Here is a 72089-nt window from a genome sequence, read left to right as displayed (position 1 = left end):
ATAAGATAAAAGAAGAAGGCCTTTGTGGGGAATATTATAAAAAATCGGTTTGGAGATCTATGTATGAACCTAAAATCTATGGTGTGCTGAGCCCAGAAACTTGGGATGTACCAGCGGAGGTGGCATAACGGGTGGTGCTTCCTCCAAAAACTACACCGGAAGTTGGTCGTCGGAGCATCAAGAGGAAAAGGTCCGCCATTGAAAAACCTAGAAAGAAAAGAGCTTGTTCAAGGTGTCACCAGACAGGGCATTATGCTAACAGCAAACGTTGTCCCAAGGCTTAGAACTGGAGTGATTTTGGTTGCTGACATTGCTTACCTTGTTATGTTTGTTTGAAATAGTTTAGGCGGCTTAGAGTGGATTTAGTCATATTTTCATCCTCATGGTAAATTAGTTTTTCTCAGACTTGATTTTAAACCTTAAATTTCGGAAAGTAGGTCTTTTGTAATTGAATTTGGGAATTATCTTATGTTTATTAATTGTAAGTTCTACTGGCATGTTTCATGTGAACTGATTACAAAAATAAAAAATCATTTACTACCATGTTGTTTTAGTGATTGGTAGATAGGTGATGCACTCTTTTAAACGTGCTAATGTTCATTTACTTTTCTTATTGAAATAACGAAAATTATATATCCATAACTAGGACAACCTAGAAGTAAAAACAGTTCCATCGTACCTAATAAAAAGGACTTCAAATATAAAATAAACTAATCAGACATTATCTTAAACCATTCTTCATCACTTTTCTTTTCAAGTTCTGCGTTCTTGTGCCTTCGGATATCGCTCTTCATTGCACCATTCATCAGCTCAACAAGGGCAAGATCTTGAAACAAACTCTGTCCAAAATTCTCTTCCTTGATCCATACGCCGCTTCCATGATACAGAATGATACATGACTCCGGGACTGAGATCCTTAACCTGTTGCATTCTTCACGTAACTGGCGATCCTCCTTTACTAACTTAAACCACTCCTTACAGAATTGGCTACCGTTTTTTGTTGTGTAGAAATTAGTTACTACACGCTTAGCAATAGGTTTTTTAGAGTCAACAAACTCATCACCATCCGATGCAACACCATTCCTCCCATATATGGTAGTATATTGATTTCTTGTTCGGGCAGTTGAATTAAGTGAGGTTACGTCAGACTGTTGAGAGGATCCTGCCATTGTTTTCAGATGATTTGAGATAAAAGCTTGTAAACAAATGTACCTAATAACAGTGATTTTCTTTACCCTAGAGATTATTAAGCACAAACGAATCTGAATGATGTCCATTTATACTTATGTTGGCAAACATGTGGAATTTAATGCCAACTAAATATAGCTGGAGCCTCTCATGTTCACCTCTCATGTGTAACTGAAAAGTAAAAAGAAAGCTGTTTTTGACTAATTACAATTAGTCAAAAAGTTTTTTTTTTTTTTCACGTTTCCCAATTAGTCTTCTGCTGGCAGCTTACGGGTTGTGTTACCTTTCAAAAACAAAAGAGATAAGGAAGAAAAAAAAAAGCAAATTTAAAGCTTGTCCCATTCTTGGGTAATGTTTACACACATTGACAACATTCCCTTCAAATCCTCTCATCTGTACCTGAAAAGTGAAAACCAATTTCTTTTCATCACATTAGCCACAACACCTCCATGCCATAAGGGGACAAACCATTACCTCTATCACTATTAAAAATTGTGCATAAAAATGGTCCAATAAGGGACAAATTATTGTGGCGGCCTGTAGTTTATTTTAAGTCAAAGCAGGTGGGGGTGTGGGAGTTGGGAAGTAAATGCTTATTCAAATTTCAAAGCAAATGGGTGAGTCATTTAACATAACAAAGAAAAAAAAATTAGAAACAAAAGGAAAATCAAACAACTTAGATACGAGTGAGGTAGGAAGATGCTTTCTCAGTCTACAATTCTATAATACATATATATATATATATGACATCCAACCCTTAGGAGTGATTCCTTACAATTTAAACTACTCACTTCGATCACATGGGTTCAAGATCAGAGAGCAAATCATGTTTGGAAAAATGTTTTTCTAAAATTCATTCAAAAAGAAGACGTCAAAGCAACCAACAACCTACCAAAACCAGCGGATGAGGGTTCTTTAAGTATGTCTTTAACAAATCTGGATACTTCTGCCAATGGAGTTATGTCCTGTGAGGAATGGTATGACGCGATTGAAGAAGGTCGTAGATTAAGAAAGGAAACAGCTGAGTTGGGTCTTCCAGTTACGCCGTTGCTACCTCTTGGAGATCTATTACACCATACATACAATGATCTGGTCAAATGTTTCAATTCTATAAGAGCTGAGAATAACGCACTTAATAGGAGATTGATTAATCGGAAGAAGTATTCTGCCCTACATGGGACTAATATGTAACTGGAGTGGTAGTAAAATCAATCATTTTCTCTTGCAGTATTACGGTAAAAAAAAATTTATGTAGAGCAATGTGTATGAGTGGTAATTTAGTATACCTTTTATCTTCTGTTCAATTTACTTGGTAGTAACTGAAGTTGTTGTGCAAGTGCAATGCAGCAGGATAGTACTTCAGAGTATAAATTTACGAACAATATCGCAGTTCGCTACTTTGTTGCTCTCCCTTTGTATTCAGGGAGCTTCATACTGCACAACTGACGACAAACAAAACCATCAGCTTAGGTTTGATCCAGAACAAAACTATCAAAATATATCCCGAATCAGACGAACATACATTTTCATAAAATATAGAAAGGTATTTATCTACCATAATTCAACTTCTTCAACATAGTTTTCTAAGAAAACTAATGCATACATAATTTTCAAAATGTTACCATCTCAAAGGGGGTCAAACACCCATCAAAATTATATTTAGATATCCCTTTGTTAGCAGAAAAACCATAGTATCTTTTCTATAATTCATATATTGGTCAACGCGTAACTATATGCTGGGCACTCAACAATCATCACACAATAAGTATATATAGCAATAAGGTATATATACTTCCAATAAGGAAGTATATACATATGCAGGTCTAACAGGAAACTGGCCACTAGTTAGTAGTTACAAAGTTCCTTCCAATAAGGTAACAACTTCCATATCAATTTCTCAAAAACAACAAACAAACAAAAAATATATATCATCAACACCAATCCACAACTTCCATATCAATTTCTCAGCTTCAGTTGAAGTCCTTACATTCACTAGCTTCAAATTGGAGTCCTTCAATTTCTTCTCAGCTTCAGTTGGGCGTGTTTCCATGTTCCTAACTTAGTTCTCTATTCATCTTCACATTCATTTTCTTTTTCATTTTCTTTCTTTAGGTTCTCAACCTGCAAAATCAACAACAAAAAAAAATCACACCAATACATAACTTTCATATCAAATTAAAGTTCAAGTCATTCAATTTAAGTAACTAACCTAAAAACAAACCGATAAATCCCATATTAAAACCTAACTCCATGCATCTGCATAAAAATACCAAAAACAAAAAAAATTGGTTAAAATCAACAAGCCAAACCTAACATCAGTATTATACAAAAGGTAAAAATCACCTAAATCGAATAAAATCAAGTATACCCGATATGAACTGCGACTAAAGATGTTGAGATCTACCTGTAGAAGATCTGAACTGCAACTTAAGCTGTTCGATCTACCGGAAACCAACCAGAAAAAATAATTGTTAAACCCCCATTAAGAAAATCGACCAGTAAAAAATCAAGAAGAGAAATTGATAAAAACCCTAACTGTACCTGCTGATTTTGTAAAATCAAACATAACTGCTGCACAATTGAGAGATGTTGAAGGTTAATAATCATAATGAATTTTAATGAGGTTTTGTCATATAGGGCTTAAATGGTTGGTAATGGTGGAGTTCAAAGAGAGGAGGAGATATTTTGGCTGGTCTGGTTCTCGTTTGCAAATGAACTGATGAAGAGAGGGGGATACATCAGGTAAAAGTGATAATTAGGGTTATGGTTTGCTTATATTGGTGGCAACGGTTGTAATTACTGTGAATCTTTAGGGCAAATTCGCGACATTTAGGGTTTCTCCCTAAATCGATGGCCAATAACCATCTATTGTGTCTCATACGGATTAAGAATCCAATGGTTCACATAAACCTATTTTGTTCATACAGATCATGAAGTTTGTGTTTCTTTGCTAAATTGTGTTTCTTTGCTAAACTCAATTCGTGTTTTCGGGGTATTAACAACCTTCATTATGACCAAGTATATTAATAAATGTCGTGTATATTTTAGTCCACGTCTAGATATGGATCATATTTCATATTGTCAGATTTCGAATTAATAGAGATGAATATATCATATTTCAACATCTCGGGTTCAAAGTTTACTAGAGTTAAAACAGAGGTTCTCATTTCGATGAACTGAATATGAAATCTATCGGATTTCGACATCTCGGGTTCAAAGATTACTAGAGTTAGACACGAGGTTCTCGTTCGGATGAATGAGGATGGATTATATGAGTTTTATCATCCCGGTTTCGTATATTACACGAGTGAGACTGGAGTCTATCACTCGGATGAACTGAGGATGGATCATATGAGTTCTTATCATCCCGGTTTCGTATATTACATGAGTTAGACCCGAGTCTCTCACTCGGATGAACTGAGGATGGATTATACGTATCTAGACCTTATCATTTGTGCTTGAGTGTTAGCAATCTGCCCTAACGTCGCAGCACTCTCCGAACATCTCCAGTCGAGCGGTTGCCACCATCTCCATCATTGTTAGAAGCCATGAAACAAGGATCAAACCTTTCTCTGAATCCAATTGACGCAGCCGAGTGAGAGATAGGTGAGAAAGGTTAGTAACGATAGAAATAGCCTTGAATCCACAAGGTGTGTTTTGAATCCACAAAAACACTGTTCTGAATCTGCACACAAGGTTAATCTCAAGAGATTTGTGTTTGAATCCACAAGAACAACAAATAGAACACTTGAAAATACACAAACAGAAAACGTTCCTTTTAAAATAACAATCATCAATAACGTTTTACAAATCAGGATCCTAAGATTAAATATAGTAGGTAGTATAGGAAGTTAACACACACATTAGACCACAAAAGATAAGAAACTGAAAATAACTATAGATATTCTGATGAAAGTTGTAACTCAAGTGTGACTATCCTTGTTCTGCATCAGTCTCACTCTGATGAACTGAGGATGGATTATACGAGTTCTTATCGTCCCGGGTTCGTATTATTACACGAGTGAGACTGGAGTCTATCACTCGGATGAACTGAGGAGGATTCATATGAGTTATCATCCGGTTTTTTATATTACATGAGTTAGGACCCAGTTCTCTCACTCGGATGAACTGAGGATGGATATTATACGTATCTACGGACCTTATCATTTGTGCTTGAGTGTAGCAATCTGCCCTAACGTCGCAGCACTCTCCCGAACATCTCCAATCGAGCGGTTTCACCATCTCCATCATTGTTAGAAGCCATGAAACAAGGATCAAACCTTTCTATGATCCAATTGACGCAGGGGGGGGGTAAGTAACGAATAGCTCTTGAATCCACAAGGTGTGTTTTGAATCCACAAAACACTGTTCTGAATCCTGCACACAAGGTATAATCTCAAGAGATTTGTGTTTTAAATCCACAAGAACAACAAATAGAACACTTGAAAATACACAAACAGAAAACTAGTTCCTTTTAAAATAACAATCATCAATAACGTTTTACAAATCAGGATCCTAAGATTAAATACTAGTAGGTAGTTATAGGAAGTTAACACACACATTAGACACACAAGATAAGAAACTGAAACTAGAAACTGAAAATAACTATTAGATATTTTCTGAAAGTTGTAACTGTCAGGTGTGACTATCCTTGTTCTGCATCAGTCTCTCACTCGGATGAACTGAGGATGGATTATACGAGTTCTTATCGTCCCGGGTTCTTATATTCTTGAAAATACACAAACAGAAATCCATTTATCCTCCCATATATTGACTTTCATTCCATCACCCATTTCCTAAATACTGTTTTGTTCAACTAAAATTATTCCTTTGTAGATACATTTCCACATCCAAGAGCTAGAGGAAGGGATTTTATCTCTAAAAGCATAGTTTCTCTGTGTTCCATTTTTTCTACTATGCTTTCAAACAGTTTTATTTTGGTTTTATCTATAAATAGAGGTGTTCCTAGATAAGAATCTTTCAGGGCTCACTAGAACAGAAGGTGAAATTAGGGATTCAAGAGAATCCCCCCAAAAAGGCGAAGAGAAAGATAGTCTTCTTGCAATAGAGATATATTATCAGATAAAGATGGGGAATCAGTATTTGGTACCGGGTCTGGAGAGTCCGACCCGAATCCGACTTCAAGAGTAGTCATGGGACCCGCATAAGCTTGGTTTTGTTTTTTTTTTTTTTTTGAAAAGACCACCAGGGAAGGGATAGAAAGCCACAATTAATTTTGACAAATCAAGACAGAACTAGTTGCATGCAAAACATATCATTCTGCCGCACGTCCTAGGTTAATTAAGACTGAGAGACTAGGAAGAGGTAGAGGAAACTCAGACAGCAAAAGAAGGAGACAAATCAGCAAAAAAAGATTATAGGATCCTGAGATGATCTCTCTCAGGATAGAGATAGAGACGAACTAAGCATGTTGAAAAGAAAAAGAGATTATAGGATATGCATGATGAAAATATGATTTACTATTCGGGAATGATTCGCAGAATTACTAACTAAGTTCTGTTGTATATTTTTACTACCTATGTATTCTATATTGTTTTTAAACTTTAGTGGATTTTTTATACACATTTTTTCTACATGTGTATTCTTAGTTTTTAAATTCCAAGTCACCCAAACCAGTGATCTTTAGCTGACACTAAGCTGCTAACTCCCTTCAAAGAACATGGAGTAGATAAAATATCTAAGCATCAATTTTTAGAAGCAGAGACAAGCCGCTATACATACATAACTGAAGGATCATAACATGATCAACAAAATATAAACAGATTATCCAGGGTATAAGAGTCCATCGCCACTAACTTAGATTTAGAACTACAGCTGACATCTTTTTCAACTATACACATCCAAAAAACAGGGACCAACATGCTGGCCAGGAATTATACTACAAGATCATATGATTACAGGTTACTATTCACCACTTGTGCCATTCACCTCTATAAATTTTTCTTGAATAGCTGCACCGCAAGTTCGCATCGATAACGAGTAGCGAAAGCAGGTTCGACTTCACAAACAGGAATCTTCCTGACCATATGCTCGATAAACTTGAAAGCAAACACCCCACAAGAGTTACTGCATAAATAGTATATGGATCAATTCTCCAAATATAAGGTTAAAAATTCAAGGTTAAAAATATTTCAAGTAAGACTCACGTATCATTTTTCTTAGGGGTTTTTAAGTCATATCTACACCACCATGGACCGCGGTTGTATGCTTTCTCCAAATAATCACGAATTTGACCGACTTCCGGGTGAATTTTGCTTGAGCGATTATTACGATTCGGTCTAAGAGAATCATAAATTATAATTGTCTTCTCCTTTACTTGAATGGAGACTGCGACCCAGTGAATATTTTCAATACAAACTACACCATATACGACATCAACCTTATCCCAAGAGGGTAAATGCTCACTAGGTGGTGAACCACGGCGTCCTGCTAACCCTAGTCTGAATCTGTCAACTTGGGCAAAATTACCATTCGCAAAATGTTGTTGTTTCACGCAAGGCAGCTCAGTCACAATGTATTCATGCAATAATATAAATAAGTAGAAAATATCCAATCTATTCTGCACAATAACTTACCGGTAGGTGACTTTCAAAGTATGACCAGGTACCAGTGGATTTGTTAGAAGGATAAGACTTGTGCAAAAGCACCAATGCACTGTCAATAATCTGCAGGAAGACCATAAACATAAAACTTCTCACAACCCAAATGATGTTCTCATTATTAGATTTAATCGTCAATATCAAATGATGCAATATGACTCACATTACCGCATAACCAACCAGTTGAACGTAGTAGTAGTTTATACTCAGAGCAAGACAATAATGATGTACCATCACCATTATAGTTATCGCCATGTTCCTTGATACTGTGGTAAATTAAGATCCATTATAAGGCAACACCATGATTGTTAGTTTTCACATATACAACAACACAGAGAAACAAAAAGGTACTAGGGAGGAGAAACAACAAGACACAGAAACAAAAGGGTATACTAGGGATGAGGCTAACCCGAGGTTTATGAATCTGTTCACATCATCTATATCCTGCTTCGTTATTTGCTGATCCAATGTGTCTTCTTCAAAATAATTCATGATAACAGGCTCTTCGCTTGTCGGAACCTTTTTTGCGTTCTTTTTCGCCACTTTCCCTGTAGGAGTATACGGGGGCAACAGGGAAGGTGCAGGGTTTATTTTCCTCCTAGCCCTTCCCTGACCTTTTGTAACATCATCAGAAAGAACGATAATGGGTGCAGAAGGGCCAGTGCAGGGTTTATTTTTCTGACGCTTTCTTTTTTTCCCCGTTGAGCTGTTACAAATGTTTTTTACCTACATATCCGACACAGTCAAAAAGTCATACCACGATAGTTTTGTGAAAAAAGTACAAAATATATACGTGCTAATGTAGCAACAAAACTATAGATGCAACAAATACTTACAACAGCTCGACTCACATCAACTTCCTTATTTGGAGGATTGTACGGATATGGTGGATTTAATTCAATACTGTTGGATCCATTGCCAGGAGTCACATCTGGCTTCTGCATTGCCGCACCATCATAATCTCCTTCTTCGTTATGTCCTCCAGGTGGAGTCCCCTGTTCAAACAACATAAATATCAGTTCAATAAAACTTCAATACCAGAATAGATGTGACATTTATCTATCTTAATACAATGAATTTCCAATTAACTCACCGTTTTTGTCTTTGACAATGCACAGTACGTCTTGGTTCCACCAATCTTATCCTTTATTGATTTGATCTCGGAGTTAAACACTCCACATGATTCAACATTGTTTTATGGCTATTACTTACCTGGACACTTAACTCCTCCAACTGACCCTTCACTGCACTTTTAAATACCTCCATTTCACCAATCACCGTCATTTTCAAATCCTCCGTATGACCAATCATTGCATTTTTCACAAAAGACTCGAAAGAAGCAATGACTGAAGTTGATGTCCTAGAACAAAGAACATCAAGTTGGGAGCGAGGATGTGCCACACGTGCTTCTTCCTCATCCTTCTCAAACAGATCTTTTTCCTCCACCACATTTTCATTCCCTAACAGATCTTCTTCGTCCTCTTCATCATCCATGCTGCTCTCCTCTAGAACCTGTTCATCCACAAAAACATTTTCAGTCTCTAACATATTTTCTTCCTCACCCTTCTCAAACAGATCTTCGTTCTCCACCACATTTTCATTCTTTAACGAAACTTCTTCTTCGTCATCTACCAAGGGACCTTCACATAACCCCAACATTACCAAACGCTTTGCATCTTCTTTATGCCACATAATGTCATCACACACTTCACCCTGTAATTTTATAAAGTCACTCGACCAAATTAACAATGTAGCAAACAAAAAATAAAGTAACTAAGGTAGTTATTACTTCATACCTTTGACTCCTCCAAAATCGTAAGTAGAGGCTCATGGTGTATTACTAAATCGCATGTAACACTATGCATATGGGGGCGCCAATTTGCAAAAATAGTCTTGCTTCCAAACTTATCAAGCACTTTCGGCAACACTTCCAGACCCCAAACCTTGGTGAAAAAGGAAAACCTTTAAAACAACAATCACAAAAAATTAGACAACTAGAAAATCAACCCAACTGATTCTTACCACCAGGACATGGGCCATTCCTTGACTCTTGTAAGTCACCTCACTTCCAACAGGCTTGTTAGCGTTAATCTGATAATCTAAGGCAAAATTGCTATTATCAATAGTTCTGCTGAACGCTATTTTAGCCCAAGGATAAGAGTTGAAGTCGACGAGGTTATCCACCAGGTACCAGTGATCATGCTCAACTACTTTGTCATCTCCCTTTCCCAGGACATACCTGTGGACAACATATAGTAACGACAATTTCACCTTGTCATCAGATTCCAGTGGGACTTTGACAATTTCACATTCAGCATTAGAGTTGCTTGATTGGTGACATTCACGCGATATTTTTTCCTCCTCCTCCTTTTTGCTACATTTCTTCGATTTTTTTTCGTCGTCGTCCTCCTCTTCCTCCACTTTGCCAAAAAGTAATAATTTCAAACGTTTTCCAGTTACTGGTTTTCCTTCATCGGGGAAATGCTTCATCTTAAGGCAGGGCTTCGTGGCGGGACGAGAAAAATTATGGTCCGACTTCCTAAAACTAAGCCCCGAAATCAATGCGAACTCTTTCTTTCCGAAGGAGAGTTCCTTTCCACAAACCATTACGCGCATTTCTTCACGGTGACCCTTATCACCTTCATCACCCGTGGAGATCTGACTAGCCAATAAAAAATGAAACAAGGAACTAGACCACGTTTGCATTGGCAGGTGCAGTAAGGGGCCAATTGTAGTTGACATAAATTTCTCTTGCTCGGCAGGAGACAGCAGGTTACGCACCCACTTCAAAACCTTCGGGCTCGAGTATGTTGTTACCTTGCACGTATAAGCCCGGTACCTGGAAGGGTGAACAAACATCCTACAACATAGAAATAAATAGTTACACCAATTACAACATACAAGTTCTTAGAATTAAGTATTTGAGAGCGGAAAGCAGCAACATTGAAAAAAGATAAATAGTCTTACATTCCAACTAATCCAATAACCACATGTATTCAAGTTGTGAAAGTGACTCAACGAATGACCGGTCTAGTTTCCGTTTACAAGTGGCTTATACCAAATACACCTAGAAAGAACAATGCAACGACATGGAAAAAATAGGATTCGCATAGAGGCATCTAACTTTCTTTTATATATAAATAACTAAACTATTGTTATTGTCATTGTTCAAATTTAACTTATAGGCTATTAATGCATACATTTCAGCATTTGACAGAGAATGCTCAACGGTACCATCGGAGTTAAGAATAAGAAAAAAACAATAATGAATTCATGTATGAAATGAAAGACTCTAACAGTCTAACGGACATTAGAAGAGGGAAAAATACTAAGCCATGATATAGATTCCTAAATGATGAAGCAGATTAAAAATGAATTCAGTACTTAAGATACCCTCTCTTTATTTTGTTATCACATGTCGTTTCTCCTAAAGTTTTCAATGAATCTCCAGCAATTAAAAAAAAATTGGCATGACACAGTACATTAGACTAAATGTCACCTATTACCTTTCAACACCATCGTCAGATACCACTCTTTTGTCCTCCACAGTGGCATTCAGTGATATAATTTTCTCCACATGATCAGCAAATTTCACTTTTTTAGAACACTTCTTCTTCTTCTGTCCTGCACCCATAATTTAGAACCTACAAACATATTATAATCGAGATTATTTAGTTACTCAAAGTAAACTCCCGACACAAAGTTATAGTGATTAAGTAAAACTAAGTTCCTATCTACCTAAAACTATGTCCAACACACACATACGAGCACCAACATAAATAATCTGAAAGCTCTAATTACCAAAACAAACTAACAAAGAAAAGACGACTAAATTAAAAGCGTTATCTGTGGATACCACATCCCTACGGTTGTCTAGCCGCTACCAATTGAACAATAAACTAGTTTTTACTGTGAGCATACTAAATGCTCATAAAATAGTGCTATACTTTGGAATTTAAATCTCTTAAAATTCACGCAAGGACACTTCAGGTTTCTATTTTCACCGACTTAGGCATCATGCTCTACGCATAATCTCTCGCATACACTCAACTTCAAAATAAAATAAAATAAAAAACAGTAGAGTAGGAGGCGAACCTAATTGATATATTTGTTTCTTCCTGAATTTATTGATCACATAACAATGAACAGAAAAATACGAAGGTCAGAATGGTAACCATGAAGCTTAAGCAAACCACACATCAAAACAATTGAGCATTCATCCATGGTTGTACATAGAGCTTAATCGACCTCAATTTTGTATCAAGCATTATTATCAACGAAGAAAACATTTCAGGCATTGTTTTTAAGCTTAAAATTGCTGCAAGACTAAAATTGTCAACGATATTTTATTGTTGCAAGACTAAAATTATCATCATTTATGCAACACCTTAACGTAACTTGCAAGTTTCAAGTTTTGTGTTCTGGATACTGTCACAGTTAAAATTCCCTACCACCCACTCATAAGAACACCAAAAATAAGGAGTTTCAGTAGACCTTCCCTACACCCACCAAACGTTTCAATCTTGCAAATACGTTATTTTACTGACACACACTGTTCTATTTACTTCACAGCTAATTTCCAACCACCCTGGGCTGCATGGGGGTAAACAAGTGGAAGGATAAAGCATTCACACTCAACAAACCAAATAAATGCAATCTTAAATGAAAACAGTAGGAACCACTTATGCATCAAATTTCAAAATAGGTTCATGCCAGTGTTTTAAGTTGCAAAAGAATCATTGTTGATGGCCATATATCAGAAGAAAATAAAACTTCTGACAACGTTTAATCCTACCACCAAGAGCCAATGTTGTAAGCATCATACACTACATCAATCACTATAGTTCCCTGATTCTTCAATCTAAAACATGATATGAACCCTCAATTCCTAGAGTCTATTGTAAACTCTAAAAATTAACCCCCATATACCCATCGATTTGTAAAGATTAAATAACGCGTTTGTCATTACAATAAGATTATACAACTGAAACATCAACTACACATCTTATCACAAAACATAAACGAGCAAGTTTTAAGCATGTTATAACATCAGAATAACAAAAACAGAAAATGATAATCTGTGGTAATACCAGAAACTAACTTAATAACAAACTTTTGTTATTAAGAATGTTGTAGCACCAGAATAACAAAATTATAATCTATGGTAATACAATAAACTAACATAACAACATGATAAACAAACTAAGATTCAGTTTCAGAAACCCCCAAAAAAATCTGATTAAAAAAAAAACAAAAATCTAAAGACAAAATCTTATCTTCAATTAACCAAATAAAGTTTCAGAACACCACTTATCATTCAAAATCTTAAACACCTAACCAAAAATTGCCTACTTTCATTTCATATCCAACAAAATTGAATCTTAATTTCTGATTGATAACAAATAAGTTTAAACCCTAAATCATACCTTTTTTTTCTTCCGCTCGTTCTGAGGTTCGGTTGATATATGTGTATCCAAATCTTCTCCCCTAATATCTTCTTCCAAATACCTGATTTCTATCCATTATTATTTGTTCTTCATAGATGGTGAATTGGGTATGTAAAAATCTAGGGTTTTTCTGGATTTTCCGTTATGGGTATTGGTGTTTTGCTGTGATCGTTGGTTAATCTCTGCTGATAACTGAGAGAAAGAACAGAGAGGAAATGAGAGAAAGGTTCTAGAGAGAAGGAGATAAATCTCCAGACGGAAATCACTAGGAGGTTAATCTCTCCTGACGTGTAGGTGACTCAGATTTTAATTTTTGCTGAAGTGGTAGCTGACTCAGACAATAGGGTGTGGAACTTTTCTAAATAAGGGTATAAAAGTCAATAAAACCCTAAAAGGGTACTTTAATGTATATTTCATTAAGGATGGCATTTTCAGAAGCTTGTTTTCATAAGAGGCTATTTTCACACATTAAAGTGTCTTACTTGATTTCTGAATCTAGAGATTTCCTTAGAAATTTTGTGGTGATTAGTGGCAGTCGTATCATGTTTACATCTATGTACATATATTGTTTGTGAATATCTGTTGATATCGAATCATCTCATTGTTGAGTTTGTATGCATGTTTTTAACTGGTTTGTATACTAGATGTTTGCATATATGTTTAGGTTAGGAAGTATTAGTATAGCCAAATCCAGAGAGATGTAACTGTAGTACTAAAATGGATTTGAAGATGCCTTTATGAGCATGGTGGGACAGTTTCAAACACTGTTTATACCACAATGTTGATACGCTGTTTTCCTAGTACGCCTAGTGGGCGATGCTCGGACTGATAATTTGGTAGCTATTTTAACAACAAATTATTTTGATTGGTCTTGTATTAACATGGATCAGTGAGATTCATGCGGCGATGCCCTTTCGGAGATCTGGTTGAGTCTCTCAACAAATGCAGGGCATAAAAACTAGGAGACTTCCGTAAGAGTTTGACATGGCCGGTTTTGTAAAGATTTGCAAGAACCATTGGAGTTTGAGCACTACCTAAAATTGTGTCGATGGATAATTACTTGTGTGATGAATACATAGAGTAAGAAATCATACCAGAACTCGAATTATCATGCAAAACTAGATGTTTGCCGCTTCAGTGTTCTAATGCCTTTTAGTACATGATTACACTCTTTTTCTCAGCCGTGAATACAAAAGCATATTACTCAATATGGTTGATTGTTTCATCACATTTTCTTGTGAGGGTTCACATATTTTGTAGTGTAACCTAAGTATACCGACCCTTATGGGAAGGTCTGATAGTGCTTATGATGCCATGATCAATGCATTTGATTACTGAATTTTTAAATTAGGGGAGGCTATTAGTGGAGGCATATTACCAATAATGGCTAATAGAGAGCCAAATCCAAAAGTAGTAATTGTGCACTACTGTAAGGATTTGAAGATTCCTTCTTTTAGGAATTAAATAGGGACATGGATGGCTGGGATTCATATGATGGTTCCCTTTTGACGACTCGTCATGTCCTTTGGAATTATGACCGAAAACGAAATAAGTTCATAATGTTCATTGACTTCTGTAATACTGTTGTAATTTATATCCATGGGATGTGGACTTATAATTGATTAGATATACTCTTAGAGTCTAATCTAGTTGCGTAAATTAATCTTACTAAGATCACACAGTGGTCGTTCCCTATGGATATTGAATATGAGAATTTCTTTTGGAATTGCATGAGTAGGCTTACTCTGTGAATTTTTTCCGAGATAGAAATATTCTTGTGTGCACTATATTCGTGTTTAGAACCAAAATGGACAGACACCTTTTGGAAGGGTAGTATACAGAAGAGAACCGAGTCCAAAGAATGGTATTTGTACCAATGTATTGGATTCGAAGATTTCGCCATGTTTTGCTAGAAATTTTCTTATACAAAACTTTCAGGAATACGAAGGGCAATAACGTGATTAATTCACATGCTGTGTTTACTAGGAAATTTGTATCTGGATCTGGATGGGTCCTTTAAGGAAATTCAGATGTGATATCCTTGCCAGTTGCCACTGATAAGAAGTCATAACATGATTCTCCAATCAGTTTTCGTCCGTGGCATTGAGCCGGGTGTCACGAAATGGGGGAGAATTTATATGACAATATCGTAAGATTTTCTAGTTGTTGGGTTGTTTTATAACAAAGATTTTCTAGTTGTTTGGTTATTTTATAACCAAAATCATCAATAAATGTTGAGATAACATTTCATTGATATGAGCATAATTCTTGCGATAAGAATTATAGGTTCCAAAATCTGGAAATTGGTATGTCTTAAATGACATTGAAAGGAAAGTGGAATACCGGCTAATATGTAACGTGTTGGAAGGTTGGGCGGCCGACCAAATATCCCATGATGAGGTGTTATGATATTACCGATGTATAAATTATGAACATTTACATTACGTAATGCGAAATGTTAAATAGACATTGTCTATGTACTTGGGTATAAATTTGTAGAGGATTGGGGATGAGTAGAGGAGTTACTCATCGTGATAATGTGCTTGTTGAATTAGCAAGAAAATTGCCTACAAATTTTCTATGCCTCTAGTGAATGCAAGTCTATAATGACTTAATGACTTCTTGTGAATTAACTATCAATGTTAATTATGATTCCTAGAGAACATTTTGTTAATAATGTTGTCAAAATTGACTGCATAAGTAGATGCAATTAATAAATAAAGAGGCAGAATGGCTTAGAAATTTACTAGTAGAAATCCCATTATGGATGAAGCCAACTCCCTCTGTTATGATTAACTGTGACAATCAGGCTACGATCTATAAGGTCTCAAACAAGACTTATAATGGAAAGTCAAGACATGCTAGTCTTAGACATCAGATTGTCAGACAATTACTCAAAAGGGGAGTAGTTATAGTAAACTATATTGAATCAAAAAAGAACTTGGCATACCCTTCCACAAAGTGTCTACCAAAGGATGTGCATTCAATAAAGTGTAAGGAGATGGGACTCAGGTCTATTTGATCAACAATAATGGAAACCCAACTTATGTTATATCTTGAAAAAGATAAACTAAGTTCAATGTGGTACTAACAAGTTATTGCAGTGGTTGTGGTACAGTAAACTAAAATTTCCCATTGTCCTTCTAGTGTACTGATTCTGCATGATCTTAGGGATGGATGAAAATCCTTAATAAGTCTATCTTTTATCACAAGGTGTCTCGCAACAACACCTTCGAGACTTACCTATATGAGTATTTGGAAATCAGGCCGTTTCCTATGAGAATAAGACCGTTCTCAGAAAAGGACTCATGAATCCAGGAGAAAGCACAGGGCCATTAATGTGCGAGCTACGGAACACACTACTTCCTGAAATCAATATGTGTGGAGGTTCCGGCTTTATCACAAAAGGTACTTGGTTCAAGATTAAATTCACCATAGGACCTCGATGAAGCTTTGAATATCTTACACTAAGTGGAGGTTCAAACCCAAAAGGTACCTATCATTTATGTATTGGTTTCCACGATGATGCTTTGTCTCAACTTACCTTGAACTACGCTGGCTTGATCCCAGTCGGGTACGTAGGCAGTCACTTGAGTGATGCAGCCACTCCTGCTTTATAAGTTTTACTTAATTTCATATTTTTGGTTATTGAAATAGGGGAAGAGTGTTGGATATTTTCAATAACATAGAAAATAAAATGTTTTCGGTTTTAGTTTGCCGTTATGACCTAGGGAGAGTCTGTGTGGAATAGACACAATGTATGTTAGTTGGATATCAAGAGGCACCTCTAATGGGTGTGATGGTTCACAAAAGACACAACCATTCCCATTAGACACCATATGTGTCTTTTGGAAGTGAAGAGGCATCTACAATAGGCATGAGTTCCCTATAAGTAGTGATGATTTGTGTTCATTCAAAGAGATGAAGAACATAAAATACTTTTTGTTTTCTCTCTTACAAGCATCATCAGAATCAAAACATGTGTTCTTGGTTGGGTCAAGGTTGTACAAACTTTGAATCCAACATTGTTGTAGGGCTTCAAGTATCCTGACGGCAATATTCATTGACTCGTTTGTACTCGTCAATTCAATTGGGAAGGATCGAGTAATTGTCAAAAAAAATCTATTATTAGATTCTTGAACCCAGAGACAACATTTTTTTCTTCACCCTGTTTTAGTATCAATTTTCCAACAGGTAGAACATAAGCATTTTGAAAAGCAGGTTGTTGTTCCTGTTCTTTTTTGCTAGGCCAGCTTCTTTCAACTTTTAAGACCTACAAAGGTATGGCACATGGAGCATCCTCCAAAGCTTAAATTTCTAATCTGGAAGCTGCCTTTAAAAGACTAGCAATGCTTAATTATACTATATAGCTTCTAACTTTTGATATTTTATGATTGAATATTTATCGCCTCTAACTTCCAGGCCTCCTCATGAATGTTTATTCTTGCAGAGAAGAGACCCACCACAAGCCGCTTTTGCGTCCAAGGAGAAAAGATGTATGCCGGAGTATAAGATCATGGTCACAAGTAACAAGACTACTAGTACTGGTTATAGCAGCCTGTAACCGTTTTCTTCTCACCACTCCACACATTCTAGTTCAATGGATTAACTAAACAATTAGAAAAAGCTGATCAGACAGAAACGACTCCGGCTTATGGCTACTCACAAGGAAACTTTCTCAAGATTATGGATATTGGGCCAGAGATTCCAAGTAATTGAGAGACATGAAGAGTTTAATATGATCTCATACAATAGTAACAATACCACATCACAAGGAAAGACAAATTTGCAGACATACAGTAAGCGTGAAGCCATGAGAGTTTTCTTCCCTACACATTATATCCAAGATCACCTTTAGGAAATAATTTTTGGGCCGATTAACGTAATTTATTTATTTTTATATTGTTTGATAAGGTTATCTGTATAGGTTGATATCGAAAAGTAAAGTAGTGCACTTGTTATTTTGTCATTTCAAATTAGTATGCAGTGGAATTTGTAATCCCGGTATTTTTCTAAGGCACACCGGATAGTCTAATCACTGTGTGTGCGTGGTGAGATTTTTCAGTCAATTAGTGTCAACAAAGTTCTAAGCCTACATCATCTTTTTAAATTTCCACCCACAATATTGAAAACAAAACTCATGGTTACATGAGGCTTAAAGAACCAAAAGAATAAAAAAAACGGTAATGCTATTCCCCTCTCTGTTTACAGCTCTAATCACAGCTCAAATGACGTGTCCCAATACATGCAAGGAGGGAGAAAAGCATCCGTCGGATATTTCTGTAAAAGTTTAAAAATGCTTCCACTATTTTTTCTTTTTCTCTCTTATCGTTCTTCTTTATTTATTTGGTCAATTTTTCTGCAAAATAGAAGAACAGAAAATGTTCAAAATTTTCTTCCTTGAAATGATATGATCATTGTATTTTGATGTTGACTTTAGGTTGATCAAAACAAGGTAACAATCAATACAAGTATGATACAAATTAGATGATGGTCTTCGAGCAAAAAAATCAGATGATGATGAAGATTTAGAATCAAAATCTGGAATATGTTTAAAATCCTATTTTGATTCATCAGTTGATAATGATATTGCTTCTTAAATGATCTTGTATTAGTTGTATTGGTTGTTAGTCTGAATAAGTTGAGCTTTCGTTTTATTTTTCTCTGTAAATACATGGTTGTGGTGGAAGTAAAGGCAGTGGTGGTGGGGGGTAAGATCTTCAATTTCTGAGATTTCGGAAAATATTACTACTAATCGATCAAGATATTCACTTTATGTTTTTGATCAACAATTGATTCTTACTGGTTAAAAATTCTCACCCTTAAACAACTAAAGCCAGCATCCACATCTGTTTGATTCTGGAAGCTTCGTCAAGTATGGAGATGGGAAGTACTAAAACGGAATTGTTTGTGCAGATTTGATTGAGATTTTAATGAATAAAGGGATATCAGAAATGCTTGAACTCATTCGTGGTAGCTAAAGAATTTTTTTTTACAAATCTATGATGATATCATGGCTATTGATGGTCGGACCTGGATCTGCTATGAAGATTATATTCTTGAAATTGAAAGTTTGCAATGACTGAAACGAAGATTGTTTTGGTTTGAAAGAAAAACAAAAGAAAAAGAATGAAGTCGGGGGAAAACATAAATATAATAAAATAATACTAAAACGGGAAGGAGCACCCAAGTCAGAGTAACACCTCAGCACGAGATGTGAATAGAGCTGTAAACAGAGAGGGGAATAGCATCACCCAAAAAAAAATTAAGAAAGAAAAATATTATAATGCTTTGAGATCAAATTAATAAGTAAATTCATTATTGGCTAGCTAGCCGAATTGTCCTTTCATGAACCTAATCCACAATACTCTGTAGCGAATGAGAGTGACCGTTCCATAATATTATACAAAATTCGTTTATTAGCTTGCTGCATTGCTCCTAAAATAAAAGATGGCATGTTTTTGTTATCTCGGTAATAGCCTAAGCAGATAGTCTTAGTGTCCATCATCACAAAATTAGCTTGATAATCTGAAATAACGTAATCGGCCCGTTGAAAATGAAGTGTTATGGAAGGATAGTTAGCAATATCAAATCTTCCACGTAGACGGAAACAAACATCATAATATCCCCGGATACCAATATATTTAACCCCAAACTTTTTGAAATGTTCCTTCACCAAATCGGCAACTATATCAAAATGATCTTTATACATCGTGGATATTGAAGAACCACTATCTATGATAGCACCGCCTTCTTTTTGGGATTTAAGCTCAAAAGTACCACTGGGGAAGTTTATTCTTTTGTTACCTACACTAATATCTTCGAGATTTAAGTAATAAGCATAAGCCCGAAAAGGAGGCACAACAATGGGAGTTGTACGTACTTTTTGAGATGCGCTTCCAATTGTTGCATCTGCACCAAACCTTAAATATGTATCTGATCCCTCAATATGATACTTAAACGCCTCGAAACAGTAGGAAAATTTTCCTTCTCCGGCGGCACCTAATTGATTTAGAAAAGACATTTCTCCTGGTCCTAAACCGAGTATTCCTGCAATAACATCACGTTTGCCATATAAATGATTCTTACCGATATAGTTTTCAAAATTCTCTTGCTTAAATCCACAACCCATCTGTAAATCAATATTTTCAAGGCCACCAGTATTGGATCCTAGAGTAAAATTTTCTACTGCTAAAATACCAGATGAAACACTTCCACTCGCATAGCGTACTTCATAAATGCATTGACCATCAGAATTGCACCTATCTCCATTGCAATAAGGATGAGTATCACAACGAACAGGACGATACGTAGATGACGAGTTCCAAGGATAAAGTGGCTTATCCTGAAAGAAAGTTTTAGTGGCACCTTCGCATTGAAGCCAAGTATCATCACTACCTGTATCAACCATCAAATAGTAATTCTTGAATGGTTCTTGGCTACCATCAAATGTACCTACACCAACCATTGCAACGTAAATTTTAAGTGATTCGTAAACTACAGGAAAACGCATAGCATCGGGATTCATGGAGAGTGTTTCATTGTCATGGAGTAATATTTGTGACTCGATGTAACGTGCTTGATCTTTGGATTGTTTTACGAGTCTCTGAAGCCTTTCTTCTCTTGTTAATTGGTCACCTTGATATAAAGGCGATTCCTTGGAGTCTCTATGAATCAACTTCATGCTAAAACCTTTCGTTGGATACACAGCGATGACCGAGTTTAATAGTAGTGAAACATGAATAATTGATAGAAGAAAAATGAAAAAAATCACACCCATTTTTAAGCTACCAAGAATTTTGGTGGACATAACTACCTGCAATTCTGAGCTTCAATTTATAGTATTTTACATTTAATTCTTGTTATTTCTTCGTATATTGGAAGTTAAAACAGGATCTTTTCCTATTAATACTCATTAAAGGCTGCCAGCTGTCACAATACATACAAAATTTATATCATAATATTTCTTTGGATATTAAGATTTATTAAGAATTTAAGACTGTTATCACCCAGATCTTTGGATATTAAGTTAATGCAAGAAAAAGAAAAAAGATCCTAAAAGATGCGGTTTATGCAAAAGGGTTCTCGAATAACTTTGACCGTCTTAATATTTCCCCAAACTACCCTTATGAAATAAAAAATGACATCATATGTCCGAACTGTTTCTCACCGACTCACCCCGTCAAAACAAGAAACGAACTTTCCATGGGTTCGGGATTTTTGCCCTATTCCTTTTCTTTCATCTTTTCCCATTTCTCCACCAACATCACTGCTATCTGAAAACTAACATATTCATCTTTTTCTGATAAACGTAGATTTTAGTGTAGTTTTGTTAATTTATTAAAGAAAAGTGATGATAGAGTCCAATTATAATTAATCGGATCCATAAAGGATTTCAGAGCCTGTGAGGATTAGGTTATGAGAGATGGATGGCTAAGCTCACTTTCTTCTCACATTTTTGGTATTTCTTTTTATGTTTTATTGAAGATTGTTAGTTCTGACGATTATTGTCTACAATTTCTTTTCAGTAGTTTTATTGATCTGCGGAGTCGTTGGTTTCCCTGCGTTAATTGTAACAATCATTTTCCATTCGATTTACCCTTGTTAGTTATGATAAATTAATTAAATTGATTAATTTGGTCGAGAGAATAATGGAAGGCTTGAAATTGCTAATGATATTTCATTCAATCACTTATCAGTCGATTTGAGAAGATGGAGGCCGAAATAGTTGTAGATTTTGACAACATTTTAGCGGTCAACATCATTCAACTAACGGAGAGGGTGTGTAACATTCAAAATTAGTCTTCGAATCTTTGCATCAACTGCATGTTCAATGACCCGGATCCTAATTAGGCAACAAAGTTACGACCTTTTTGCAAAATATATCAATCAAAATCATATCTTTTGAAATGTTATATGTCGCCCCCTTCTCCTCCCTGTCTTATGTGGAAAACACGGCCGTACTACATGACATCAAAACATAAGACACATATTTAGAACATCATGTGATATTTTTTGGAACAGATTATTCTCTCAAAATTTCCACTCTCTTCCTTTCACTTATCTATTATCTTCTTCTTCATCCACGATCTTAATCTTTTCGCGGTGATAAGGTGAATCCCAAGAAATCCAATTTCAATAAAAAAAATTAAAATTAAGATCGTCGGTTGTGTTAGTAGATTCATTCATTTAAACTTTGGGCTCATGGTCTTCCTTTTGGGTCAATTACTTCAAATTCAATTAGGAACCCGTTACTGAATCTGTCGTGTACTCTCTGAATCTCTGAATACTCCTCTAACCAATTCAACCATGGCTGGAATGCACAAAACAAGATTGGTAACAGCTGGATGTATTGTCAAGAAAATACTCATTCGGGCCTTTGTACGGGTAATTTGTGCCCGGCTCTCAAACTGGTGATTTCAGATCTCCATCCATGCAAATTTTAAATTCACACACATCCCATCATTTGCGTTATAACTCTAAAACACACATTCAATCGTACTCATTCATCGAATTAAACAACAACAACAACAAGCTTTCCTCTTTCCTAACTTCTTAATATCAAACAAACTGAAATCTAGCAGGAACCCAACTCTTAATCCGTCACGAACTCATAAAATATCTCTTCAATTTTATGTAATATCAATGTAGTCTTCAATAGCGGCAGTTCATTCTCATCGGTTGTTTCTCGGGTTCAAACTTTGCCCGGAAATTAAATCCAACTCGTATTACTCAATTAAGATTTTATTTTTTCGTGGAACCAATTTACCATCTGCTGGGAGTAAGTTGATTTTTTAGGATTCTAGAATCATATCGTGTTTAAGATAAAGAGACCATTTCGGAAGACATTAAGAGCTTCACCAATGGTGAATGTGAATATTTCATATGTGGCATCACTTCTAAGACATCCTTTGAGTATAAAATCCTAAATATTAGGGGAAAAAAAAGTTTTATCTCAAACCCATAAAGTTTTCTATTATTTGTTTACTTATTTGTAGACATGTAATTGGTTAAAATCCTTGCTATTTTTACTTTCCATTGACTTTTATTAACAAAAGTGTGATTAGGATGGGAAGACATCCTCTAAGTGAATGTCTAAAATTAGAGGTTCACTTAGAGGATGTCTAACTTTTTTTTTTGCCACATCATCTTCACATCAATGGGTTGGAGATGATTTTTTATAAATATTGTTGTGGATCATATGTGGATTATGACTTTTTCCTTCATACACATTCCATTGGAGACGCTCTAAAATTATAAAAAACTAACGGTGTTGAATTAGGAATCTTTTACACCTTAACAAGGATAAAACGAATAGAAAAAAGATGTACACGTGATTTTGACCAAATCATCACAACACGTCAGACATGGAAGAGAATGGGGAGGTGATTCCGGCATCAACACCATTAGCATACCTTTGTTTAGATTGGAACATTTAAGTGATGACACCTTATTTTCTGAAGACTCGAAATATATTTTCTACATTCCAAAGCACCTTGCTATGCCAATTACTTTTTTCGCAAAATCGATTTGATTGGTGCTGGTTGACATAGGAGTTTCATTCTAATCAAACGGTTTTATCAACAATTAATTTTCCTACATTTTCTAATGATATATCATATCTTGATTTATTTGATTATCTATTAGGGCAAGATTGAGGAATTCATCATCGTGATATTCAATATTATTTTTTTCATTAAAACCCATAACATAGATATGATTTGCAATGATGATACGGAGAAGAATGAGAATACCTTGAAACAGAGTGTGGTGTGGCATGTAATCATCAACTTACTTGATTATAGTAGTAACTAGTAATTCTGTAGTTAATATATCCGCGGATACAAAATATCGTTCAACCAGTGGGAAAACGCGAAGATAACATAGTAGCGTGATGAAGTTATTTCAAGGGCGAAGATTAAAAGCACAACCCGTCATCACTGATGGTCAGTTGTCAGCCAAGCAAAAATAATTTAAGTTTTTTCACTTCACAATTATAAATAATACTATAATTATAAGAACAGATTCGTTCCACGGGGAGATATGGGTTGCTATTCGTATTTGAAAACTTAAGTAAATCAGGGAGATTTTTAATTGAGGTCTAAAGTAATTAAACTAAGAAAAAAATATTTAATTAATAAATTAGTTTTGTTATACTTAAAAATATTAAAAACAAATCACACAGAGTTTGTGGTCGGTAACCTAGCACCAAGCTGAGCTCCAACAAGCTGAGCTCCATCTAAGAATAATAACAAGTAACGAATAAATAGAATCAATAGGTTGAGAATACTGGTTAAGGGTTCATCATCTATCACAAGACATGCACTTTGGTAAATTCCTTATATCATCACATACCATAACGATGAATATGTGAATACTACTCAGTGAACAAACTAATTAATGCAACATGCTATTAGGTTTAATCCTCCAAGATCTTTAAATTCTATGAATTAGACTAATCCATGCAATAGAAATACTATGAGTAAACTATTTAACATTGGTCAAGCTTCTACTTGCAATACACAAAAGTTTTGAATACAATTGGTAATCACAATATGCTACTTATGACAAGGTTCATCAACAATTACGTATCTCAAAACCCTACTCTAGCTATAGATATGCATTCATGGTCATTTAGTAGCGCTAAACCTAAACAAACAATCATACAATCATGCACGATAATAAATAGTAGACAAGATAATAATGATTTGATTGAGATAACAAAACCAATATATTAATTTAGTAGCGTGTTTACGATATCTGACTACATCCTTAACAAATATGGAGTGTTTATCTACTCATGGATTTCGTAAAATCCTTAAAAAATAATATGAAGAAAAAGAAAGCAAATCCTAAGTTCAAACGCCAAAATCGCCAAGCCAGGGCTCTTGTTCTTCTCTTCCCAAAAAGTGTGATGAAAGATCTTTTCTATCGATGTGAAATCCTCTCTTAAACAGGTCTCCAAAAATGTAGAAGTGCCCGTACCTCAGGTCTTGGATACTTGTCAAAACGGTCTACTAAACTAGCCAGAATCTTCACAGATGCGTGCAACTCAGCAGCATAACTAACTCCCGTCCTTAGCTCAATGGGTTCATGCCAGGGATGAACAAGTCCAGCCCAGCGTCTGAATTCCAACAACCAATATATTATCTCTCGGAAACTTCTCAGTCCGTGAAGAATTCTTTTTTCTGGATTTTATTCTCCGGGCAGTTTACTCTCGCTTACACCCGGCCCTCCGCTAAAACTCTTAAGTCTTAACTCCCAGCTCCGTGAAAAATATGTTTCCCTGACTTTTCTTAACTCAACTTATAATTCCTCGGAGAAATATTTTTCTCCCTGAATTTTCCTAAACCCGATGATAATCCCTCTGATACCAAGACTCTACGTGAGAAATCTATTTCCCTGACTTTCTATCAACTCCCACTGATATATCATCACCGCCATCAACCACGTTAACCTCAGACTCCATCGTTCAGAGCATTACACCATCATGGTAGCATCACTGTGAACCACTAGCTCCATTTGGACCATTGCCTATGTTATCTCTTCCGTAAATCATTAGCAAAAGCCTTACTTCCCCGTTTCTGCTCGTTCTCAACATCAACACAGAAACTCGAACTCCAGTTCTTCGTAACTGGTTTTCATGGCTGCATCATCCATCGAGACCCAACACCACAGCTCCACTTCATCACCAGTGATCAACTCTCATCACCGAGCACTGCCAATCCATTAGCTGCGACCAAACTCTGCCACGAGACTCGAGTATGATCACTGCAACGGCTATCAAAATTCTTCATCACCGTCAATCACTGACCATCATCCCTGCTGTGCTCGAACTCTTATCCATCTTACAAAGATCATCTTTGAGATATGTTTAGGTCTTTGAAATCAGTACTGAAACCTAGAGTGCTTTAGTTCACTTTTTTGGTTAAGTTCCGGTTTTCGGAGCTGTATTTGTCTATCATTTTCGAATTTCTTAAGTTTTTGATATTAGTGTATTTTATTCGGTAAATTTTCTTCTTCTTCTTTTTTATCCCATAATCTTTTTCTTTTTTGTAAATTTTATTCCATAATCTTTTCTTCTTTTTTGCAATTTTTTTTCCATAATCTATCCCTTGAAAGGTTGTATACTTATTATATCCAAGAACACCTTATCAAAGAAATTTTATGGCCAATATTGTTTCGATAAGGTTATAGAAGGCGTGTATGCAGCGACATTTTACAGCCCGGTATTTTACTCTGACGCAATAAGTTAGTCTAGGAATTGTACGTGCGAAGCTAGATTTTCCAGTCTGTCTGTGTCACAAAAAGTTGTAAACCTATGATACTTTATTAAACTTCCGCTACATATGCTTACGTTCCACCGGAAGGATTGAAAGGATAATAATTTAACAAAAAACACAAAAGGCTTTAAGATCAGATTAATAATTTATTAAATTGCAGTTGAAGTAAACTTATTATTGACTAATTCCCAGCTAGATGATATTGTCCATTCATGAACCTAATTGGCATAACTCTGTAGGGAATGAGAGTGACTGATCCATAACATTATACAAAATTCATTTATTAGCTTGTTGCATTGTTCCTAAAATAAAAGCCGGCCTATTTTCATCCATCTGGAAAAGGCCTAAGCAAACAATTTCAGTGGATATCATTACAAAATTAGCTTTATAATCTGTAATGACATAATCGGCCTGTTGAAAATGAAATGTCATAGAAGGATATTTAGTAATATCAAATCTACCACGTAGACGGAAACAAACATCAAAACCTCCTTGGGTCCCAATATATTCAACTCCAAGCACTCTAAAACGAGCCTTCACTAAATCTGCAACTCTATTAAAATGATCTCTATACATCACGGATATTGGAGCATCAGAATCTATGACAGTACCGCCTTCTCCTCGGGAATTAATCTTAAAAGTACCTCTACGGAAGCCTACTTTTTCTTCTAGATATAAGTAATACTGATACGTGTGAAACTCAGGCACAACAATAGGAGTTGTACTTACATTTTGTGATGCGCCTCCAATTGTTGCATCTGCACCAAACCTTAAATATGTATCTGACCCCTGAATGTTATCGTTAAACGTCTCGAAACATTAGGAAAATTTTCCTTCTCCAGCAACACCTAATTGATTTAGAAAAGACCATTCCCCTAATCCTAAGCCGAGTATTCCTGCAACAAGATCTGGTTTTCCATGCAAATGATTTTTACCAAATAAGAGTTCAAAATTCTGTTGGCGAAAACCACAACCCATGCGTAAATCAATAGTTTCAAATGCACCAGTACTGGAGCTTAAAGTAAATATTTCTTTAGCCATAATACCAGATGCAACTGATCGGCTCGCGTAGCGTGCTTTATAAGTGCATTGGCCATCATCATTGCAGTTATTTCCTCTGCAAAGAGGATGAGTGTTACAAGGAACGGGACAATCCGTAGTTGACAAATTCCAAGGGTAAAGAGGCATATCCTCATAGAAAGCTTTAGTGGCACCTTCACATTGAAGCTACCTGAATCAATTATCAAATATTAATTCTTGAATATTTTTCGGTTACCCGGAAATGTCCCTAAACCAACCATTGCAACGTAAAACTTACTTGGTTCGTAAACTACAGGCAAACGTACAACATCGGGATTGATGGAGCGTGTTGCATTGTCATGGACTAGTATTTATGACTCGATGTAACGTGCTTGTAATATTTGTGACTCGATGTAACGTGCTCGAGCTTTGGATTGTTTTACGAGACTCTGAAGCCTTTCATTTCTTGTGAAATGGTCACCTGGATATAAAGGCGACTCTTTGGAATCTCTATGAATCATCTTCAAACTAAATCCTTTTTTTGGATAGGCCGCAATAACGGAGTTTAATAGTAATGTAACGTAAGTAATTGATAGAAGAAAAATGAAAAAAATCTCCCCCATTTTTGAGGTAAGACGAATTTTGATGGACACAACTACGTACCATACTGCACTTTAATTTATAGTGCTGTAATATTTGAAGTTAAAACAAGATCTTTTCTAATTAATGTACATTAATATCTCCAAATTTTATTTGCTTATCTATTAGAGCAAGAATTAAGAATTTTACCATTTGTAATATTTTATAAACATAAATGAAAACTTTCTAATTAATACGCATTAATGTCTCTTGATTTATTAGATTATGTATTGGGGCAAGAATTAAGGATTTTACCATTGTAATATTTTATAACCATAAACTTTAAAAAAATTATTTTGAAAATAATGTTAATCTAAAAATACCTAAGTAATAATATTTGATTTTATTTCTCTCTATTACAATAGATATTCTTTCTCTAAGATAGAAATTTTGTATCACTTTTTCAGTTTTCGTGCTACAATTCTTCGCATCTCAGTTATCATTTTTCCGTCTGATTATTTGTTACTGGGTTGTGGGCTGCATGAGAACTGATCAACACACTGTTGGACTCATCAGAAATAACTAGCTGTAGAAGAAGATAGTAGCGCACATCAACACACTGTCGGTGCGTCCATTATCGTCGAGCTCTTTTCCCCGTCGGTCCAATGAAGCAGCTATAATAGCTATACTGCACGTGCAATAGTTAGGCGGCTCTTGTTGCCGTGGGTTTTATTCCTGACGGAAAAGCCAAATGGGCTCAAGCACCAATTGTGTTCTTTGCATGTTAAGGACTTTGAAAGCAGTACAGAAGTCTAGAGTGCTTTAGTTCACTTTATTTGGTTGATTTCCGATTTTCGGCACTGATTTTGTCTATCATTTTCGAATCAAGAACTGGAATTTCTCAAGTTTTTACGTTGGATTTTTTTATTTTCTCGTGATAACTCTATAAATAGAAGTTCATGAATTGAGATGACTCCATGGAACAAATATTATTGTATTCTATTCGGTTGTATTTCTCTTTGGTACTTATAAGAGCGAGATTTCAATGACCAATTAACAAAACAAAAAGCAGCAGGAATGTAAGAAGTGGACTTAATACTAGCTTGTCTTTCATCAACTTGTTGGTACTACCTTTCTTGGTCTACCTGGTGGTCTTTTAGGCACCGCAACTACATCTGGAGGATCGAGATCAATCACCACTGTCTTTCAGTGGATGATATGGAGTTTTAGATGAATGGGTTTTGGTCGTTTGATTGAGGAAATTGAAAGAAACTTTTGGAAATTTCATGAAATATGATGGATTAGAAAATAAAATTAAAATTGAATTTCATGACTTGAATGATTTCCGATGGAAAAGATATTTGATGTTGCTGTTAGAAATTGAAATATTTTGAAACTCTGATACCATGTTGGAAATTCTTATATTTTTAACTTGAGTAATATTTGTGGAGATATACGAGCATAGTGGTGTTGCTCGTATAGAGCTCCTAGAACTCTAGTAGTGAAGGTGGAAGCAAGGATTTGTAACTTCGAGTTTTCTTTTCTATTGAATTTAATCTTCTTGCTTGCTTACAAATGATACATGAAATGCCTATTTATAGGCTTACATAAACGTCATTGGATACTCAAGTTTAATCTAGACTTTTCTTATCTAGAATGTTCTTTACAACATATCCCTAAGTACACTTTCTTGTACAACCTTATGTTCTCTAGTTCTCTCTAGGTTTTTCTTATCTAGAACATTCATTTGACCTTACTTGTCCTAGCAAATTCTAGCCAAGTCTTAACTGACTTTTGGAAACTCTAACTCTAGTATATTCTAGAGTACTTTTTTTCTACACTTCTTCATAATTATCTAGACCATTGTTGACTATTATAAATTACATGTTCCAACACCCCCTCTTAATTTGTAATTGGCTTAGCGTCCAATTTGTTCTTCACCCAATCTCTTGATAGCTCTTGGCTTCTCTTGCTCGTAGTGTATTCATTTCGGACTTGTAGTCACATTGAAACCAGCTCGCCTTCGTAGTGTCTCCATATCTTGTTTTAGATCTTCTTTGTTGACCTGGCATTTTCGCAGCCTGTTCCTTGTAGATTCAGAGCCTCTGTCTTGTGCCAATTATCTCCTTCTCCTTCACGGTTTGGACCGAACTTGACAGTCTTAAATTCAGAGGCTTTGCCTTCTGTTGATGTTTCTCGCCTTTCACGAAACTTGACCATCGTAGGTTCAGAAGTTCCGCCCACTCAACTTTATGAGTAGAATATTTTTACAGGATGACTCTCATTTTTTCCATCTCTGTTATTTGAGGAGGCATTTCTTTGATGCTCTTCCCTCAAATTTTCTTTAGAAGTGCACTCTTTGGTGCATCTCCTGCGAGGATGGAAACTTCTCTTCTTATTTTTGTTATTTATTTTTCTTTAATGGAAGGAGGTGAAACTTATACATTTCTTACTTGTATTTTATGTTATATGGAGACTTATCATTTCTAAGAACTACTTCAACTTCACGAGCCGCTATGTTTTTTTTATATTTTTCTAAACTTAGAATTGGGTGATAACTAGATTATATTGGGGGTTGTAAAATAAGTAGTGAACTTGGATAGTTGAGACGTACCTTGCGTCTTCTATTGTGCGGAATTATCACCTTCAACTTGTAGCGGAAACTTTAGCGCCCATTTGGATCGAACCCGCTCTGATACCATGTTAGAAATTGAAATATTTTGAAACTTTGATACGATGTTGGAAATTCTTATATTTTTAACTTCAGTGATATTTGTGGAGATATACGAGCATAGTGGTGTTGCTCGTATAGAGCTCCTAGAACTCTAGTAGTGAAGGTGGAAGCAAGGATTTGTAACTTCGAGTTTTCTCTTCTATTGAATTTAATCTTCTTGCTTGCTTACAAATGATACATGAAATGCCTATTTATAGGCTTACATAAACGTCATTGGATACTCAAGTTTAATCTAGACTTTTCTTATCTAGAATGTTCTTTACAACACATCCCTAAGTACACTTTCTTGTACAACCGTATGTTCTCTAGTTCTCTCTAGTTTTTTCTTATCTAGAACATTCATTTGACCTTACTTGTCCTAGCAAATTCTAGCCAAGTCTTAACTGACTTTTGGAAACTCTAACTCTAGTATATTCTAGAGTACTTTTTTTCTACACTTCTTTATAATTATCTAGACCATTGTTGACTATTACAAATTACATGTTCCAACAATTGCTGCATGTTGTTATTCTTACAGATGGCTCGTGGTAAGTCTACCGGAGGGAAGGAGGCACCAAAGAAGCAGCAATTTGTGCGCGGTCCTGGTACTGTTGGTGCTCCTCAGTATGTTGCTCGTGACTATGTTCTTTTTTATTTTGTTATTTTGCTGGTTTGGGATTATGGTGAAATAATCCAGGGCTTTATTTCTATATCTTTTGGTTTACATTTAACACTTGATGAAACTGAGTCTTTTGAGAATTTTGGGGGAAAACATGATAACTTTTGTTTGTCGAGACTGAATACACTTCTTGCTGTCTACTGCAGTACGTGCGAACCCGCAAGGGTACAATGCGGTTCAACACCCAAATTCATTGAAGAATGCACAAAACATCACCCATTTCTACATGTTTATAGAGTTAAAAATTTGGTGGGGTTTTCACTATGAGACTTCAAATTTGGAGTTTAAGGTAAAAAGCAATTACACTCGATCCGATCAGCCATTTTAACCCTCAATAGGTACAAAGAATAAATAATTCTCTGCGAAATTGGAGATTTAGGGTTTTTGTTTGTGCTCAGAGTGGGATTCGTTCATTGCAAAATTGGAGATTAGGGTTCCAAACAAATGATTTGGGGGGTTTTCTTTAAGGTTTAATTTCCTGCTTAGGTAACAATGGAAGAAACAAAAAATGCATCCCCGTATTTTAATGGGGAAGATAGAATCAGTAGGTTACATGATAACCTAATTCACCATATCATATCTTTCAATATGCTGTCCAGACTAGTGTTTTGTGGAAACGATGGATTAATATTTGGAAATCTCTCCCTTCTCTAGATTTCAATCGGAGTTCATTTTCGAATGACAGAGCATATAGTTTTGTAATGTTTGTAGACATGGTATTCATTTTTCGCCGCAAAGACAGATTTATGTGTGCATTGGGAGAACGCTGCATTTCATGATTCAGTGGCTGTGCATGTTAATAGATGGTGCCTTCATGCCGTTGATTATAATGTTCAAGATTTAAATATATCAATCACTCAGCGTCATAATTCGGCATATGAAATTCCTAGCCGTCTCCTGAACTGTAAATCACTGAAAAAGTTGGCAATAGAAATGTTTGGTAGGGGCAAATATGCAGATATCATTCTACCAAATTCAATGAGTTTACCTCAGCTTAAAGCAATGTACTTGGTTGGGTTATCAATCTCCAATGCAGAGTTATCTAAAAGACTCTTTGTGGGTTATCAATCTCCAATGCAGAGTTATCTAAAAGACTCTTTTCAAGTTGTCCAGTTCTTGAAACGTTAGGTATATGTGATTATTAGAAGAAAAAAATGGAAATGGAATTGAATTTCATGGCTTGAATGATTGCTGACGGAAAAGAGATTTGATGTTGCATGTTGTTATTGTTACAGATGGCTCGTGGTAAGTCTACTGTCAACCAGAGGGAAGGAGGCTCCAAAGAAGCAGCAAACTAGACGCGGTCCTGGTACTGTTGGTGCTCCTCTGTATGTTGCCTGTGACTACGTTGTTTTTTTTTATTTTGTTATTTTGCTGGTTTGGGATTATGGTTAAATAATCTAGGGCTTTATTTCTGTATCTTTTGGTTTACATTTAACATACTTGATGAAACTGAGTCTTTTGAGATTTTTGGGGGATAACATTGTTTGTCGAGACTGAATACACTTCTTACTGTCTACTGCAGGAGGTGCGAACCCGCTAGAAAGGTACATTGTGGTTCAACACCCAAGTTTATCAAAGACTGCATAGAACAACTACATGGTGAAATTCTTAAACGTTTCGAAAAGAGTTGCTTTGGGCATTTCATAAACTTGCCAATAGTTACGTTCTTTCCACATCTCGTCCACAATATACTGCTGAAGAGAAAGGACAAGGAGGAGGAGGATGCCATGTCTTTTGTCATTGGCAGTCAGGAGATATGTTTTCGCAATGATGTCAGGTTTAAAGTTTCAGGGGACTGATAAAATAGTGCAGAAGCCTAAAGAGATACGTCTCATGGAAGCCTATTTTCCCGGTCAGAAATGTGTTAAGCTGGAAGATTTAATAGGGAAATTCCGTGAACTGGAAGAAGACAATGAGGATAAACTGAAGTTAGGCTTGCTTTTTATCGTTGAAGGTGCGATTACAGGTCATGATACGAGGAGGAGCATTAATAATGGTCGATTCCTTCTAGTTGACAACCTCGAGGAGGTAAACAGCCATCCTTGGGGAAAGCTGTTTTACAAAGTGACAAGAGATTCTCTCATCAGAGCCAAAGGCAAACTGGGACATCAGCTGAACGGATTCCCACATGTTTTCCAGGTACGGATAACAACTCCAGTTGATGATGAGTATAAATCCAAATTTCCCAATAGAGTATTTATTATTATTTTTTTGATCTCGACAGGGTTGGATTCTCGAAAGCATACCAAGTTTGAAACAGAAATACACCATCGAAAACAAAAATTCCCCCCAGGCCCTTCACCCTCGTATCTTGCACATGGAAATGCCTCAATCCGAAACAACGCACCATCACATGAACAAATCCGCGCAGACTTGAGATGTGTAGATGTGAGGAAATCTCTTTTCTCCCTTGGCATGTTATAGTGTTAATCAAATAATCTGAAGTTAATCTGGACTTTTTTTTTTTTTTTTTTTTTTTTTGCAGATTGTGGTTTTGTCAACTTTACAGCTTACACAAGAAGAAGTAAAAGAAAGCTACATGGCTGGGCTTCTAACTGAGGTTGACATTTCAGGAGTAAGAGGACATGAAAAGGATTCAGGCGCACAAGAGCTAAGATAAGAAGATTGTAGATGTAGGAAATCCTACGACACACCCCCATATACTTTTCTAGATCTAAGTATTTTTCATAATCAAGATAAAGATTAAAGTGCTAAAATTGTAAAGATGGACACAAAATTTACGTGGTTCGATCAATTTGATCTATATCCACGGGGTTAGGGTTCTTCACTATGATTATAGAAATTACATATGAATTACAATTGAGACTCCATAATGAGTATTTGGAGCTCTAGTTTTTTATGGAGGAAGAAGAAGGAGATAATACTAATAATAATAATTCTAAACTTGTTTTCTCTCTCTCTCTGACTTTCTCTTTATATAGGTATTTTCATAGTGGATGACAGCTCACATGTAGTGGGGTACAGCTAATATGTCCCCTATTTACGGATTTTCCATGCGACACCATCACACACTAACATTGGATCCTCTCGCTCACTAAGGAAATGTAAATGTCGCACACTAACAAATGTAGTGCGATATTTCGCTCTCACATTTTGCCTCTTTTTTCTTGAATATCGCTTGGAGAGTGATCTTCAAGGAAAAATCTAACTTGTTGTAGTCGTTGGTGCGAGATGTGTGATGTTAGAGTAGTCTTTGATCTTTGTTGTTGAAGGAACTACGCGAAAGAATACTTTTCTTGAAAAGTACGTACTTGCCTCTATTCTTTTGTGAAGTTCTGAAGCTATAAGAATTATATATGAAGTATCATTCCTTGGAGTATGCGAAATATGAAGTATCCTTGAAGAAGTATAAGAAGTATAAAGTATGAAGTGTCTTTGAAGAAGTATAAGAAGTACTAATCCTCGAAATATAAGAAGCATTGCGAATCAATCATGCGAATTTTTTTTTGATGTGATTCCTATTTCATGTCTTTTATTTCTCTTACTCCATTGTTGGTGAGAATTCTTCTTATGAATGAGCGTCTTCTTTGGAAATGATTCTGACCGAAAAGATAAAGAACAAAAAATATTTTTTTAATAATCCATCGTTGCCTCTGTTTTTTATCTATGAGGGAAGAACTCTTGAGAAAGTGTTGGATGAGTGAATTGATCTTCACGTCTTTCTTCTTTGAGTATAATGTCTTCAAATTACTTATGCGAAATTATTGAGAGAAAACACTTATGCGATGAAATGTGTATGAGATGCTTATGCCATGAATCCGTATGCGATGCTTATGTTATGTAATGTATAGATAATGTTAAGTTACTTACCTTTGTTCCTTGTCCATCCTTAGTTCATCGAATCGCATTGTATTGTTGCTTCTTTTTCCTTACGTCTTCGGCTTTGCCTCAATCACATTTACTATGCGGTCTTCTTCGCAGCCTACCCGCTCTTTATCAATTCCTGCAAAACAATATTAACTTTTGTTCTATATTTTATGAAGTCTTATTTTGCTGAAAGATTTTTCTGCTCATGTGCGAACTTATTTTTGCTACTCCTTTTTCGGATATCCTGCAAAACAAATATTTAGTTAAATAAATTTATTTTTCTTTTTCTCTGGAGGTCTTATTGCGCCTTCTTAAGTAAAGGTCTTATTTTTGCCTCTGGGCGGTAAAATCGTAGGCCGTCTTTACACTTTCATGCAATGACCCATTGATCTTGCCTTATCATCTCTGGTATTATTGCCTCTTCAGGATACATCTATGCGACAGGCCTAGGTACTCCCGTGAGTAGAAGCCCCATGACATTGTCGACTTTTGACACAATTCATCTCCCTAATGGAGGGTGTCGTCCTTATCTTCCCCCTGATTGCCCCTTCAAGGAAGCTTGCCTCTATCGGGTTAAGATTATGGCGCTTCCCATCCGGCCTTTCAACAACCAGTTGTTTTCGTAATCTCGCATACACTACCTCTAGGGTTCATGGCAGCGAGATTACACCCTAAATGGGGTATCTTAGGACCGAGTGCATCATAGTCAGGACTTGTCAAGAGTGGCAAGGTATCTTCAGACGCCCCTGACACTCTTGACTCAACCGTGTACCTCGGCGCCCTGATCGAGTTTCTGCACTCATTAAGAGAGCTTTTCTCACCTTAGTTTCTCAATCTAAGATTATTATCTTAGACTGAAAGTTTAAGGTATCTCTCCCGGATCGGCATTATCGTTTAATTCTCACCCCAAATGAACTCCACAATTAAAGTTCCGGGGTCGGTGTACCCTTCCCTTGAGTCATGCCTTCTAAGTCTTTCAGACTATGATGTGTGATAGGTCTTACTATATTGCCTCTTGCATATAAGAGAACTAGGATGCACGCCACATTCGGATTCCTAGCCAATCTGATAATAAATATCATTTTTGTTGCCTTTTCTTATAAGGTCTTACTGTGGTTATATATTTTGTTGCCTTGTATTAAGGTCTTATTTTAGCTTTGGCCTCTTTTCTTCTGCGATGATAACCTCTTTTTAGAAAAATTATGCAAAATATGTGTAGGAGGTAGGATTTGGGTACTGAATTTGTCGCTTGCATATTTCTTGTTTAACCATCCGTGCATCTTCTTTTGTGCAAAATAAATGCACACTTATTTTAACTTGACCTCGTGCTAGGAGATTCGAACGTGCGACTTCAAGCTCATAAACTTTCGCAGGTGACCATTTAACAAACTGGTCCAGCTTTCTGTTTGTGACTGAAAAGTGTAATTCGCACAACTTATTCTCCTGTTATCGTTCCTTGCTGTTCCGTGTGAAAAATATGAGTAGGGTGAGAATTGATCGCGTGACATCAATCTTGTTAACTAAGCCCTCGACCATCTGTGCGAATTCCTGTTCGTCTTGGTGCGGTAACATTCACACATCTTATTCTTTGTGCTCGTCCTTTGTATTTCACCAACAAATAGTTTGTCTTTGGCCCTCTAGTTTCTGCGCGAATATCTGCTCTAAGATATGAGTTGGTGCTGATTATTCCTCACGGAAACTTCGTCTTTAATCTTTTCTTTACTTCATGCGATGCTAACGGGTTGTTATACAGATAGTTTCTTCATGGGTTTATCTTTCACATTGTCGACGTCTTTATGCGATGATAAGTTTGTACTCTGGTATCCTTCTCGATTTTACTGAGGTTGTAAGTTGATGCTGTTGGAGCCGTTGAGTTTGTATGCTGCAGCCTTATAATATGTCGTGCTTCCCCTGTTGAGTTGAGTTTTTAAGTTTTCGTCTTTTCCTCCACTGATCGTTGTCCTTGAGCGAATTTTTGTATGAAGTAATGCTTTCATTTTCGTTTGATCATTAAATTGCTTGATATTCCTCCTTTGCTGGCTATACCTCCCTTTTGGGTCGTGCTATTTTTCTGTACTTCTTAGTTGGTTGATTGAAGGTATCAATGTTATGAGCTCCGTCTGGGTATTCTTCGCATAATTGGATTTCTCCGTGCTAATCTGGGTACTGTATGCTTTTGTGTGATAAGTGGGATGCGATTCTTTTGCATGATGCTAACTGTCTTGAAATTGGTATTTTATCTCCTCATATGCTACTCCTCCATGGAACTGGTATTTTATCTCCTCATGTGCTACTCCTCCATTCATCTCATCTCTGAAGTTTTTCTAGTTCTCCCTTATTTCTTGTTCGCAGGATCTATTAACTTCGCATGAACTATAAACTTCGCAGGCATTCGAATTTTTTCGAACTGATATCACCTCACACTGAGCTGAGATGTGGATTGAGCTGATTGAGTCGAACTTAATTTATGCGAACTCCTTCGTATTTTAATGATAACTCCTTCACCTGTACCTGTAAGTCTTTGGTCCTTTCCTTCATCTGTTCGTCTTATTCAAGCCTCACGCCCGTTATTTACTGCCTCTTCTGTTGCTTAGGTTTATAAAACTGTTCATCTCTAATTCCCGTGATGAATTCACTTCGTCCTTTGCTAGTATTTCTTACTGGTATGGGGTGCTTTCTAGTACTGTACTTCATGTCTCTTCTGTGTTTCCTGTTCGTCGTTTGGTCTTAAATTCATTCTTTGTGATTATCGGGGCTCTAATTTGTGCACAATTGCCCTATGCGTGTTTGTTTGGCTTTATCTTCGCATGAATATTCTTCGCAGAAATACTCCTATGCAAAGCTGATTGTTTGTCTTCGAAACGTTATAACTTTAAGTTCGTATGGGGTTTCTTCTCAACCGTTTCGTCTTGTTTCCTTATGCGATGTCTCAGCTGCTTTTGCTCTTTAGTTCCATAACATCCTCTATTCTTTAGCCTCTGGCCTTCCTGGTTATGTCTCCCTGTAAAAATTCCTCCTCACTGCTGAGTTTAGGTCTATTGAGACACGGTGTTGAGACGCGTATCTGAGACTGATTAGGAAAGTCTCAGCTATACACGTCTCTTAGAGATTGATTAGGAAAGTCTTACAGAATAAGACTTCCCAGCTCGGTAAGAATCCGAGACTGTTCTGGAATATGCCGTAATTGAGACTCTTTATGTTAGTTTTGAGAAAGGGTCGTATTAGGAAAGAAGTTATTTGTTTACCAAGTAATGATTCCTATATAAATCATTGTAATCGGTTATATGAAAGAATAAGAAATACCAAATTCTTAACATGGCATCAGGAGCCAGTTTCGAGACCTAAAAAAAAAAAAAATCTAAAGATGGTCAGTGAAATTGAATCATCCAAAGGGAAGATAGTGGAATATGATACACAGAAGAAGAATCATGTATATCATCTAGGATCGAATGATGGATCAGGAACTATCATCACGCCAATAGTTTTGAGAGGGAATAATTATGATGAATGGGCTAGAGCCATAAGAAGATCGTTGATAGCCAAGAGAAAATTTGGTTTCATTGATGGAACCATCAAGCGACCTGTAGATCCAGATCAGTTAGAAGAATGGATAGCAGTGCAATCAACATTGGTTTCATGAATTGGTAACACGTTAGAGTTGTCAGTAAGATCAACTTTGGGAGATTATGAGGATGCAAGTCTATTATGGGAAAACTTGAAGAGAAGATCTTGTGTTGTTAGTGGAACAAGAATATGTCAACTAAAAGCATCTTTAAGTGACTGCAAACAGAAGAAAACAGAGGGAGTTGCTATATATTTTGGAAGATTGAACAAAATATGGGATGAGATGGTGACTTATATGAAGATACCCCAATGCAAGTGTGGACAGTGTACTTGTAATATTTCATCTCAGGTAAGTATGTTAAGAGAAGAAGATTTCTTGCACTATTTTCTGATTGGGTTAGATTCTGTATACAGTTCTTTGCGTGAACAATTGCTTGCAAGGGAACCATTGCCGTCCGTAAATGTTGCGTATCAAACCATTTTGTGAACTCAGAACGCCTGAAGATTGGAGATGGAGTAGTGCCTACAGAGATGCAGGAGAATGTTATGGCTTTCAAGGTGCAAGCTGATCAACACCTACTTAATAGTGCTTATGATCCCACCAAGTACTGCAAAACTTGCAACAGACAAGGACACTCTGATGATGGCTGTTTTAAGATTATTGGATATCCAGAATGGTGGGGAGACAAACCAAAGAATGGAAGAGGAGGAAGAACTGGAGGAAGAGGACGTACTGGAAGAGGAGGTAGAGGACAAGGAGGTAATCCTGTTCGTGCTCATAACCTGCATATTTCGGCGGCAAAGGATAGTGCTGGTACGTCATTAGCTGATGGAACGGGTCTAGTAGGAGTTACAACAACACAAGTTCAACAGGTGATGGAGTTTTTAAACTCAAGAAAGTCTGGTTCTCATCTACAAGGTAAAAAGAATGAAACATCTTGAATTGTTGACACAGGAGCAACAAACCATGTTACGTATGAACTTCTTAACATGATATGTGTAAGAGATATTAGGGCATGTTCGGTTGGATTGCCTGATGGAAAGTATGCATACTCTGAGAAAATAGGAACTGTGATTCTTCCTGGTGGATTGAAACTTGAAAACGTGCTTTATGTACCACAGATAACCTGTAACCTAATTTCAGTCACACAACTTATTGATGACATGCGTTGTATTATTCAGTGTACTAACAAATTATGTCTTATACAGGACCGGTCTACGAGGAGGATGATTGGAGTGGCTGAGAGACAAGGTGGACTATATATTTTCTGTGGTGTGCCGCATGTTGAAGTTATGGCTGTGCATGAAGATACATATGAGTTGTGGCATCAACGTATGGGACACCCTTCAGAGAAAGTTTTGCAGAAGTTGCAAGGTGTGAGTAGATTAATTAAGAAGAATAATGATGCTTGTAATATTTGTCCCCGGGCAAAGCATCGTAGAAGCAGTTTTGCTAGTAGTTTGAGTAAATCGAATTGTATTTTTGATTTAGTTCATATAGATTTATGGGGTCCTTATAAGATCCATTCATCATGTGGAGCTCAATATTTTCTGACAATAGTAGATGATTTTTCAAGAGGTGTTTGGATTTATTTAATTCAGAATAAAACAGAGGTTGAATCAATATTTCGTGAATTTGTTGCTTTTGTGAAGCGTCAATTTAACAAAGATATTAAAATTGTTAGAAGTGTTAATGGAACGGAATTTAATGCATTACGTGGTTATTTTAAGACTAATGGAATAGTCTTTGAGACATCATGTGTAGGTACTCCTCAAAAAAATGGAAGAGTAGAGAGAAAACATCAACATATAATGAATGTAGCAAGGGATTTAAGATTTCAAGCAAGCTTGCCGAAGCGGTTTTGGGGAGAGTGTGCATTGACAGCAGCGTACTTGATAAATCGTATGCCTACACATATCCTAAATAATAAAACACCATATGAAGTATTGTTTGGAAAACCACCTCTATATAAACAGTTGAAGGTGTTTGGATGTTTATGTTATGTACATGATCAAAGTAGTAAAGGAGATAAGTTTGCTAGTCGAGGAAGAAGGTGTGTGTTTCTCGGTTATCCATATGGTAAGAAGGCGTGGCAATTTTATGATCTAGACACAAGAAAGTTTATGGTTTCTCGAGATGTCAAATTCTATGAGACACAGTTTCCATATAAGACTGAGTTGAATGGTAATATAGTTGAGACTGACATGATGGGGAGCACTAGAATTCATATAGCGACTGATGTTGTCGGGACTTCACCTGAGACAGATCGTGATGGTAAAGAATGGAGTGATGACGAAGATTACATAGTTGCTGGCGGTAAAGAAGATGCAGAAATACAACGACAGACAGATGAAAACGTTGGAGTACAGACTGCAGCGCCTGATGAAGATGTCGCAGTACAGACTGCAGCATCTGCTGAAGATATCGCAGTTCAGCATCATACTACAGCGTCAAAAAATCAGGCAGTTGTGAACAATGACAGACAAGCCACAGATGTCGCTGTTGTCAACAATGATTTAGGTAAGGGCAAGCGTCAGAAGATCCCCTCAAGTAGGCTGAAAGGTTTTGTGACGCACACCATTCGAGAAAATAGTCCATCTCACTCTCAATCATCACAGTCATCATCCTCAGGTACACCTTATCCTTTGACATATTATGTTAGTTGTGACAGGTTTTCTGACATGCATAAAAATTATATTGCTGCATTGTCTGCAAAGTCTGAGCCGAGAAATTTCAGAGAGGCAATGAAACATCCAGGTTGGAGGAAAGCAATGGCGGAAGACATACGGGCCTTAGAAGAACAAGGCACATGGTATCTAACAAAATTGCCACCTGGTAAGAAGGCTCTATGAAGTAAGTGGATATATACGGAAAAGTATGATGAAAACGGTACTTTGGTGCGTTTAAAGGCGAGAATTGTGATTTTTGGAAATCATCAAGTTTAAGGATTAGATTACAAAGAGACGTTTGCACCAGTGGCAAAGATGACAACTGTTCGTATGTTTTTGGCTGTTGCTGCAGCTAAACAGTGGGATGTGCATCAGACGGATGTGCATAATGCGTTCCTACATGGAGATTTGGAAGAGGAAGTATATATGAAAATACTACCTGGATTTGCTAAGGGTAATCCTAATATGGTGTGTAAGATGAAGAAATCGTTGTATGGCCTAAAAAAAGCACCGCGGTGTTGGTTTGCGAAGCTGTCAACTGCATTGAAAAATTATGGGTTTCGGCAATCGTACTCAGATTATTCTCTCTTTACTATGATGAAGGGAAATATGCAACTTAATGTGCTGGTGTATGTTGATGATTTGATTATTGCAGGTAATGATCTAGTTGCGCTTACACAATTTAAAGCATACTTGGGTCAATGTTTTAAGATGAAAGATTTAGAAAAATTGAAATACTTCCTAGGATTGGAAGTGGCTCGTAGTAAACAGGGTTTCTACATATGCCAGAGAAAATATGCGTTGGATATTATAATGGAGACAGGTTTATTGGGTGCGAAACCTGCAGAATTTCCTATGGAAACAAAAAATCGTCTTGCTTTAGCAATAGGAGATTTGCTTAATGATGTAGAGAAGTATAGAAGATTGGTTGGGCGTTTAATCTATTTATCTGTCACCAGACCAGATCTTGCTTACTCAGTGCATATCTTATCTCAGTTTATGCAACGACCTAGAATGGAGCATTGGGAAGCAGCACTTCGTGTGGTTAGATATTTGAAAAAGAATTCTGGACAAGGAATTCTGTTGCGCTCTGATAGTAGTTTAAACTTGAGAGGTTGGTGTGATTCGGATTGGGCAAGTTGTTCTTTAACTAGGCGCTCACTGACGGGATGGTTTGTTTTTTTTGGAGATTCACCAATATCTTGGAAGACTAAGAAGCAACAAACTGTGTCTCGTAGCTCGGCTGAAGCAGAATATCGTTCCATGGCGGCGGCTACATGTGAATTAAAATGGTTGAAACAATTACTCAGAGATTTGGGAGTTCACTATACACAAGCGATGAGTCTTCTTTGTGATAGTCAATCAGCATTATATATTGCGAAGAACCCTGTCTTTCATGAACGAACGAAACATATTGAAGTGGACTGTCATCTAGTCAGGGATGCGGTAATACAAAAGATTATTATACCTTCTTATACTCCTACCACAATACAGTTGGCGGATATATTCGCAAAGTCGTTGGGGAAAGCTCAGTTTCATGCTATTTTGTCCAAGATGGGCATTTGTGACATGCATGCTCCGTCTTGAGGGGGGTATTGAGACACGGTGTTGAGACGCGTATCTGAGACTGATTAGGAAAGTCTCAGCTATACACGTCTCTTAGAGATTGATTAGGAAAGTCTTATAGAATAAGACTTCCCGGCTCGGTAAGAATCCGAGATTGTTATGGAATATGCCGTAATTGGGACTCTTTATGTTAGTTTTGAGAAAGGATCGTATTAGGAAAGAAGTTATTTGTTTACCAAGTAATGATTCCTATATAAATCATTGTAATCGGTTATATGAAAGAATAAGAAATACCAAATTCTTAACAAGGTCTCTTTCTCGGATCCATCTGTTTCATCTTATCATCGCCTCTTAACTGTTCTAGCTAGCTTTGATCATCCTTAGTTCTACATTTTTCTTCATCATCAATATCTTCTTCGCATACATTTCTCTTCATCACCAATATCTTCTTGGCAGAAGAAAATATTATGTTAACTCCCGTTCTTTATTTCTACTAGCTAGAACTTTGCCTTTTGTCTTCGCACGGAGCAAATCTTTCTTTTCCTCCTATCTTTTGGTCGAGGCTTTACTTCATATGGATCTGTATGGTGCTGAATATATCATCGCCTAAGTTGTTGTCTTGTCAATCTCTCGTCTCATCGTGCTAGCTGTTATTATCTTCGCATAGTATGAATTATGTTCACTTTTATGGTCCTTTGATCGATATTTCACTCATCTCCTCCTTCTTTCCGTTTCTTCGTATAGCTCCTTATGGCTTACACCTTGCTGATGCAAATTTTATCGCCTTTGATTGTACCTATTCTTCTTCTGGTAATATGTTGCATCTTATGCCTTCTCTCTTTCCATTCTTCGCGTAGATGACCAAATTCTTTTTTGCTTTTGTTTATTGCAAGTTTGAATCAGGTTTTCACGAGAGTCCATATTTTTAGGAAGAACTGATTAGGAATTTTGTAACAATTTTTTCGAAAATTTCGTTTGAAAGCATCAAATCTGAATACTTAATCAAATTCGCGATGTAGCTTTTGTTTGATCTTGTTGTAATCGATTCCTTCCTTGAATGTATTCCCGCATCGGCATTCTTTTTTCTTGTTTATTATTCATTCGAACAATTACTCCTATTCGCCTCCTGAAGGTGCTTTTTTTTCCTGAACTTCCATGTTTGCCCTTAGAGTTTCCAGATCCGAAACTTTCGCTTGTTGAATTATCACCGACAGTAGCTAACTTTTCGATACTTTCTTGAACCAACAAGATCAGATAGTGTTTCTAGCGCCAAAAATGTAGTTGTACGAAATCCTACAACACACTCTCATGTACTTTTCTAGATCTAAGTATTTTTCATAATCAAGATAAAGATTAAAGTGCTAAAATTGTAAAGATGGACACAAAATTTACGTGGTTCGATTAATTTGATCTACATCTACGGGATTAGGGTTCTTCACTATGATTATAGAAATCACATATGAATTGCAATTGAGACTCCATTAATAAGTATTTGGAGCTCTAGTTTTTTATGGAGAAAGAAGAATGAGATAATACTAATAATAATAATTTTAAACTTGTTTTCTCTCTTTCTCTTTATATAGGTATTTTCATAGTGTATGACATCTCACATGTAATGTGGTACAACTAATATTTCCCCCATTTTAAAGAATTGCCATGCGACACCATCACACACTAACATTGGATGCTCTCGCTCACTAAAGAAATGTAAATGTCGCACACTAACAAATGTAGTGCGATATTTCGCTCCCACAAAGATAATTCTACTGAACAATGGGAAGCGAATCATTGTTCTAGCCCCACGAATTCCTTGGTAAGATCACATCGCAAAGATGCTCTTTTTCGGTAGACAATAGTGTAAAGTTTAGTGAACCGAAACTCGCCCTAACTTCCTTCAATCTTAACTTAATCACATAGCCATTGATCGGAAGTGCTAATTTAGCCACAACTTCTGGTAAGAGAATCTGTGTGGATCAACAGAAGAAGAAAAAGATGAAAAGTAACTCTCGACGTCTAAAGGTTTGTAATACCATCATCTCCATTTTCAGTCAAATTTCATTTCATCTTTTTTTAAGTTTCTCTCTGTTTTGTGTAGAAGGTTGACGAGGATCAAGATGTTCAATCTCTAGAGAACTTGAAGTTGAAACTGAGAAACGAAATCAATTTACTTAACAAAGAAAAGTCTGTAGTGGAAAGTGATGTCGGATCACTCACCAAAACAAGGAGTTGGAGACTGATCGTTGTAAGCTCACAGAAAAGAAGACTGTACTTAACAAGGAGAAGTTGAAACTCGGAAGAGAAATTGAATCACTCAACAGGGAGAAGACTAAATTGGGTACTGATACTGACTTACTCAATATGGAGAAGACGAAGTCATAAAGTGATTTTGAACTTCTCAAGAAAGAACAGTCTACAGTGCAAGGTGATGTTTGTTCCCTGACTGAAAAGAAGGCTATTTTGGAAAGTGAAATTCGACTGCTTAGCAATGAGAAGACTAACATTGGGAATGAGATTGAGTTGCTCAACAAGGAGAAGGTGAAGTTGCAAAGTGATTTTGAACTTCTCAAGAAAGAAAAGAAGATTACTCTACAAGTTGATATTCGTTGGCTGAATGAAAAGAATACTACTCTTGAAAGCAAAATTGAATCGCTTAGCTATGAGAAGACTAGCTTGAGAAACGATAACCAGTTGCTTGACAAGGAGAAGACGAGATTGCAAACTGAAACTGAGTTTTTCAACAAGGAGAAGATGGAACTCCAAAGTGATTTTGAATTTCTTGACCGAGAGAAAGCTAAACTAGGAAAGGATGTTGTGCTACTCAAGAAAACAAAGTGTGAAATGGAAACTGATTTTGAATTGCTCCAAGATGAGAAGAATAAGCTGCATAGTGATATCGAAACTTTGAACAAGGAGAAGGACAAGTTGCAAAATGATACTGAATCTTTGAACAAAGAGAGGGACAAGTTGCAATCTGATATTGAATATCACAATGAAGAGAAGGCTGAATTTATTCGTTGTGTGACGGCTGATCTTAATAAGTCCTTTTATGAACGTGAGAAGACATTGGCTGAGAATGAAAAAATGTTTAAAGAGAAGAACCAAACATTGTTAAAAATATAAACTTGATTTGGAATAATCAAGAATAATCTAGAAGAAGGAAAGTCTAGATTATTCTAGCTAGTACCGTACGGCTGGAGATAAGTCTAGATTTTCTAGACAATCAAAAATGGGTTGTGTAGAAATGTGTATAGTCAGTCCGTAATAAGAATACTCTAGAGAAACCTAGAGCATGTGGAGTCGGTCAAGTAAAGCCTATAAATAGGCATGGGTGTGCTCAGTTGTGAAGTGTAATCGAGTGACAACATCAAGTGAGGTGTAGGTGTAAGTCGAAGTGTAATCTAGTGAAATCCAAAGTGGGTAGCAAGGTCAGTAGTTGAGTGAAAGCTAGTGTGATTTTGGAAGAAAGTTAAGGTCTTGTAAGACCACAGTTGTTGAGTACAATAAAATCCAGTTTTGTTTAAACACCAACTTCAGTGATTATGAGCCTTTTTTTTTAATCATTTCAATACCAATTTTCACATCACTTTCGACACCCATTTAACCTTTAACCTTAAATTCATTTCCAACAAAGTGGTATCAGAGCCATAAGATTCTAATGGCCAGTGAAATGTTTCCGTTTCATGTACCTAAACTCACCAAAGATAACTATAAAAATTGGAGTATCCAAATGAAGGCGTTATTAGGTCACAAGATGCATGGGAGATTGTAGAGAAAGGTTATGTTGAACCGGATGATGAAGCGGCGCTTCCGCAAAATGAAAAAGATGCGCTACGCATTTCAAGAAAAAGAGACAAGAAGGCTCTCTACCTCATCTATCAAGGAATGGATGAGTCGTCGTTCGAGAAGATATCGAGAGCTATTAATGCAAAGCAAGCATGGGAGATTTTGCAAAATTCATTCAAAGGCGTGGACAAAGTAAAGAAGGTGCGGTTGCAAACTCTAAGAGGTGAAATCGAATCTCTCTCCATGAAAGAGTCCGAATTAATATCGGATTATTTTTCAAGAGTTTTAGTTGTTGTTAATCAACTAAGAAGAAATGGCGAGGTCATGGGTGATAGTCGTGTGATCGAAAAAATACTACGGTCACTTGTTCCAAAATTCGATTATTTCGTCGTTGCAATTGAGGAGTCGAAAGACGTCGAATCCATGACCGTGGATGAGCTCATGGGATCTCTTCAAGCCCATGAAGAAAGAATGAGAAAGAGAAATAAAGAGGGAGCGGTAGAAAAAGTTCTACAAGCTAAGCTTACTTTAAAAGACAAAGGAGAGAGCTCTAGTAGTAATGCTAGAGGAAGAGGACGCGTCTACTACGGCGGGAGAGGAAGAGGCAAGCAAAATAACGATGATAAGAGGGTCCAGAGGTCGAGCTCCACAAGAGGTCGTGGCAGAGGAAATAATTCATGGCGCAACAATAATAGGCCAAGGTATGACAAATCTCAAGTCGAATGCTAAAACTGTCATAAGCTTGGTCATTATGCTTCGGACTGTCGATCTTCTTCAAATAATGTCGAGGAGAGAGCAAACTACGCTAGTAAAGAAAATCAAGAAGATCAGACCTTGTTGGTGGCATGCAAAGGAGGTGACTATGATGAAAACTGTACATGGGTGCTTGATACGGGAGCAAGCAACCATATGTGCGGCACGAAGAAGAAATCCGTGGAGCTTGATGAATCAGTTTCTGGAAATGTGACGTTCGGAAATGGAGCGAAAACTCCGGTGAGTGGTCTTGGCAAAATTTTGATTCGATTAAAAAATGGAAGCCATCAATTTATTTCTAATGTTTATTATGTCCCTAACGTAAAAATGAATATATTAAGTTTGGGACAACTCTTAGAAAAGGGCTATAGGATGAACATGGAAAACCTTAGTCTTTTCATAAGAGATAGGAGAGGAAAACTAATTGCCAAAGTGCCAATGACGGGAAATAGGATGTTCTATCTGAACATTCAAAATGACGTCGCGAGATGTCTGACTGCTTGTGTGAAAGACTCGTCATGGCTCTGGCATCTTAGATATGGACATCTAAATTTTGGAGGATTAAAGTTACTTTCCAAACAAAATATGGTTAGAGGTTTGCCAAGAATAGACCACCCGTATCAATTGTGCGAAGGATGTTTACTTGGAAAACATTTCAGAAAAAGTTTTCCTAAGGAAACACTGACGAGAGCCACAAAGCCACTGGAGTTAGTTCACACGGACGTTTGTGGACCAATAAAGCCAAGCTCGTATGGTGGAAATAACTATTTCCTCATATTTGTCGACGATTTTAGTCGAAAAACATGGGTTTATTTCTTGAAACAAAAATCGGAGGTTTTCTCCAATTTCAAGAAATTTAAATCCATTGTGGAGAAAGAAAGCGTCTTCGAAATTGTGGCTATGAGATCAGACAGAGGAGGTGAATTTACCTCGAAGGAGTTCGAGTCTTACTGTGAAGACAATAGAATCCGTCGGCCTCTTACGGTTCCATATACACCTCAACAAAATGGAGTGGCCGAAAGGAGAAACAGGACAATTCTCAATATGTCCCGGAGTATGTTGAAGACAAAGAGAGTGCCCAGGGAATTTTGGGCTGAAGCGGTTGACTGTGCGGTTTATCTGATAAACCGATGTCCCACAAAAAGCGTGTGGAACATGACTCCTTTAGAAGCATGGAGCGGAGTGAAACCCGGCGTCTCACACTTACGAATATTCGGAAGTATCGCATATGCTCATGTGCCGAGTCAGCTGAGAACGAAGCTGGATGACAGGAGTGCCAAGTACATATTTATCGGTTATGACTCTCGATCCAAGGGATACAAGTTGTACAATCCAATCAATAGAAAGGTCATCACAAGCAGAGATGTGGAATTCGATGAAGAAGGCGTCTGGGATTTCGGTGTTCAAGAAAAGGATTACAATTTTCTCCCTATCGTAGAAGAAGAACAACAACAACCACCAGTACCAGAATCTCCAGCTACTTCACCACCACCATCACCTCCAGCAGTATGGTGATCCATGATCAGCAGATGAAAGTTCTAGCGAAAGGCCTTTACGGACGAGGAGTTTAAATGACATCTATGGAGACAATATATCTCTTTTTTGTCTCTTTGCAGAAAGTGAACCAATAAATTTCGAAGAAGCAGTCAAAAGCGAGAAATGGATAAAGGCGATGGATGAAGAAATCCAGGCTATTGAGAAAAATAACACCTGGGAGCTTGTAACACTTCCGAAAAGAGAAAGAGCAATTGGAGTGAAATGGGTGTACAAAGCCAAGAAAAATGCTAAAAGGGAGGTTGAAAGATACAAGGCAAGATTGGTAGTAAAAGGCTACAAACAAAGAGAGGGCATCGACTATGATGAGGTATTTGCTCCTGTTGCTCGTCTTGACACTATAAGATTAATTATCTCTCTAGCTGCCCAAAATAGATGGAAAGTCCATCAAATGGACGTCAAGTCAGCCTTTCTAAATGGGAATCTTGAAGAGACGGTATATGTCGAACAGCCGCCGGGGTACGAAGTAAAAGGACAAGAAAATAAAGTCCTAATGTTGAAAAAGGCTTTATACGGCCTAAAACAAGCGCCGAGAGCATGGTATAGCAGAATCGACAAGTACTTCCAAGAAAATAATTTTAAGAAATGCCTGCATGAACATGCTCTCTATGTGAAGGTGGATGAAAAGGGAGATATGTTGCTCGTCTGCCTATATGTGGATGATTTGATCTTTACCGGCAATAATCCAATAATGTTCGAAGAATTCAAGAAAGCAATGACGAGAGAATTTGGGATGACGGACATCGGTCTTATGTCATACTATCTCGGGCTCGAAGTAAAACAACTAGAAAAATGGAATTTTTATATCTCAAGAAGGATATGCGAAGGAAATCCTTAAGAGATTTAAAATGGAGGAGTGTAATCCGGCAATTACTCCCGTGGAATGCGGTATCAAGCTATCAAAGATCGATGGAGGCGAGAAGGTCAATCCGACTCTTTACAAGAGTCTTGTTGGAAGTTTGAGATACTTAACTTGTACAGGGACAGATATTCTCTACGGAGTAGGACTAATCAGTCGCTACATGGAAGCACCTACGGTTACCCATATGAAGACTGCCAAGAGAATTTTGTGCTACTTAAAAGGTACGATTCATTTCAGTTTATTTTACTCGTCGTTAGAAAAATACAAACTCATTGGATACAGTGACAGTGATTGGGCCGGAGATTTAGATGAAAGGAAAAGTACTACTGGTTTTGTATTTTTCCTCGGAGATACGGGCTTCACTTGGAGTTCGAAGAAGCAACCGATCGTCACACTTTCCACTTGTGAAGCTGAGTACGTCGCAGCAGCATCGTGTGTTTGTCACGCGATATTGCTAAGGAGTTTAATGAAGGAACTTAAGATGAAGCAGGAAGAACCGACTACAATATTTGTGGACAACAAGTCAGCAATAGCTTTAGCAAAGAATCCAGTGTTCCACGACCGCAGCAAGCACATCGACACACGATACCATTTTATCAGAGAGTGCATAGCGGAAAATAAGGTACAATTGAAATATACAAAATCTCAAGACCAAGTTGCCGATATATTCACGAAACCATTGAAGCACGAGGACTTCATTAAATTACGAGAGAATCTTGGAGTTATTAGAAATCAAGTTTAAGGGCAGCTGTTAAAAATGTAAACTTGATTTGGAATAATCAAGAATAATCTAGAAGAAGGAAAGTCTAGATTATTCTAGCTAGTACCGTACGGCTGGAGATAAGTCTAGATTTTCTAGACAGTCAAAAATGGGTTGTGTAGAAATGTGTATAGTCAGTCCGTAATAAGAATACTCTAGAGAAACCTAGAGCATGTGGAGTCGGTCAAGTAAAGCCTATAAATAGGCATGGGTGTGCTCAGTTGAGAAATGTAATCGAGTGACAACATCAAGTGAGGTGTAGGTGTAAGTCGAAGTGTAATCTAGTGAAATCCAAAGTGGGTAGCAAGGTCAGTAGTTGAGTGAAAGCTAGTGTGATTTTGGAAGAAAGTTAAGGTCTTGTAAGACCACAGTTGTTGAGTACAATAAAATCCAGTTTTGTTTAAACACCAACTTGAATGATTGTGAGCCTTTTTTTTAATCATTTCAATACCAATTTTCACTATCACTTTCGACACCCATTTAACCTTTAACCTTAAATTCATTTCCAACAAACATTGGTTGCCAACACTGAAGAACTTCAGGAAGCTCGCCAAGGTCTGATCAAGGTATATTTATCTTTCCCATTTTTGTTTTCTTTTTTGAAATTCAGGTTAATCGAGACATAAAATTTTGATCGATGTGAATGTTTGTGACTACTATAGGTAATGCTGTCAGAAAAAGCAACCAGAAATACAGTGATTGGAGTAAATAAGAGACCACACAGCTCACCATCACTGAAACCACCATGAACGTGAGCTAGCTGAATATTTCTTCACCAACTTATTACACCAACAGATCGAGTTGAATAATTACCACCACCAACACTTATTTGAGATCTGATTTCAAACCACCACCACCATCTCAATTTCTTAATCCATCAAAGGTTCATTGCAAAGGTCTGTGACATCATTTTCTCTTTATAATTCTTAATCCATCCAAAATTAGGTTTTTCATTGTGAATTTTTTTAGGTAATTTTGAAAATCAAGGCTAACTGATAATCAAATTTCCTTTAACTGTGTTTTGTGAAATTGGATTCGATTAATTTAAATTTCCTTTAACTTTGTTTTGTGGAATTCAAATTGGTGTCTCATTTACAAATTCTGTATTTTATTCAGATCTGAAATTCTTATCATATATCTCAGGTTCATGTTGAAGAACGCTGTATCATGGTTTTTGGTGTGGCTGGTTAAATTTTCTGTTGCTTATGAGGTGGGTTTAACTTGGATTTGAATTTTCAGTTGAATAAGAGAAGATTTGGCTCAATGTAGAGAAGACCAATGAAGAAATTAGGGGTTGATCCTGTTAATATAAAGCAGGTGTTGGTTGTGGCATTGCATTGTTTGTTGAAACTGAATTTGGTAATGAAGGTGATGGTAGTGATTGGTTGAATTTGGTGGGCTGAGATGGAAATGAAAGTTGGGTTGGTTGCTGCTGGTGATATGGGTTTAGAGTGGAATGAATTAGTTCTGTAGCAATTGTGGTTTCATGTGGGAGTTGGATGTATGTTATTGATGGCTGTCTGAGATGGCAGTGAAGCTGATGTTGTGTTACTGCCATCTGATGATAAGCAACAGTGAAAGCAAATGGTGGAGCAGCAGGTTATAAATTGATGTTAAGACCGCAGAGAAGATGGACCTGTTGTGCAGCTGAAATGGATAGAAGTCATAGATGAACCTAATGGTTGTGCCATGGAAGCTACAGGGATGAATTCTGGTATGATGCTGCTGATACTCAGATGAGCAGATTCATTAGATGTATGTTTTGGGTTGAAGGGCATTGCAGGTGGATGGATGTTGAGCATATGGCTGTGTTGGTGTGGATTAAAGTGATGGAACTTATGTTGTTCTGGTAATTTTATGGTGGAATGCAATTGCAGAAAAGGAGTTTGGCATAAGAGGAGGAGCTGATTGAACTGAATAGATGAATGCTAGGATTGGCAGGAACTGATAGACAAAGAAGTGATGTTGCAGGTGCTTTAGTTTGATTTTTAATGAAATTTTGTGCGATCTAGTGTATGAGTATTTTTTGACGAGGAGAAAGGGATTTAACTATTGTTGGTATTCAAAATTGGTGACGACAGTGAGAGTTGAGGAAATTTCAACTTTGTGAACTAAGTTATCTTCTTTCTCATGGTTCTTTGTTTTCCATCTTTGTGCAGCATACTATTACCTTTTAATATTACATTTAATAATATGATTCACAATTTTGACCATTTGTTCAACTATACACTAGTCTATGACTCTATGCTGCAGTTTGTGCTTACTCATTTCTTGTTTTTATCTCGCTTGTACTAATGTGATTATGTTATGATGCTTCAGAAAATGGAGAAAGAGAAGATGGAAAATATGGAGGTGTTGATACTGTTGCTGGTGGTTCTAAGCTGAAGCTGCAGATGGTTTGCAGGTGGAGTTGTGATGATGTTCATGGGTCGGAAGTGCTAAGTCTAGAAGATTGCAGGGAGAAATTGGTTGTGTTAAAGTAGGTTGAGCCGCAGTTGCATGAGCTGAGCGTAGGAAGATGAATTGCAGGGAGCAATGAGTGATGCAGATGTTCATTATATGTTGATGTTGCAGGCAATCTGAGACGGAGAATACAAATTGTGATGTTTGATCTTGTTACTGTGATTGTGATGTTTGATCTTAGTTCAGAGTGAACACCCTTTTTTAACTTCGCCAGTGAAATCATTGCCGGTCTCAAGCCCGGAAAAAGGAGGAGAGAAAAAGGGAAATTTCTTTGAATAGATAGCCATGTAGCAGTCTTCTTGCATACTCAACTAATTTCTTTGCATAACCTTGAGTCTAAATCTAAATCGACACACCGCTTTTGTATAAGCTTGAGTCTAAATCTTCTTTCATTACCATTTTGTGTTTAGTTACCATTTTATATCTAAATTACTAAATTATCATAAGTCATCTTATAAGTTTCGAGTGTTTTGAATCAGGGAAATTCCAGGAACTGAACTTGAAGTTCCAAACCAATATTTGGGTACTTCAACTGAACGGAACTTGAATTGTGAATTGTGAAATGAAGTGCCAGGGACATGCTTTCTTCAACTAATAGATATGAAATGAGATGCATTGTTATTATAAAATGTATGTGATTGTTTACAGAGAAGGTTTACGCGGTTTTTGTGGCTCAGTCACCTGAGCCTCATTTTTGAACATCATATTTTGTTTTTACAATTCTTATAAAGGTTGTCAAATGTTGTCATAAGGTTAGTATAAGAAAGAACCACAAACCTGAAAGAATTGTGATAGTGTAGGCATGGTTGATGGTGTAGACTTGCACGCAGGACGCTTAGGATCAAATCCCTGCAACCTCTTTTTTTTCCGGTTGTTATACATTTTGATAAAAGAAAGCACAAAAACCCAGAACTTGTGAAGTGTAAGGATGATTGATGGGTTGAACTAACACGCAGTAGGTTCATGTTTGAATCCCCTCAACACTATTATTTTCTATTTTCATATTTTGTTTATCTTAAACGACTCTTGGGACTGGTTGTGATAGGATTATGAACTACATATCCGGAAAACTATTGTGAAAGCTAAATGGTGTCACAACTGTTTTGCTTAAAGGGTTGTCGTTTGTTTTTTTGTCGCAATTCTTGGGTCTTGGGGGTTAGTACTGATGGCCTTCCACGACGCTTCCTTTGAAAAAAGTTGCAAAACATATGATGTTCTACGACATTTAGCAAGGGATTGCGAAACTCCAGTTGCGGATATATATTTTTCCTGTAGTGAGAGCTGTGGAATTTTAGAGAGAAGATGAGAGCCACGCTGAAAGAAGTGATTAGATTTCAATTGAACCGTAAAGATAAGTAAAAGAGATCAACTGGACAGTAAAAACGTTGTAGTATCTATTTTTTGAGGTTTTCTGGATACAACAGGGGGATGATGCTACCATAATATATATTTGTAAATGTGTGGGAAAGAAGTTAGTGATGTGCAGCTGAATTTCAAACTTGTAAATGTTTTGAATATGAAATGTAAAACTGCTGCGCCTTTTTGAGAAAATGATTCATCTTGTCCTATGTTGAGCTGGGGTGTGCTTATTCATAGTTGTTACCTGTAGCGAATCGTATATCTATATTCCTTTTGTTTTACTTTTGTTTTACTATCATGTAGAATCTGGAAATCACTTTCTTGCAGGATATTCTTGCGTGAGACATGATTGAAGTATTGACGTCATGAAAGTGGTAGAAATCTGGAAATGGGTTGATTACTCTAAGTTTGCTTTAGTATGATAATTTTGCTTAAGAATGATAATTTTTCATCTGTTTGTATGGAGATCTTTCTAATTTCTACTATTCTCTATTTTCTAGCTTAAGCATGCATGCGGGGTATAGTAAACTGGTGGATAATCCTATCCCTGTACGATGTTTTGGTATCAATATACATGATGTACGCTTTGCCGTTCTGTTACAGTGTCTTATATTCATTTCAACAAACAATCCTTGCACTTACATGTTAAAGATTCATAGCAGCTGATCCTCTTCCAAATCCAGCTACTGAGCTGCTCGTTTCGAGGGTTGTCGAAATAGCACACTTTGTTGTTTCTTTTTTTATTGTATGCATTGCCACTGAGTCCGTCATTTTGAGATTATAGTCCAACTTACAATAGAATCTGATCTTAGGTACCAGTCTGACCTAAGTATAGGAATTTGACGCCATTTGAAGCATGGTATGTAGCTATGTTGTTCATTGTTCTTTTATTCCTGTCTGTTTCAGTCAGAGTTTGAGCATGTTCTAACTCCATTGTCAGGGGAAACATTGTGAATTGGCGTTGAAAGTCTACTTGACAACTATTTCAAAAAACAGACTAGTGCGACGTCGACGCACCACCAAAGTGCTAGGAATCGTTGAAACAGTTGAGTAAATTACGTGGAAATATTAGGTTTTCTTATTGACATGCTTGATCAGGATACGTTGTTTGCTATATCTTTTTTGGTTGTTTTATACAGTAGAATCGCACAGTTTAAATGTTAATCATTGCTAATCTTCATATTTTAGGTCTTTACCCATCAGTACTTGTCTTGAAGCTGATATTGTTATTGTCAACTTTTGTTTGTTTTTTCTTCATATGGATTGAATAATTTCTTTAACTTGGATTGCAGACAAGGCGAAACTATTATAGACCACAACAAAACAAGGTGAATACAAGTTCTCTGTATAAATTGTGTCTTGACATGCGAGCGAATTCGCTTACCTACAAAACACAGACGGAGAAATAAGTTATTAGTCCACCACTTAATCATCATTCTAGGCTTTTTAGCGTATCTTCCTCTTCTCCTTAAAGGCCTTGACAAAATATGCTCTCACGTTGAACGGTGATGAAACCCTCGCTTCCTATTGGTTGAAATAGGCTTTTTCTAATGTAAAAGCTATGATAAGGACATTTGGCATAACTTTATTGGTCGTAATAATTAAAATTTGATTACACTTTGTTTACATCAGCTACTTAACTGTTCGTTAGTAACGGTGTAGATAAAGAAATAGGTGGACAATACTTATGTCAAAATTTAAACTTAAATAATTTTTTTACACCGTGTTTACACTAATACTTAAGTGTACATTAATAACACCGTCTAAGATAGATAATACTTACGTCAAAATCGTGACCGCTACATATACCTCTTTAATATACGGATTTAATAGTCTTTCAAATACGGATTCCTAAATAATATACCTTTACTGCTAGAACTTTCCAGAAAAATACGGTTTCCTACTAGAGTTAAGATCTATATATAGAGAATACAGAATTGCGTATATATATACACACACTAGGGTATCACCCAGGCCTTCGGCCTGGGCTCAACCTCTCGTGCGCCTTTGGCGCGGAGGACACTTTTGCCACGTCCGAAACATTAAGACTCGTTCACTGAGTACTCTAAATAATGTTAATCTTTAGCATACAGGTTCATGGCGTTGTATGCTAATGCAGAATTTTGATCTTTAGTTACAATTAAGGTCACATTGGCCTATTTGGTTGGTCCGAGAAAGCTGCTGATCTTGGTTATATGGCAGCCGCAGCTTGTCACTTCCTCCGCTATTTGAAAACTATCAACAGTTTTCAGTGTTATCTTTTTCCTATCTTGTTTGCTATTCCGTAAGGATCTTTCTACTCAAAGGAATAAACATACAGTACAGCCCAAAAAAATTGAATCAAAGAAGCACCAAAAAATAACGTTGTTAACTATGTTTTGTTGGATATTTTCAAGGTTTGCCGCTATGCAGAGTTATACGGTGATCGACCTGGCAACGCCCCTTAGCAGAGTCCGAGACAGCGTCTCGTGAATTTTTTTTCTGGTTTTACTTTGTAAAACCTAGAAGTTTCCATTCAAAATTGAACAGACGCGTCTCTTCCCATAAGCCACCATTAATGGCTTTTGGGAGCATCTGTTGGTGATGAAACGACACTACCAATAGGCATGAATATCACTATAAGTAGCGAAGATGTTCTCCCATTCCAACACATCAAAAACAATATGTTTTCTTCTTTTCTAAAAAGCATCATCAGAACCTTATACAGTGTGATTCTTGGTCGGGTCAAGGAAGTACAATCCTTGAATTCGATTACGGTGTTAGGGCTTCATTGAATCCTGAAGGCATAATTCGAGAGACCGTTTGTACTCGCCAAATTTATTGGGAAAGGTCGAATTATTGTCTAAAAGAATCGAAAGAGCCTTGAAGTCAGGGGTACACCATTTTATGTTTCTGTTTTCATCCTCTTGTTTAACCCAAAATTTCCAACAGTTTTAGACAATAAGTTTCTGACAATGGAGGGTGAATCTTCAAATTCGAATGTAATGGCTCAATATCTGCAAGTGATGAACCAAACCATAACTCGATTGGAACGTTTTGATGGTGATAATTTTACTCGTTGGAAAAAGACTATGAATGTGCTTTTGGGGTTGCTTAGCATATGTTAGGAAGCCTGATCCTAAAAGACCTAAGTTAGGAAATAGGGCGTATAAATGTGCTTTTGTAGGTTATTCACTTAACAGTATTACTTACAGATTTTTAATCCTTGACACTTTTGAGATTATAGAATCTGTAGATGTGGAATTTTTTGAGAACTTGAATAGGAATAGTTCCCAAATGCAACCCATAGAAAACCCATTGTTACCTAGTCTAGAATATATAGAGACTAATAACAACGATGAACACTCTGCTCCTAACATAGAAGATATTTCTGAAAGTATAGAAGATATCGAACCTAAAAGAATTAAGAGGGCAAGGAAAGCGAAACGTTTTGGTCCAGAATGGGTACAATATCTTGTAGAAGGTAGTAAGAATGAAATTATTAGTATGACGAGATATGTAATGCATGTTGATGATGACCCTAAAACTTATGCTGAGGCAATGAGTTCCAGAGATGCTATTTTCTGGAAAGAGTCTATCAACGATGAAAAGCATTCACTTTTGTCTAATGGTACTTGGATATATTGTGATTTACCTCCTGGCGTAAAGCCTATAGGATGTAAATGGGTATTCAAGAGAAAAATGAATGCAGATGGTTACATTGATAAGTTCAAAGCCAGACTAGTTGCTAAGGGTTATAAACAACGACATGGAATTGACTATTTTGATACATATGCTCTTGTTGCTCGCATCTCATCTATTCGTTGTTTAATTGCACTTGCCTCTACACAGAAGTTAATTATACATCAAATGGATGTCAAAACCGCCTTTCTAAATGGTGATTTAGAAGAAGAGATATATATGGACCAACCCGAAGGTTTCATATTGCCAGGCCAAGAAAAGAAGGTTTTCAAGTTGGTAAAATCTCTTTATTGCTTGAAGCAAGCTCCCATGCAATGGCATGAGAAGTTTGACAAAGTAGATTTGTCACATGGTTTTCTTGTGAATGATGCTGATAAATGTATCTATAGTAAGCATGATAGTTCTGGATGTGTGATTCTCTGTTTGTACGTTGATGATATGCTTATTTTTGGATCTGACATATCTCGTGTGGAAGAAACAAGGAAGTTTTTTAACTCTAACTTTGATATGAAGGACTTAGGGGAGGCTGATGTGATCTTGGGAATCAAAATCCTAAGAAAGGGAGATGAGTTGGTTTTAACCCAATCTCATTACATTGAGAAATTTCTCAAGAAGTATGGTCATTTTGATGACAAACCATCCCCTACTCCTTTAGAACCTACTATAAAGTTAATGAAGAACACTGGGCGTACTCATGCACCACTTGAGTATTCTAGTATTATTGGAAGTCTTATGTACGCTATTGGTAGGTCCGGAAAGTGTATAAAATTATGCGATGAAAACGGGCCTACAGTAATACCGCAAGTGCACGGTCGTCAGTTGTAGCTCGTGCAAGTACGGGTCGATCCACAGAGACTGGGTGTGTTTCGGAAGTGTTTTAGCTAATTGGGTTTCTAGTTTGCTTTGGGCTTAGAAGCCTTTTGGCTTAGATGGGGCTTTGAGTACTAATGGGTTTGAATGCCCTTTGAATGAATTGGGCTTAGTGGGTTTGTTAAAGATAAAATGAACTGAGCTTGGGCTCAGTTATCTTTGAAGTGCAAATGGGCTTTGGCCTTAAACTTAAGCTTTTGATTAAGCCCACAGTTAATTGGATTGGGTTTTTAACCTTAACCTAAACTGGGCTTTGAGCCTTAATGCAATGGGCCTTAGTGAACTAAACCTTGGGCTTTTGTTTCAGTCAAGAACCTGGGCCTTTGGTTAAGCCTGAATTGGATTGGGCTCAACTTTTGAAGTGAGCTTTGGGCTGCAGGAACTGTGGACTATGGGAGGAAGCAGCAACAGGCAGGAAAAGGAAGGCAGAAGTAGGAGCAAGAGCTGCAGCAACTTGGTAGGTCCGGAAAGTGTATAAAATTATGCGATGAAAACGGGCCTACAGTAATACCGCAAGTGCACGGTCGTCAGTTGTAGCTCGTGCAAGTACGGGTCGATCCACAGAGACTGGGTGTGTTTCGGAAGTGTTTTAGCTAATTGGGTTTCTAGTTTGCTTTGGGCTTAGAAGCCTTTTGGCTTAGATGGGGCTTTGAGTACTAATGGGTTTGAATGCCCTTTGAATGAATTGGGCTTAGTGGGTTTGTTAAAGATAAAATGAACTGAGCTTGGGCTCAGTTATCTTTGAAGTGCAAATGGGCTTTGGCCTTAAACTTAAGCTTTTGATTAAGCCCACAGTTAATTGGATTGGGTTTTTAACCTTAACCTAAACTGGGCTTTGAGCCTTAATGCAATGGGCCTTAGTGAACTAAACCTTGGGCTTTTGTTTCAGTCAAGAACCTGGGCCTTTGGTTAAGCCTGAATTGGATTGGGCTCAACTTTTGAAGTGAGCTTTGGGCTGCAGGAACTGTGGACTATGGGAGGAAGCAGCAACAGGCAGGAAAAGGAAGGCAGAAGCAGGAGCAAGAGCTGCAGCAGTTTGGCAGCAGCAACAGCAGCTGAGGCAGGAGGCAGCAGCAGGGGAAAGCAAAGCAGCACAAGTGCTGCAGCAGCAATTGCAGCAGTAGAAGAAAAAGGCAGCAATGCAGCAAGGGTTACAGCAGCAGTACTGCAGCTGCTCAAGCAGTGAAGAAAATGCAAAACAGAAAAGAAACTAAAGACACAAAGAACAGGAACAAGAGTGATAAAGAAACAGTTGCATACCAAGGCCTAAGCCAAGGGCAGTGATGTGAAGAAAATAGCAAATGAAAGAAAGAAAACAGTAAACAATGGAATGAGTCTAAACATGAAAAAGAGCAAAATAAAAACAAAACAGTGAAGACAAGAGGATGAACTCAAATGATCATGCCAATTCTTCCTTAAAACAGGTAAAGGTAAAGGTTCAAGCCTGCCTTTTACCTAAGGTGTTTCACCAATGGACAGTTGAATCACAACTAAAGTGTCAATCCTAAGCACTAAATGTCTGACTAAAGCACAATTAGTCAGAGAATTTGACAATGTCAATAAGGTATGAGTTGTGGTAATATCACATAGTTTTATCCTAACTACAAAGCATACATGATATGCACTGTGAGAGTAAAATGTGGTTTACCTTGATTCAATTCTATCCTAGAACATTTCACACATCTAAGAATGACATGAACAACATGAGAACATTACAAGACATAACAGAACATACACATTAACAGAGAACATACACATTAACAGAGAGCATACACATTAAACATTAACAGTGCAATGAAACTAACAATATTGAGCTAACTGAACATCAAACTATGAAACATCAAGACATTAACACTAACAGTGAACAAGGAGAAAAATATGCAAATGGTTAAAATTGAAAGTGAAATTAAAATCAAACCTAACCCAATTAGGGGGAAACTTGGCTAGTCCAAGAACAGTTTTTACATCCCTACATCACCTCCCTTTTATACCCAAATTATCAAATTAGGGTTTACACCCATTTTCCCCAAAAATCTTCACTCAACAGTACAATTAGGGTTTTGTAAATTAACAGAAATTTACCTACACACTGACCAAAATAGCTTCAACCCATACTTGTACAATGCTTTCTCTGCTCTCCATGTCGCTCCAAGTGAAACCCTAGCTCGAGATTTCTTATCAACTCCATACCTAGGATGCAGAGATATGAGTTTGATAAGAACTCTAGGCTAGGGGGAAAGGACTGATGGGTATGGGTTTCTGTGGTGTTGGGAGGTGTTTGTGGTGGTGGTGGAACTCGAGACGAACTGGGATGGTCGGGGAAGATGGTGGCAGGGTAGAGCAGGTGGTGGTGGTTCTGGAAATGTCAGGAGAAGGTGGTGAAGTTTTGGGGCGATGGGTTGTTTGGGTGGATAATAGGATTCGGTGCTAGGGTGTGAAGCGGGAGCATCTGGTTCGATGTTCTGTGACTCTGAGCTGCGAGATGCCAAGATGGTAGATCGGACGGTGATGCGGAGGCAAGCGATGAGCGACCGTCAGATTATATGATACAACAAAATGAACGGTACTTGATGGAGTTAGGTACTGTAGTGTAAGGCGGAGATATCAAACTTCGATGCACAGCAAGGGAACGACCGTTGGATTCAACCACCATCTAATCTGAAGGCTTGGAATTTCAGCGCTGTGGTGCTCGGCATAGACTTCAGATTTTGATGCTCTATGAAGGAGCGACCGTCGGATGCTCCTGAGAACTGATCTGATGGCTGAGAACGGAGGCGCTTTTGTGTGTAGAAAATGAGGTTATGCGCACCATTCTTCGCGGCTTCCTTGCGTAATTTCTCCCGGCTTTTCACTACTTTTCTGCTCTTTTCGCTCCGCGACTCATCCGAACTTTATTTATTACCTAAAAATGCAAAATTAATTAATAAAAATATTTATTCTTGAAAACACTGAAAATACAGAATATGGGATAATATGTAGAATTAATGCGCAAAAGATGAGTTAAAATGCCAACAAAAAGGGATAAATATATACAATATTTGGCACTCATCAAATACCCCCAAACCTGAATTTTACTTGTCCTCAAGTAAAACAAAACTAAGGAAATCCTAACTATACCACTGTCGCTGGTCTCTCGAATGCATTTAGCGTATGCACTAAGCCTTTTAAACCACTAAGTGTCCCTAGTGGACGAGTTGAAGTCTCGTGAAGGTTTACCAGAGGTGTGCCTACAAAACCTAAGGACAAAATATAAGCTCATATTCCATCAAACGTGACATGTGCAAAACAGTTAAGCTCACAGCAAAATGGAGATGTCAATCTAGCTATCGAAGGCACAATCCTAGCACTGATAACAAATAAGGACATGTGATAAGAGTGTAAAGTGTATCTACACATGTGTAAAGAAAGATCTGAAGTTATGACTACTAATCACCAAGAGATAGTTTCTCAGGCTAAGAACTGAGGTCGAAATCTAGCTAGCTGTCCGGACTTTACGAGAATTGTGAATGAGTTGGAGGTATTTCACAATTTCTCGCGTTGTACATCAATGGCATACACCCTCCTTGCTTGTTACAAAAGAAACAACAAAAGATGACTATTTACATGACTCTTATTTACATTGACAAATCTCTTTTATTTTTGGAACAAGAGATGATGGAATTGATAAATACTTGATTTTTTTTGTATTTTTCTGATATATATATATTTTTTTTTTTTTTTTTTTTAACAGGAAACACTTTTGATACATGTACAAAAGGAAACAAAAATTACATGACACTTTGCAAGAGGTAGCCCTTTTTGATGCACCCAGTTAAATTCGATGGTTGTTTTTCTTAATGTAACCTCCACCTTCTATCCCAACCAACCAAAGAACAAGCTAGTCAAGTTTCGTTCAGTATTCTAAAGTGATTGGCAATCGTAACTTCCTATCAAACACCTTGAAGATCGAGGCCATACATGTATTGGTAGATCGTGCGCGTGCAAATTTCTTATCACTATGTGAATTGTGCTAGAATCAGGGTGCCTAAATATCTAGACTAAGACTCCTAATAATTACATATTTGCACAAGAGTCAACATTTCAAGGTAAATGAGCTCCATTTTTATGATTTTTCATTTTTTAATTTTTTTGAATTTTGATTTTTTTAATTTTTTTGGAATTTTTCAATTTTTTCAAAAAGAAGAAGGAGTTCGTTTTCAATTATAGCATATTATCGTGGTATCTACTCTGTAACCCCAAACCTAAACTAAACATTGTCCTTAATGTTTCAAAATATGGAAAGGATTAAAATGCAACATATGGAAAGGGACATGCTGAGTAGAGTAAAAGGAGAGAGAATACCCGATTGTACGGTGAAAGCAGAATTAAAACTCCGTTATTCAAGGCAAAAATCCAACATATTTCAGCCGAGATCATATTGGATTAGCAAAATATATACAAAAGGAACAAAAGGGTTTTTAAGAAATTTTAGCTACTGGATTATATACAAAAAAATTCACCATACACCAAAAGTCTAAAGAGTTGAGGATCAACCCAAAAGACAAAGTGTAGACATTTCAACAGCCTCACACAATAATAATATGATAGAAACGCAAGTGAAACTGTGAAACAAAATGAGCTACCCCCAAACCTGGATTTTACAGAAGATATAGTTTTGAAAACAAAATCGCGCAGTTTCGGGGGTTCATCATGCAAAAGGTCTAACTCGAAATGAACTGTGCTAGGGACGGGCAAACATGCAATTTCCAACTGTGGTTCCTCAAATGTATCATATTTGGAAGCAAAATAGTCCAAGAGGACTTGGGAAGCACACAGTTCCAAACCTAGGTTAGGAATTTTCAGAAAAATCGGTTTGACAATATGGGTACCAACTAAATCTAGGTTGGGTGGAAGGCCATCAGATTGTGACTTATGTAGAAGAATAGGCATATCATTATCAATCAAATCAAAATCTCCTAAATCATCTACACATGTCACACCATGCTCACAATCATCATACACATTGGCAAGTTCACATTCAGAATCATCAACATCATCAACAAATTTATTCTCATGCATCGGCAAATCAGGAGAAATATCACAATGTGACCTAGGTAGAGAATCAGACACATCAAATATATTTTCATGCATATTAGTGTCTACAGAAGATTCAACTATTCCTATGTCATGTTCATCTTCACAGAATAATTGTACGAATCCCATGTCAATATCAAAATCATATGAATTACAATGAGTATTAGAAAAAACAACATTCATGAAGGTCGAGGGCGAGAAGCCATATGTTATTGAACCAACAGGTTCCACAATATTTTCATGTTCTTCTAACATATCATCATAATCATCATAATCATCATCATGGTAGCATGCATATTGGTCCTCATTAAAAGTGGTGGTGTCATTAGTCGATTCATGTTCCTCTAAATTAGGTTCATATTCAACATCATTTACATGGATGGGACTAGACACTTCATTAGGGACAACATACATTTCCTCATGAATTTCCTCCTTTTGTAGGTGAAGCAAAATCTGATCTAAATATGCCTGAATTCGTGATGTAGATCTATCGAAGTTTTGCTCACTAAGTCTGAAAGCTTCTGTGGTGGAGTCTAAATTCATGGGAGTACAAAATTCTTCATGTTCAAATTGTGGTGCATGGTCATTAGGGTTTATAAAAGATTGATCGCAACCCTCAAAGGATTGATTATGGTCCCAATGACTACCATTCTCACAATTTATGGGTTTCATATACTTGGATTTTCTCTAGATTGCCTAAAATTATGCAAAATATGACAATGCTCAACAGGGTGGTCTAAACTACCACATGCGGGACATGCATAGATTTCAGGTTGCCTAAGAAAATTAGATGTGACAGATTCCTCATGTGATTGCATTTCTAAAGCTGCGATTCGAGCTTCTAATTGATCCACAAGAGATGATTGTGTGAGTGAGGCATTAGCAAAATGTTCATTTTCACGTTGTGGCGAATGATGCATGTGTGAATAGTCATTAGGGTTCATGTATTGAGGCTCGGGACTTTGAAAATGTCCATAATAATTCCTATGACTATTGACATCATGGTCCGTGGAAGGTTCATAACGTGGCATATGCCCATAAGCAAGTTCTCTAAGAGTTTTATTTCCATCCCCAGGAGCAGACCAATATCCAGACATGATTGGCTCAAAAGCTAAGTAACTATGTTACAAAGCTCAGAATTTGGTTTTTAAAGGGTTTGGATTTTTGGGAAAAATTTGGTTTTGGTGGGAGACATTTTTTTGGCAAGTTTGGTTTTAATGGGATATGTTAGAAAAAATTTGGTTGTCAAAATGGGAGCAAGTAAAATTTGGTTTTTGAATGGGAGAAAAGTTTTGGTTTTTGAAATTAGGAGCAAAATTTTTTTTTTATTTTTTTTTATTTTTTTTATTTTTTTTTTTTTTTAAAAAAAAGAAAATAAAATTAAAAGAATAAAATTTGGTTTTTTGAAATGGGAGCAAGCCCACTGTGCAAGCCTCTAATGAAATGGAAGGAAGGCTGCGGCCCACAATCGGTTATCAGCTGGGTTTAAACCCAGAGTCCAAAATACAAGTCCAATGGAAAAATTTAAACAAGCCCACAAAAAATAAATACAAGCCCACAAATTAAACAACAAGCCCAAAAATAAATTATTACAAACCCAAAATAGAAAAATAAAAAGCCCAAAAAATTGGGTTAATTATTACAAGCCCACAATTAAAGAAATTTGGAAGCCCACAGGTTGGGTTCTCTCAATGAATGGGTTTAGGCTTACCTTTTTAGCACAGCCCAGCTGCTCTGATATTGTTGCAAAAACCCAGTTGGGTTTTGGTTCTTTTCCTTGGTGGCGTCCCAGCAGAGGAAAAACAGGTTCAGAATCAGCAGGTCCAACAGCAAATGAAATGAAGCAGATGCAGATGCAAATGCTATGCAATGAAATGCAAAAATAGCTAAGAAAAACACAGATAAAACACAGCACCAATCCCCGGCAGCGGCGCCAAAAACTTGGCAGGTCCGGAAAGTGTATAAAATTATGCGATGAAAACGGGCCTACAGTAATACCGCAAGTGCACGGTCGTCAGTTGTAGCTCGTGCAAGTACGGGTCGATCCACAGAGACTGGGTGTGTTTCGGAAGTGTTTTAGCTAATTGGGTTTCTAGTTTGCTTTGGGCTTAGAAGCCTTTTGGCTTAGATGGGGCTTTGAGTACTAATGGGTTTGAATGCCCTTTGAATGAATTGGGCTTAGTGGGTTTGTTAAAGATAAAATGAACTGAGCTTGGGCTCAGTTATCTTTGAAGTGCAAATGGGCTTTGGCCTTAAACTTAAGCTTTTGATTAAGCCCACAGTTAATTGGATTGGGTTTTTAACCTTAACCTAAACTGGGCTTTGAGCCTTAATGCAATGGGCCTTAGTGAACTAAACCTTGGGCTTTTGTTTCAGTCAAGAACCTGGGCCTTTGGTTAAGCCTGAATTGGATTGGGCTCAACTTTTGAAGTGAGCTTTGGGCTGCAGGAACTGTGGACTATGGGAGGAAGCAGCAACAGGCAGGAAAAGGAAGGCAGAAGCAGGAGCAAGAGCTGCAGCAGTTTGGCAGCAGCAACAGCAGCTGAGGCAGGAGGCAGCAGCAGGGGAAAGCAAAGCAGCACAAGTGCTGCAGCAGCAATTGCAGCAGTAGAAGAAAAAGGCAGCAATGCAGCAAGGGTTACAGCAGCAGTACTGCAGCTTCTCAAGCAGTGAAGAAAATGCAAAACAGAAAAGAAACTAAAGACACAAAGAACAGGAACAAGAGTGATAAAGAAACAGTTGCATACCAAGGCCTAAGCCAAGGGCAGTGATGTGAAGAAAATAGCAAATGAAAGAAAGAAAACAGTAAACAATGGAATGAGTCTAAACATGAAAAAGAGCAAAATAAAAACAAAACAGTGAAGACAAGAGGATGAACTCAAATGATCATGCCAATTCTTCCTTAAAACAGGTAAAGGTAAAGGTTCAAGCCTGCCTTTTACCTAAGGTGTTTCACCAATGGACAGTTGAATCACAACTAAAGTGTCAATCCTAAGCACTAAATGTCTGACTAAAGCACAATTAGTCAGAGAATTTGACAATGTCAATAAGGTATGAGTTGTGGTAATATCACATAGTTTTATCCTAACTACAAAGCATACATGATATGCACTGTGAGAGTAAAATGTGGTTTACCTTGATTCAATTCTATCCTAGAACATTTCACACATCTAAGAATGACATGAACAACATGAGAACATTACAAGACATAACAGAACATACACATTAACAGAGAACATACACATTAACAGAGAGCATACACATTAAACATTAACAGTGCAATGAAACTAACAATATTGAGCTAACTGAACATCAAACTATGAAACATCAAGACATTAACACTAACAGTGAACAAGGAGAAAAATATGCAAATGGTTAAAATTGAAAGTGAAATTAAAATCAAACCTAACCCAATTAGGGGGAAACTTGGCTAGTCCAAGAACAGTTTTTACATCCCTACATCACCTCCCTTTTATACCCAAATTATCAAATTAGGGTTTACACCCATTTTCCCCAAAAATCTTCACTCAACAGTACAATTAGGGTTTTGTAAATTAACAGAAATTTACCTACACACTGACCAAAATAGCTTCAACCCATACTTGTACAATGCTTTCTCTGCTCTCCATGTCGCTCCAAGTGAAACCCTAGCTCGAGATTTCTTATCAACTCCATACCTAGGATGCAGAGATATGAGTTTGATAAGAACTCTAGGCTAGGGGGAAAGGACTGATGGGTATGGGTTTCTGTGGTGTTGGGAGGTGTTTGTGGTGGTGGTGGAACTCGAGACGAACTGGGATGGTCGGGGAAGATGGTGGCAGGGTAGAGCAGGTGGTGGTGGTTCTGGAAATGTCAGGAGAAGGTGGTGAAGTTTTGGGGCGATGGGTTGTTTGGGTGGATAATAGGATTCGGTGCTAGGGTGTGAAGCGGGAGCATCTGGTTCGATGTTCTGTGACTCTGAGCTGCGAGATGCCAAGATGGTAGGTAGATCGGACGGTGATGCGGAGGCAAGCGATGAGCGACCGTCAGATTATATGATACAACAAAATGAACGGTACTTGATGGAGTTAGGTACTGTAGTGTAAGGCGGAGATATCAAACTTCGATGCACAGCAAGGGAACGACCGTTGGATTCAACCACCATCTAATCTGAAGGCTTGGAATTTCAGCGCTGTGGTGCTCGGCATAGACTTCAGATTTTGATGCTCTATGAAGGAGCGACCGTCGGATGCTCCTGAGAACTGATCTGATGGCTGAGAACGGAGGCGCTTTTGTGTGTAGAAAATGAGGTTATGCGCACCATTCTTCGCGGCTTCCTTGCGTAATTTCTCCCGGCTTTTCACTACTTTTCTGCACTTTTCGCTCCGCGACTCATCCGAACTTTATTTATTACCTAAAAATGCAAAATTAATTAATAAAAATATTTATTCTTGAAAACACTGAAAATACAGAATATGGGATAATATGTAGAATTAATGCGCAAAAGATGAGTTAAAATGCCAACAAAAAGGGATAAATATATACAATATTTGGCACTCATCAGCTATGCATTGCACAAGAACGGACATAGCTCATGCCGTGGGATTGCTATGTCGTTTCTCAAGTAACCCAGGAGTTGAACACTGGAAAACAGTTTCAAGAGTTTTGGGTTACTTGAAAAGAAACATTGACTATGGTTTGCATTATAACGGCTATCCCGCTGTATTAGAAGGATACAGTGATGCTACCGGGAACAATGTAGAATCCAAATCCAAGTCGACGGGTGGATGGATATTTACATTATGAGGTGATGTTGTGTCTTGGAGTTCCAAGAAGCAGACCTGTATTTCTGACTCAACAATGTGTCAGAATTGATAGCGTTAACCGATGCATGTAAGAAGGCGGAATGGCTTAGAAACTTACTTGTTGAAATCCCATTTTGGAAGAATCCATGTCCAGCGGTCTTGATTAATTGTGATAATCAAGCAACTATTTATAATGTCTCTAACAAGACTTATACTGGAAAGTCAAGACATGCAAGTCTTAGACATCAAATGGTAAGACAATTACTCAAAAGAGGAGTAGTTGAAGTAAACTATATTGAAACAAGTAAGAACTTGGCAGACCCATTTACAAAAAGTCTACCAAAGGCAGTGGTTTCAATAAAGTGTAATAAAATGGGACTAAGGTCTGTGAGTGAAGTTTGATCGCCCATAGCAGAAACCCAACCTATGTTTTGGAAAGGATAAACAAGGTTCAATATGGTACCAACAAGTTATGGAGGTGATTATGGAGCACTAATACAAAACTTCGCATTTCTAATTAGTGCTGGTTTTCTGCAAGAAAACAGGATGGATGAAAATCCTTAATAAGTCTAACTTTTATCACAAGGTGTCTCGCAGAAATACCTTCGAGACTTACCTATATGAGTATGGAAATCAGGCCGTTTCCTAATAGAAGAAGACCGTTCTCTAAAGAAGACTCATGAATCCAGGATTTAAGAACATGGCCATTAATGTGCGAGCTACAGAACACACTATTCTCAGAAATCAATATGTGTTGAAATTCCGGTTTTATCATTAGGGGTAATTGGTTCAAGACTAGTTTCACCACTGAACCTCGATAAGGCTTTGAATTTCTTTCACTAAGTGAAGGTTCAAATCCAAAAGATACCTATCATTTATGTATTGGTTTCAACGATGATTCTTATTTCCCAAACTAAGCGTGAACTACATTGGCTTGATCCCACTTGGGTACGTAGGCAGTCACTTTAGTGATGCAGCCACTCTGATTTTTTTTTTTTTTTTTTTGCTTTGTGTTTTTTTTTTTTTTTCTCATTTTTGAAAATAGGGGGAGAATGTTGGATATTTTCAAGGTTTGCCGCTACGCAGAGTTATACGGTGATCGAAATTGAACAGACGCGTAAAACCTAGAAGTTTCCATTCAAAATTGAACAGACGCGTCTCTTCCCATAAGCCACCATTAATGGCTTTTGGAAGCGTCTGTTGGTGATGAAACGACACTACCAACAGGCATGAATATCACTATAAGTAACGAAGATGTTCTCCCATTCCAACACATCAAAAACAATTTGTTTTCTTCTTCTCTAAAAAGCATCATCAGAACCTTATACAATGTGATTCTTGGTCGGGTCACGGAAGTACAATCCTTGAATTCGATTATGGTGTTAGGGCTTCATTGAATCCTGAAGGCATAATTCGAGAGACTGTTTGTACTCGCCAAATTTATTGGGAAATATCGAATTATTGTCTAAAAGAATCGAAAGAGTCTTGAAATCAGGGGTACACCATTTTCTGTTTCTGTTTTCATCTCTTGTTTAACCCAAAATTTCCAACATGTTTCAGTGGCCTAAATTGAACCAAAATCCTTTAGAATAGAACCTGCACCTTAGGGTGATTCAAGGGTTCCCCTCGAAGCTTAAATTTTAGCAACAGTGCAATATAGTAATCAATTTGGTATCACTAACCCAGTGGATCAGGCTTCAACATTCACTAAAAAACATTTCCCAAAAGCACAAATGGATATTTAGCTAAAGCTTTGAAAATCAGCACGTATTAAGTGACAAAATCAATACAATAGAAATGCAATTGCGCCCACAAATGCAACTTTTTTTATACCCTCATCATTATAATAAACAATAAAAATGAATCCACATAATTAGACTCAACTTCAAATACGAAAATAAAGAACTTATTCCTAGATCTATTAATTTTGCCGCAAATTAATCCATATGTTCGCATCTTACCTGAAGGAAAAAAAAAATTAAACACAACAACAACAACAAAAAAAAAAGAAAAAGGCTTTTATAATTTGAAAGGAAAATCAATTCATACAAAAATTAAGCAACAGATTGAAACCTAAGGGGGTGCATATATTTAGTTTGAATAGAATTTCAACTGGCATCTTCAAACTTCAACGAACCAATTCCACTATAATGTCCGCATAAAGCAAAAGAAAGCAAACCAAGAGTGATTTTTGATAAAAGCTAAGCATATACATATAGTCCATCTCATAAGAGTACCGTGGTTTTAAAGAATGCAGTAATATAGGAAATCCTTCCTTGCCACCTAACACCACTTCTTCGCACCTATAAGAAAACCAAGACAAAAAAGACATGAAAAGAAACGACATAACCAAGACATAATCTCCATTCTATCATGAATTTTAAGGTAAAGGTATAGAGCAACAAAAATGGGAGAAGCAAAACATAAAGTTTGTTTTTGGAGATGAGCAGGTTAAAAGCAACACTAACACTGTACCAGGGACGGAGCCAGAATTTTTTCTTAAGGGAGGCGAGCTAAATTTTTTTGGACATTACGATAAAATGTCGAACTAAAGCCATTAAACTTTAACCGTGGTATATTTCCATGTCAAGGAAATTATCAAAAATTGAAAATGCTCGGCTCTTGTTGTGATAGAAAATAAGCACAAATTCAATCACTCGATGTATAAGAGAATCCATAGTTGATGTTCCACTCTTTACCAGCTATCCGGACAAACTAGATATGTTCCGCAATTTTATAGTCATCGGTGGCTTTTAGAACATCAAACTACTAAATTCCTAAAATAAATACATTAAAAAGAAAAATGCGTAACACCAAAACATGTGTAGATTAAGAAGTTAACTATTCTCTCTGTTACTTTTTAATAGGCCAGTTTCTATAAATAAATATGTCAAAAAATAAGCCAGTTTCCTAATTGGGAAAGTCAAATGTTACTTTAATTTTTTGGGACCACTTTTCTTTTAATTTCTTTTGATGACAAGTGTTAT

The 72089-nt window shown here is 37.0% G+C and overlaps 2 protein-coding genes and 1 long non-coding RNA gene across 4 annotated transcripts; 1 reads left to right on the top strand and 2 right to left on the bottom strand.

Annotated features, from left to right (window-relative positions):
* Positions 1 to 19601: 19601 nt before the first annotated feature.
* LOC113280053 (aspartic proteinase CDR1-like) lies at positions 19602 to 20939 on the bottom strand. The gene has a single exon (XM_026528695.1). It carries the CDS (start codon positions 20937 to 20939, stop codon positions 19602 to 19604), a length of 1338 nt encoding a protein of 445 aa, XP_026384480.1.
* Positions 20940 to 26814: 5875 nt separating this feature from the next.
* LOC113280052 (aspartic proteinase nepenthesin-1-like) lies at positions 26815 to 27726 on the bottom strand. The gene is made up of 2 exons (XM_026528694.1): positions 27407 to 27726; positions 26815 to 27307 (listed from the first exon to the last, which is right to left on the bottom strand). The coding sequence occupies exons 1-2, from the start codon at positions 27724 to 27726 to the stop codon at positions 26815 to 26817; spliced, it is 813 nt and encodes a 270-aa protein (XP_026384479.1).
* A 23655-nt stretch (positions 27727 to 51381) lies between these two features.
* On the top strand, positions 51382 to 53517 carry LOC113283653. Of its 2 annotated transcripts, XR_003327559.1 has the most exons (4): positions 51382 to 51438; positions 51535 to 51768; positions 52016 to 52843; positions 53192 to 53517. It is a non-coding gene; the product is annotated as an uncharacterized LOC113283653 (long non-coding RNA). The 2 variants fall into 2 exon arrangements; XR_003327558.1 differs by lacking the exon at positions 53192 to 53517 and having other exon boundaries at positions 52016 to 53077.
* The last annotated feature ends 18572 nt before the right edge of the window (positions 53518 to 72089 follow it).

This window comes from Papaver somniferum, chromosome 5 (genome assembly GCF_003573695.1).
Source record: "Papaver somniferum cultivar HN1 chromosome 5, ASM357369v1, whole genome shotgun sequence".
Classification (NCBI taxonomy): Eukaryota; Viridiplantae; Streptophyta; class Magnoliopsida; order Ranunculales; family Papaveraceae; genus Papaver; species Papaver somniferum.
The sequence above is the reverse complement of the archived record's forward strand: the minus strand, read 5'-3'. Positions and strand labels throughout refer to the sequence as shown.

What these genes read in the sequence shown, in the direction of transcription:
- LOC113280053 (XM_026528695.1), bottom strand. Translation starts at nt 20,939, where the DNA reads ATGAAGTTGATTCATAGAGACTCCAAGGAATCGCCTTTATATCAAGGT.
- LOC113280052 (XM_026528694.1), bottom strand. Translation starts at nt 27,726, where the DNA reads ATGCCTCTTTACCCTTGGAATTTGTCAACTACGGATTGTCCCGTTCCT. An exon ending in GGCTTAGGATTAGGGGAATG is followed by an intron (nt 27,308 to 27,406) that starts GTCTTTTCTAAA and finishes TACATATTTAAG; the next exon opens with GTTTGGTGCAGATGCAACAA.